This window comes from Choloepus didactylus, chromosome 18 (genome assembly GCF_015220235.1).
Source record: "Choloepus didactylus isolate mChoDid1 chromosome 18, mChoDid1.pri, whole genome shotgun sequence".
Lineage (NCBI taxonomy): Eukaryota > Metazoa > Chordata > Mammalia > Pilosa > Megalonychidae > Choloepus > Choloepus didactylus.
The window spans coordinates 34,900,372-34,971,714 of NC_051324.1; the positions used below are offsets into that span (position 1 = coordinate 34,900,372).

Sequence of the window (71,343 nt, forward strand, 5' to 3'; positions counted from 1 at the left end):
TTAGGACAGATATTGGCACATAGGAGACTCAATAAAATTGGCTTTTTAAATTATTAACTTCTGGGCCAGAGCTCTTTACCCTCATGGAAGTTCACATTCCTTTCCATTTGTCCAGACCCCTGTGAGGCCCTGCCAGGCTGTCTCTCACTGAAGGGACTTTCCACAGGCACATATTTCCACCTCCTCAGTGGAAACTCCATCTCTCAGGAAAATTTACCTTGGTGTTAAGTGGAAAAAAATATGATAATTTAGTGAAGAAGTCGGTCTCTCTGACTTTTCCCTCACACACCTGCATGGTGAATGAGGCCTTCTGGGTGGAGTGTCTGGAGATGTTTGACCCCCTCTCTGCCTCCCTGGCTGCACTCGTCCCCTTGACGGTGGCGGGCACTGCCACCACAGCGCTGACCCCACCCCATGAGAGCCCTCTTTGTCCTGGCTCCTGGCACATCAAGTCCTAATAAATATTGTTGGCTTCGTGGATGAAGGAGGGGTCTTTGTGATGTTTCTGACCTCTACCCCGGTGCTAGAAAAGTTGGGGAGAAATGAGAAGCTGTGTCTACACAAAGACTTGTATGCTAACATGAATGTTTATAGCAGCTTTATCCACAACGGCCCAAACCTGGAAATAACTCAAATATCTATCAACAGGTGAAGGAATAACTAATTGTGGTATATCCATATCATGGAATATGACTCAGCAACAACAACAACAACAAAGGACCAAGCTAATGATCCAACAATATGGATGAATCCCAAAATCATTATGCTGAATGAAAGAAGCCAGACCCAAAAGCTCACATACTGCCTGTACTGGTTTGTATATAGTATGTCCCCCAGAAAAAGCCATGTTCTTTGATGCAGCCTTGTAGGGGCAGACATATTAGTGGGGATTAAGTTGGAATGTTTGGATTAGGTTGTTTCCATGGAAATGCTCCCCACCCAACTGTGAGTGATAACTGATGAGATAATTTCCATGGGGGTGTGGCCCCACACATTCAGCATGGGACTTGAGTACCAGAGCATTATATAAGCTCAGACAGAAGGAGCAAGCTTGATACAGCCAAGAGGGACACTTTGAAGAATGCACAGAAGCTGAGAGAGTAGCTGCAGGTGAGAGACAGTTTGAAGACGGCCACTGAAAGCAGAGTTTTGCTCCGGAGAAGCTAAGAGAGGACAAACACTCCAAGAGCAACTGAGAGTGACATTTTTGCAGAACTGCAGCCTAGAGAGGAACATCCTGGGAGAAAGCCATTTTGAGACCAGAACTTTGGAGCAGATGCCAGCTACATGCCTTCCCAGCTAACAAAGGTTTTCTGGACACCACTGGCCATCCTCCAGTGAAGGTACCTGATTGCTGATGACTTACGTTGGACACTTTATGGTTTTAAGACTGTAACTTTGTAACCAAATAAACCCCCTTTATAAAAGCCAACCTGTCTCTGGTGTTTTGCATTCCAGGAGCATTAGCAAACTAGAATACTGCCTGATTCCATTTACATGTAATTCTAGAAAATGCAAGTTAATCTATGGTGACAGGAAGAAAACCAGAGAATGCCTGGGGCTGGAGATGGTAGGGGTGGGGATGGGGATTGATGGCAAGGGGAGAGAAGGGGATTTCTGGGGTGATAAATGTTCTCCATCTTGATTGCAGGGCTGGTTACACTGGTATGTAAATTTGTCAGAACTCATCAAGTGACACTTTAAATGGGTGCAGTTTATTGTATGTAAATTATATTTCATTAAAGTTGATTAAAAAAAAGAGAAACTACTATGAAACCTGGATCCTAAATACTCTATCCTCTATTTCCATAAAAAGAGGTTGATTTGCATATGGAGAGGTCCATTTGAGAACTTACTTAGTTAACAAATAGGAATGGAACACAAACTCTGTGCAGGTGTCCGGTTGGCACTGAGAGGTCAACAATGCAGTCCACACCCTTAGGAAACCCGAGGCTGCAACAGAGCTCCCCACTTCTTAAAGAAAGAGGGGAGCCAGGATGAAAAGAATATGCAAAGATCAAAGTATGAATTTGCCTCCTTAGTTCTTCCAAACTTGGCTGCAGCACTTGTTAGAAGTATTAAAGAGTAGATAGATGACAGATAGATAGGTAGATAGATTAGATACATAGATGATAGATAGATGGATAGATAGATGACAGATAGATAGATAAATAGATAGATAGATAGAGATAGATAGATAGATAGATAGATGATAGAGAATGATACAGCACATGTGGCAAAATTTAAAAGTTGGCAGAGATGGGTATTTGGGTGGGGGTACGTTGGAGTTCTCTGTATGGGTTTTGTATTGTTTTTGCAACTGTCCTGTAAGTTTGAAATCATTTCAAAATAAAAAGTAAAAAAAAAAAAAGTGTTAAAGACATCTGGGCTCCATCGCTGACCTACTGAGTCACAATGGCTGGTAGGGCCTGGGAATTTGTATTTTTAACAAGTGGCTCAGGTAAATCTTTGGAGCAGTTAAGTTTAGAGAAAGTGCTTGGCTGGATCTCTGTCTTGGGCCTAAGTGGGAATTGCTGTCCCACAACAATTGGAGGACTTTGCACTATAAAGGAATATAAGGGTCACTTGTCCACCCAGCTACCTCTGGCCAGTGAGAATCCACCACTCCTCTTTCTCCTCCATTCCTCGAGCCTCACACCCTGTCTGCCCAGAGAAGTTCCCACTGTCTAGCTATATCTCTCCCACATCATGAGAAGCTCCTGACCTTTAGGTACATCCTGAGAGAAAGAGGAAACCACTTGCCTTTCCCCAATGCTACCATCTTCAGCTTTTCTGTAAATGGGCCAATCAATCTATTTCCCAGTCCTTCTGCTCCTCTGACCAGAGAACTCAACACTAACCTATTAAATCTAGTGAACACATTCCCCATGCTGAAAACGGGGTGGGGTGGGGTGGGGTGGGGTGAGTTCTGTCCTCTGCCATCTCAGGCGCCAGGAAGCCCAGTCACCATGGCAGCCATTTTGTTTTCATGGGCAAAGCCCCAGCACACCATAAATGTGTTTATATATGTATGTATGTGTATGTGTGTGTGTGTGTATAAAATTTTTAGAGGATTTTTTTAGAGGAGGCAGTGGAGTATAACTTGTTGCCCAGCAGTTAGAAAGAGACTCCCATTTATAAGCAGTGGGACTTTGGGCTGTAATTCAACTTCTCTCAGCTTCAGTTTCTTCATTTTTAGAAAGTGGATAATAATAATGGGACACAGAAGCCATCTGAAAGAGCCCCCAATAGCCAAAGCTGGAAAAATTAAAGCACAAAATAAATACTGTAGTATTGGATTATAACCCAAAATATAAAATAAATACCCTTGAGATTATACTGATATAAATAAATTATTGAATAAATACATAAATGGGGAGACTAGACGAATTTCCTGTGAAGAAGAATTCCAAGTAATTTATGTAGATACTCAGCACTCAAGGAGGTGGAGTATGACTCCTTAAGTGTGGGCTGCACATGGTGACTTTTCCAAATACTACAGTATGGAAAGAGGGGGGAAAGGCATAACTTCATGGTTGGAAGTCTGGTGAACACTACCTCAGTCAGGTATGAAGGTGAACATCATTAGTGATAAGGCATCTTGATAACTTGTACCTTTGATATGATGTGATGAGAATGGCACTTCAATTCTGTGACCCTCTTCCTCAAAATTCATAACCTAGTCTAATCATGACAAACATCACACAACCCCCAATTGAGGGATGTTCTATGAAATACCTGACAAGTAAATACTCATCCCAACTGTCAAGGTCATCAAAAACAAGGAAAGTCTGAGAAACTGTCACAGCCAAGAAATGGCTAAGGAGATATGGCAACTCAATGTAATATAATATTCTGGATGGGATCCTGGAAAAGAAAAAAAAAAAAAAAACACTAAGGAAATCTGAATAAATTACTTATGGGCTTTAATTAATAATATTGTATTGATATTGATTCAGTAGGTGTGACATATGTAGCCTACTAATGTAAGATGTTAGCAATAGTGGAAACAGGGTATGAAGCATATGAGAAGTCTATGTACTATCTTCAAAACTTTTCTATACATCTATTGGGGATTGAATCATATCCCCCACAAAAGGCAAGTTGGCTTCCCAGCCCTTGGTCCTGTGGGTGTGAACACATTTGTAAATAGGACCTTTGAAGATGTTGTCAGTTCAGGTGTGCCCAAACTGAATCAGGTGTGCCCAAAATGAATCATCCAATATGGATTAAGTCCTTCTAAGCAAAAGAAATTAGACATAGAGAAGGCATGGGAGAAGCAAGAAGCTGGAAGTCAACAGAACGCAGAAGAGAAAGGGGAAGATGCCACTGTGTATGTTGTCATGTAACAGAAAAACCAAGGGACCCCAAAGGTTGCCAGCCAGCCTGGAAGATGCTGACTGCAGGAGGAAGTAAGCCTTCTAGTCTCTGTAGCCAATAAATTCCTGTTTTTCAGCCAACCCATTGTATAGTATTTATTTAGCAGCTAGGAAACGAATACAACATCTAAAACCATTCTAAAATAAAAAGATTATTTTTTTAAGCGGATAATTGTGTCTAATTAATGTTGTCACATCCAGTAAGGGAATTATCATCAAGCGCAGCACACTGGCATATGGTAAGTATTTAATGTTAGATATTATTTAGTATTATTATTTCTTCCCTTTTTTCTTATCAAATTAAAAATATATACTCATTATAGAAAAATTTTAAAAATTCAGACAAGCAAAAAAAAGACATAAGTAGGTTCAAGATGGGGGACTAAGATGCTTCAAGTCTCCATATCCCCAAAGAAGCTTTGAACAATCGGCGAAAACTGGCAGAAACATCTTTTGCAAATCTCCAGAAAATGGTTAAAGGACTGCAGTAACAGGGTAAGTACCAAGTCACGAAAAAGCCACTTAAAACAATAGGATCTTCTGGCACCCTGGTTGGCCCTCCCTCAGTCCTCACTGGATTGGTGCTTCCAGTATGTATCCCTTGTCCTGGTTCTAGAGGGAGCAAGTAACCCTACTGCACATCCTGGAAACATCTATGTCTGACCCAATCTGTCTAGTGGTAGCTTGAGGAACTCATTGTCTCAGAACTTGCCCTGCATGTAGAAGGCAGCTCATGGAACTCTCCTACAGAATGCAGTGGGAGAGCAGTCAAGTTGTGCTGCCTGGAGCACAAGATTGCTGGCTGTAGGACATCCAGTATAGTGCCTTGGACTGTGAAGAAACAGTTTCCTAGGGAAGAGGGGACATTCAGAACAGTGTAAACAGGGGAATTCCTAGGGCTACACATGCATGCCCAAGACAAGACACATGGGCAGAAAGGACCAGAGAGGCCCCTCTACTTTGCTGGAACTATTCTCTAAATTCATTGTATGGATAAGTTCTGAAGGCATGCACACTAAGAGGTCAATCTCCAAGAATTGGGAAAGGTGTTTTCTTGTTCTCCTCCTCCACCTCCTTTGTTAGCTCTAGAATTTAAGGAAAGCTTTGTCATAATACCAGCTGGATACAAGCTTGTGGAACAGAAGCCTCAGAGCTCAAACTCCAGTGATAACATATTAAAATATGAGAATGTCCAGGCTTCAATTAAAGGTCACAAATATATAAAGAAACAAGATGGCCCAAGCAAAGGAAAAGATTAAGACATTACATACTATCAAGAAGAGGACCAGACAGACAAAGACTTTTTAAAAAATGGTCCTAAATCAGCTCAAAGAGCTAAAGGAAAACATGGACACAGAACTAAAGGAAACCAGGAAAATGACAAACACAAAGAGAATATCAATAGAGAGATGGAAATTATGAAAAGAACAAAAAAGAGCTGAAGATCACAGTAGCAGAAATTAAAACTTCCCTAGAGGGGTTCAACAGCCTATTGGAGCAGGTAGAAGAAAGAATCAGAGAACTTGAAGATAAGATAATTGAAATTATTCAGTTTGAGGAGCAGAAAAAAGAGGAATGAATAAAAGTGAATAGAGATTGAGGAACCTGTGGGATACCATCAAGTGTATCAATATATGCATTGTGGGAGTCCAAGAAGAAGAAAGAGAGAAAGGGGCAGAGAGAATACCCAAAGAAATAACGATTGAAAACTTCCCCAATTTAACAAAAAACAGGAATATACACATCCAAGATGCTCACCAAACTCCAAACAAGATAAACCCAAATAGATCCACACTACATCATGTTATAATCAAACTGTGAGATGCCAAAGATAAAGTGAGAAATCTGAAAGCCTCAAGAAAAAAGCAGTGTGTCATATACAGGCAAGCCTCAGTAAGATTAGGTGCCAATTTCTCATTGGAAAACCATGGAGGCAAGGAGGTAGTAGGATGACATATTTAAAGTGCTGAAGGCAAAAAAATTGCCAACCAAAAATTCTATACCCAGAAATGGGAGACAGGTTAAGACATTCCCAGATAAACAAACACTGAGGGAGTTCATCACCACTAGACTGGCCCTACAAGAGATGCTAAAGAAAGCTCTGCAGATTGCAAGGAAAGGACAATAGACAATAGATTAAAGCCAAATGAAGAAATAAAGGCTTCTGGTGACAGTAATGACATGGGAAAATATAAATGTCAATATTACTGTAATTTTGGTTTGTAACTCCACTTTTTATTTCCTAAAGGACCTAAAAGGCAAATGTATAAAATGTAAAGATAGATCAATGGTTGTGGACTCATAATGTAAACATATAATTTGTGACAAGAGTTACATAAAGGTGGGGGGACAGGGGGACATGGGAACATAGTTTGTGTATACTATTGAAATTAAGTTGGTATCAAAGCAAACGAGATTGGTGTAGATTTAGGATGCTAAATTTAAGCCCCATGGTAACTACAAAGAAAATATCAGAGAGTATGCAAGCTCATAAGAGTCAGAAATTAGAGTACAGGTTGTCAGGGTTAGGGGCAGGGGCAATGGGGAGTTAATGCATAATGGGTGTAGGGTTTCTGTTTAGGAAGATGGGAATGCTTTAGAAATGGAAGGTGGTAAGGGTACTGCAAATATGTGAATGTGATTAATCCCACTGAATGGTATGCTTGGAAGTGGTTGAAATGGGAAAGTTTATGTTGTATTTATGTTTCCACAATTAGAAAAGAAAGAAAAAAGAACAATCCTATTCTGTCAGAGACAACTACTGGTCACACCTTGCTGTGGATCCCTGAAGAGATATAATTAATTTTTTTGTAAAACTTGGATCATACCATTCATACAATTTGGTAAGTGTCATAATTTATTCGAGTAACCTATCAATTGTCTGATATTTAGCTTGTACCAACTCTTTGCTTTTACAAATACTCAAAGGCACTATTTGTAAAAGCACTAAAAATTTAGGAAAAAAGGACTACAAATTTTTAGGAAAAAAGGCTCTGAAAAAGTCTAAAAATTGGACACTATTATGTAAATTTTTTTAAAAACTGTTCTTTGGTCCATCAAAATGATCCTCATCTGAAAATTCGATGACCAGCTTTTCTAGATTTGTTTTATTTCATGATTTTAAACATGTTTTTTTAAAAGTAAAGGAAAAAAAAAAGAGGAAGGAACTCTGGCAAAATGTTAACAATACTTATCTCTTTTTTTTTCCTGTGCACCTTGCAATAACTGCCAGATTCTCTACAATAAGGATATCTTACTTCAAAATAGCAGCAATATCAGGGGTTATGAGTGACCAGGGCTCTTTTTCAAGCAAATGCTATTTTGCCTAAATCACTGGGTTCATTGAGTTGCTTACAAGTAGATCTAATTACAATGTAGTATTCTGAGTGTTTCCCAAATACTTAATGGCCTGATGAAGTAAATGAGTACTAGTTTGCTCATTTTACAGATGAGGGAACTAAGGCCCAGAGAAGTTATGTCCAAGCCATCATGACCCAGAGGCTGAGCTCTTAACCACTGCACCATGCTGCCCCCTAAATCCCTCTGGGCCAAACTGCCCGTAGCCAACAGCCTGCTACGAGCTGGCAAGGAGGTAACATTTGCATGGAGTCTCATGATTCTGGGGACTGGCATTCAGAAGCCACTGAATTCCAGAAGTCTGAAAAGGCCACTCCTAGTCTTGAACTTAGTCAAGTCTCTTAACTTACCTGAGTCTCGGTTTCCTTATTTGTGAAATGGGCACCCTTTCTTACCCCTCAATGTTGCTAAGAAAATGCTTTGTAAACTGTGGAGCCCATGTTTTGGCAGCTATTACTGTAGGAAGGAAATGGATGGAGAGAAGGGGTTGCTATGGGAGCAAAGGTATAGAAACAAGACTGTAAAGACCACTGCAAGGGAACTGTGAACAAGGACCTTGGTCCCAGAGTAAGAGTGGGGGGCTGGGGCTGGAAGAGTTTTGGTGTTAAATCTTGGAGTTGCCAGGGCCAGTGGGTCAGATGACGAGTTTGGATGCTAGTGACAGTGTTTTGGGAAGGGTAGCCTTGAAGGGAAGTCTACTGCAGAAGCCCAGGAAGATAGCAAGGTAGTCTTCAGCCTCTCAGCTGTGCCCCTTGGCTCCTTGGGTGAGCCTGAGAATGCTCTCCCCAGGACAGGCTGTCTGGGAGGTTGAGGGATGCAGTGGTGTGTAGGGACTTGCTGCAACTTTTAATAAATGTCCATGAGCGAGAAGGATGGCACAAGAGGCCAACATTTTGGCTCTTTCTGGAAGTCCAGAGAAATCAGATTGTGAGCCTTTCCCATTTGTTGGCTCCTTCCAATTTACTGTAGCCAGCTCATGTGACCCTCCAATAATCTGGGAAGTAGGTAGACTAATCTCCCTCCCATGGAAACTGATCTTCCTAAAGTCACCAGTGGCCTCTAATCATTTATATTCTCCTCCTTGACACTCTTACCAATATTTTATGCTGCTGATCTCTACCTTGCTCTTGAAAAGTTCAACTTTTTCTGTCAGGACTGCCCTCTCTTCTGGCCAATCCTTTAACTGATTCTTGTAGTGCCCTTTTGCTGGTTTCTTTTCTTCTTTTCCACATCTTCCGAGATTCTCTTCTTGGTCTCCTTCTTTTCTCTTTCTATGAATTCTCCCTTAGTGGCCTCATCAACTCCCAGTTTGAACTCCCACCATGTACTGATGTGTCCCAGATTGGGATCTCCAGCCCCTGTATTTCCAACTTCAGTCTCATCATGACTTATAGTAGACTTTTCTCTGCCCACACCCACTGCCTTGTCTCTCACTTAATGTCATCACAACCGGACAGGGTTCTATTGTCACAAGCTATAGAAATGGACCTGGCTGGCTTAAGCAGAGAAGGGATTTGTTGGAAGGATGGAGGCAGCTCACCAACTGGAAGGAAAGGCTGAAGATCCAGGCTCAGAAATGATGGGTGCTAGAAGCACAATAATAATACTACTGAAGTGTACAGCTGAATGTGGTAAAAATGGGAAATTCTGAGTTGTGTATTTGTTACTAAAATAAAGTTGTTTTTTTTAAATAATTAGAAACGATGGGGCTGGAGCAGCCGTGGGGTACAGTGGATGGCTTCTTCAGGGTGATGAGTGTAGTCCAGCATGCAATGTTTGTTGAATCTGAAGTGAACTGTATGCGTAAGGAACCTGAGGCCAAAAGAGGATGATTCAACTCTTATCTCTTATTCTTTATGCCATTCTTCTCAAGATTAGAATTGTAGGAAGACAGCATCTGTATGGGCTAACTTGGGTCACATGGTCTCGGCTGGGGCTGGCCCCTTCACTGGCAGTCCCACCAAACCACAACTGCCCTTCATACCCCCGTCCAGAGACATCTTTGACTCCTGACTCTTCCATACTCCACCTCTGAAAATCTTTCTAATAATTTCCCTACCCTCATTAACAGGTTTCCTTGCTGCTAGTCCCCACCCACAAATCCACTCATCCCCCACACTGCCTTCAGTCATCTTCTAAAATACAAATCTGATCAGTCCAGCCCCCTCCCCTGCTAAAAATCCTTTATGTCCCTCCATTGTGCTTAAAGTTTGTAACATGGTTTATAAGGCCCTCCCCCAAACTTGACTCTTCCACAAAGCTTCATTTACCACACTCTAGCCTCACTGATCCTCAAACAGGAAGTCTGTACAGGTTCTAAGCCTTTGTACATGTTCTTTGCGTCTCCTGAGATGCCCTTCCCACATCCTCTATCTCCAAGCATCCCTTTCATATTCATCTTTCAAAGATGAACTCAGATGTCATCTCCTCATGGGACCACCCTCAACAAACCAGGATGGGTTGTTATTCCTTCTTTTGTACTCTCATCATACTAAGTATGGACTTAGAGCCCTGAGCACTGTTTTCTTACTGCATTTGTTAACCAGTCGTCATCCCTACTAGACTGGGAGCTCTCCTAAGGTAGGACCTGAATCTTCCTCAGCATCATTCTCCTAGCACTTAGCATTGTGTCTAGCCCATAATGTTTGCTGAATCTTAAGTGAACTGTACAGATAAGGAAACTGAAGGCCAAAGAAGTTAAGCCATACACCTACAACCAGTAGCCTCCTGATGGAAATGGATTAGGAAAGAGAGATGTGATAAATTAGGCTATGCTTTGTAATTGCCTAGACAGATGCTAAAGATGGGCGGGGGGGGGGGTGCTGACACAAAATGATAACCAGGTATCTCCCTTTACTCTTTGAGAAAATAAGGCTCAAGGAGCTCAGAGGCATAGTCAGGAGGGATTTAAGTTGAAGAGGAAGGCCTTCTGGTTGTTGGGTTCTGGTAGACAAAAAAGTGAGCTGACTCAGCTTGCTTGTGGAGTTGTCCTCTAGAGGCCTTTAAAAATAAGAGAATCTAACAGAACCAAGTCAGAAGTCCTGTTGGAGGAGGCAAATGGCTGAGCTGACCTCCGAAGACGCTTCCTCTTGAGGGGGCCCACGAGGAACAGAGGAACTAGCCCGAAGACTTTAGTGTCTCCAACTTCTGGTGAAGCTCAAGGATTCTTGGGGGAGGGGAGGACATTTGAGGGACCCCTAGCTAATTAAGCCTCTACCCATGAACGAATGTGAGGCTAATAAGACGGCCCCATTCCCAGGCACCTCCAGCCGGTCTGCCTGTTTATTGCCCGTATGGAGATCATTAATGCCTCCTGACACTGGGGTCACTCCCGGGGTCAGTCCCTGAGCCAGTTCTGCAAAACAAGGGGAAATGAACTTCCCAGCACATGTGGCTCAGGCCTAGCAGGGAGGGGGACTCCCGTCACCCCACACCTCAGCTCTGGGAGAGATCAGCACCCCAGGCTGTCAGATCCCCCCAAATAAGTCCCCCTTCTCTAGCTGGACTCGGGGGGATGAGGGGTTGGGGTTGTCCTGGGGAAGGGCGTAGGGGATGCCTTCATCTGGGCTGGGACAACCCCCACTGAGGCCGACCCAATCGACAGACGAACACTAATCCCCTGGCGACGGACTCGGTGTCTGGGAACCGCAGCTGCAGCTCGCCAGAGGCCAGACTCCAGCCTCCAGGCCGCAGGTGGCGGGAAGGCGCAGTCTCGGCGGTCACGTGGGCGCCATCCGGGACCTCGGCCCAGCCCTCACCGCTTCCCCTTCGGTGATTGGGCTGTTTGCCTCTCCGGAATCCAAAATGGTGGAGGGGGGAGGGGTTCCGGACCAACAGAAGCTGTGATTGGTGTAGCTTCCACTCTCTGAGCTGAAGGATGGCTTCAGTAGCCACTCAGGGAGCTCCTGGTGGTGGTGGCGGGTCCTCAGCCACCTTACCTCACAGTTAAGCAAGCGAGGCTGCCTCCCGGATTGTCTCCTGCAGCCTGGGAAGGGCCGAGGTGGGAATAAGAGTCCCCGGGTAATACCCCAGCCAGGCCTCTTACCAGTCTGGGGCCTCCTCCTCAGTAATTACCAGAACTGGGAATCAGCTTCCAATGGCCCAGGAAGAAGTCGAGAAAACCCCCAACTAGCTTGGAGGAAATCAATAGGATTATGAGGTTAATGCCAGAGCAGCCTGAGTGACAGTTACCAAATAAATGATCCCGGGAGGACATGGCTGAGGTTAAATGAGGCCCAATAAATAAAGGAGCGTGTTCAAAGGAGAAACTTCAGAAAATGCAAGGACATGGGGGTGGGGCCTAGGGACTGGTTCCTGCCGTCCTCTTCTAGGGCCTGTTGAATACTCCTGGAGTGCCAGAGCCTCGGGCCCTGTCTCCCAGGAGCAAACAGCTGTGGGCCTGTACCCTGTTCCCTGCCTGTGTTGGCATAGCTCTGGGGCACATGGCTCTTTGGATGGCCCCCAAACCCAGCTTCAGGGGCTGAATAAAGGAATGGAGATTTTTACTGTGGAGGTCTGACCAGTTAATAAGCCCCAGCGTGCTTCCGATGCCTTCAAGGTGGAGAGAGGACCAGTTGCAGCAAGAAGGGCTGAGTGAAGCAGCACTTCCCAAACATGAGCTAGATGGAGGGAGCTTTGCGATTTGCAGACTGAGGAACCATATGGATCCTGGAGGCAAGAAACAGTCTCCCCAGGCCTGCAGCTCGGTCTCTTCCCTTCATGAAATCTGCTAAAAGAAGATTTTGATCACTGAGTAGTGAGCAAGGTCTCTTCTCAGATTTCCTCCAAATTCTCCCATGGATGTCCACATCAAACCTCCTTCCATTCCCTTTTCTACTGTGCCTGCCATTTAGAGGTGGGGATTGAAAAATTCATGACTGAAGCACAGAACACAGCTGTAGGTGAGTGGAGTCCAAGGCTAGTACGGGATGTATGAGGGAGAGGGCAGTCGTGAGAGGAGGGGTTGGGATGGGATGAGGGAGGCACCCAGGAGAGTCCAAGACAAAACTTTTTGGAACTGTGAGTGGAAACGAGGTTAGAGTTTGGCACAAAGAGTGGAAGGTACCAAAGATTTGTCTGCTCTTGGGTTTCATTTGGGAAACAGCAGTGTTACCATGAGTTACTTGGCTTTTCCATTGTAGGGTACCTTCATAGGGAATAAGACTCAAGGAAGGAGAAAGAGAGTGGGGTTCTGAGCCCAGTGCACAAACTTTATAGTGTATCTGCTCCACGTCCAGGGCCAGACTACCTCTGGAGCAATGGGTTTGTGCCCAAGGCTATGAGGTGGGGAAATGCAGTGGAGGAAGGAGCTTCTTTGCCCAGTGGTGGGTAGTAGAGGACTTTATTCCAGATGAAAGCACATTTATCCTTATCTCCATTTATGTTTGGGTTAGTCAGGCTTTTGCCTTTTTGGCCATGTCTGTGTTCCCAGCTAGAAAGGTCCATCAAGATCATCTTTGTGCATGAAAAGCTTGCAATAGAGTCTGTGTGTATAATGCTCTCCATTCCATCAGCAGTGTGTCGTGGTGAATGAAAAGCCCACTCCCATGGGTTCTGCCAACTTTGTTCCAGTGGCTTTATGGAGGTCACTTGGAGACAGTGTGCTTTGGTTGGGATCATGAGAGGCTGGAGCTGTCTCTCTTTTGGTAGTCTGAAGAGAAGAATGAATAAGTCTTCAGTCTCCTGATGGCTGTTTTATTTTACTTTTTAGAAAATAAACAGTGGTTATAGCTAATAGGTTAAGATCTTGGGCTCTAGAGTTTTATAGGTTCAGTGACTTCTTTTCTTTCTGTGAGACCTTGAGCAAGTCCCATTTATAGTAATGATAACTAGTATTTGAGTGTTATTATGTGCCTGGCAGTATGTTACATGCTTAACAATCCTGGGAGGGAGGTGCTAATGTTATTTCTGCTTAACAAATGAAACAGGATTCCATTAAGTGACCACAGAGCAGTATAGTTAAATGTATGGGCGCTGAAGATCCAGACTACTTGAATTTAAATCCTGACTTCACTTCTTGAATGTATGACTTGGGCAAATGAGGTAATCTCAATTTCTTCATCTGTAAAAAGGGGATTATTATAGCACCCACCTGATAAAGTTGTGAGATTAAAATGAGATAATAGACATCAAGTTCTTAGAATCCTGCCGAGTACACTGTAGGTGCTCAGTTACTGCTAGCTCTTATTGTGAGCCCTTGCAATGCTTTTAACTATGTGGTATCACTTCATACTTTCTACTGCCCTATGAGGTGGCTGCTATTAAATTCACTTTACAGATGAGAAAAACAGAGGCTTGAAGCTGATAATGCCCTAGATCCCTTAGCCTGCTGAAGTCAGTTTTCTGACTTCAAATTCTCTGAGAGCCCACATATTTTCCCATTCTTGAATTCTAATTTGTTTCAGCCACTTGTTAAAAAAAAAAAAAGAAAGAGGCCAAATTAAAAACCAGTTTTGGATAATCTGTGCTAGGACAAATGGAAGGGAGAAAGAAATAAAAGGGAGGGGTATGAATAATTAAATAATTTCTCTGATTTAGGAATTTTTTTCACCTAACACAACCTTAGCAAATGTACCTTCCTCAGACAGCTAGTGAAATAAGTGTGTGTTTCAGAGAAGTCGTACTAGATGAAATGGAAGGAAGTCACAGTTCAGTTGTGAGGGGAAGAAGTCTGATGTTCTGCAGACAATCCATCTGCAGATTAGGACTCTGGCATAGAAGGTCTAGACTGCTAGGCCAGCGTATGCAAAACCTAGATTGGCTAACTCATTTTCTATCTCTGTAATATCTTGAATGACCATTATAGGAAGGACCCACTTGGGATTTTGGTGAATCACTGCTTCTGCCCTCAGTCCTGAGGGGGCTCAGACCAGCCTACCTCCCATAGGTCAGGGATCAGGCCAGCCCAGTCCTCAGTTCCTTCTAATTGGAAGTTTCCCAATTCTCTCTGGTGGGAAGAGGACTGGCATGAGAGATCAGGTGAGCAGACTTGCATCTGTGCTGTGAGGGAAAGCAACTCCCAGAATGAGCTCAAGCTCCTGCCCCCATCCAGCTGTCCAGAGCTCGATAATCCCAATAGGATGTGGGCTGGGAAATCTGGAACCAAGATTTGAGACCACTGGTTAACAATAAAGCCACAGGGAACAGTAAATTCTCTGCTGCCTCACCTACCCTTTCCCTTTTGGAAGTTTAATAAGGGTCCCAGGCCTTAGGCCACAGCACACAGAGAATAACATGGCTGGGAAGGGAGTGGGGAGGGATTTTTGTTTCCTGGACTTCGGTGGGAAAGTGTGCCGACATGCACGAGGACATATACAGACACTCAGGTGTGCATCTTTCATTTATGGAGTCCCTAATGGACTCAACACTGAACTAGGACCTTTACCTATGTCTCAGGAGTATATTTGGACTAACAATGACAAACCGTGGCTGGCTCTTCACCTTTACCATAGGGTAAAAGAAGACTGAGTTCTTTCCCTTTATCAAGAAAGCAAACGTTTTCCTACAATCCTCTTTCCCTCCAGACTTCTGCCTTGGTCTCATTGACTGACGCTGGATCACATGACCATCCCTACCAACAAGGGAGACCAGGAAAGCAGGGAAGGAGATTTTCATGATTGGCATAAAGCAGTGGTTCTCAACCCTGATCTTACTCTTAGAGATTCTGACTCAGTTGGTTTGGGTTGGGTCTTGGCATTGGTATTTATTGAATGCTCCAAAAACTTAGGTTTTTTGAAAAAAATATAATTGCTTTTTACTACACTATGGTGCCAGCTCAAATAGTTATTCTCAACCAAATCCACCTACGCTCTGGCATGTACCTAACTTGGCTAACTGGGATTCCCCAGCTTTCCCTGCAGCCTCTGTTCCTTTTGGGATTGGTTATTTAGGTGATTCACTATAGTGAGTTTGCAGGTCATTCATTAGTAAATTGTGGTTAGAAACTGGTTGGCCAATCGATTGGCTGACTAATAGAATGGTTAGTTTGCTATTCCTCTTGTTTATGTATCTAGCACATAGTAAGCACATGGAAATATATATATATATACATATATATGTATGTATTTTTTTTTTGATGAATGATTCCATAAAATGGAGATAAAATGGGGTTAGTACATTATCAAATAAGATAGCAGTGACTCCACTTTGTAAATGGTAATATATCATACAATTATAAAAATAAAACTTTACATGAGAAATTACTTTAAAAATTTAGGACCGGGACAAAATTAGTTCCCCCACCCTTCTCCACAGAATGTTTCTGAAAATGGAAAACTATCATTTTTCCCTGCTGCTCAAAAGCCAGATTTTGCTCTCAATTATAGCAATTTTGTCAATACTTAGTGATGGCATATATGCTTCCTCCTTTTTCTTTGATCCTAATTTGTCTTTATCTTGTATTTTTATTAGCTTATTTTTGGTTATAAGCCTTTTTTGTGTGTGAAAGAAGTGGGATAAAATAAATTTTAAAAATACTTGGTGTTCTAGTTTGCTAATGCTACCAGAATGCAAAACACAACAAATGGATTGGCTTTTATAAAGGGGGTTTATTTGGTTACACAGTTACAGTCTTAAGGCCATAAAGTGTCCAAGGTAACACATCAGCAGTCGGGTACCTTCACTGGAGGATGGCCAATGGTGTCTGGAAAACCTCTGCTAGCTGGGAAGGCACGTGGCTGGCGTCTGCTCCAAAGTACAGTTTCAAAATGGCTTTCTCCCAGGATGTTCCTCTCTAGGCTGCAGTTCCTCAAAAAATGTCACTCTTAGTTGCACTTGGGGTATTTGTCCTCTCTTAGCTTCTCTGGAGCAAGAGTCTGCTTTCAACAGCCGTCTTCAAACTGTCTGTCATCTGCAGCTCCTGTGCTTTCTTCAAAGTGTCCCTCTTGGCTGTAGCTCCTCTTCAAAATGTCACTCACAGCTGCACTGTGTTCCCTCTGTCAGCCCATTTATATGGCTCCACTGATCAAGGCCCACGCTGAATGGGTGGGGCCACACCTCCATGGAAATTATCTCATCAGAGTTATCACCCACAGTTGGGTGGGGCACATTCCGTGGAAACACTCAAAGAATTACAGTCTAATCAACACTGATAGGTCTGCCCACACAAGATTACATCAAAGATAATGGCGTTTGGGGGACATAATACATTCAAACCGGCACACTTGGGAACTAATATTTATTAAACACCTACCAAATGCCAGGCATTTACATGCATTGACTTAGCCAGTCCTTAGAAGAGGTGAATATGTTGGTCTGATTATTCCTATTTGATGTAGGTGTTAAGGAACTTGCCCAAGGCTACACAGCTGCTGGTAAGTCAGGATTCAGAGCTAGGTTTCAAAACCAAGGTCACTCTGATATCAAACTTTAGCGCTTTCCCTTGAGCCAACCCAACTCAGTGTGATAGATGCTTGGTTTTGTTCAATTATTTGCTTAGCTAGTTGAGGAGGGTTTGTTTTCTTTTCTTTTTTTTTCTTTTATTAAAAATTATTGAGGTGAAATTTGCATAACAAAATTAATCATTTTAGAATGCATATCAGTGGCGTTTAGTACATGCACAGTGCTGTGCAAGTACTACCTTGGTCTACTTCCAAAGCATTTCTTCACCCCCAAATAAAACCCATACCTTTAAGCAGTTTCTTTGCATCCCCCCACTCCATGACAACCCAACCACCAATCTGCATTGTCTGTATATTCTGGATATTTCACATAAATGGAATCATGCAAGATGTGACCATTTGTTTTTGGCTTCTTTCATTCACCATATTTTCAAGGTTCATCCACATTGTAGCATGTGTCAATACTTCCTTCCTTTTTATGGCTGAGTAATATTCCATTGTATATATATATACCACATTTATTTATCTATTCATCCATTGATGGATATTTGTGTTGTTTCAACTTTTTGGCTATTGTGAATAGTACTGCTGTGAACATGTATTTGCTTGAGTCCCCATTTTTAATTCTTAGGGGTATATACCCAGGAGTGGAAGTGCCTGGTCATACATATCATATGGTAATTCTTAATTATTTAAGGAACCACCAAACTGTTCTCCACAGTAACTAAACCATTTTACATTTCCACTAGTAATATATGAATGTTCCTATTTCTCCAAGTCCTAGCTCACACTTATTATTTAACTTAAAGAAAAATTATAGCCATTCTAGTGTGTGTGAAGTGGTTTTGATTTGCATTTCCCTAATCACTAATGATGTTTCATGTGCTTGTTCACCATTTTTATGTCTTCCTTGGAAAAATATCTGTTTAGGTTCTTTGCCCATTTTTAAATTGGGTTGTTTGTGTTTTTGTTGCTGAGTTGTAAGTGTTCTTTATATATTTTAGATCCTAGACCAAATATTATCAGATATCTATCAGATATATGATGCAAATATTTTCTCCCATTCTATAGGTTGTCTTTTCACTTTCTTGATGGTGTGCTTTGAAGCACAAAAGTTTTTTATTTTGGTAAAATCTAAATTTATCTATTTTTTCTTTTGTTGCTTATAATTTTAGTGTCATATCTAAGAATCCATCGCCAAATACAAGGTCCTAAAGAGTTCACCCTATGTTTTCTTCTAAAAGTTTTATGGATTTAGCTCAGTATTTAGGTTGTTAATCCATTTTGAGTTAATTTTTTATATGGTGTGAGGTAGGGATCCAACTTCATTTTCTTACATACAGATATCCAATTTTCTCAGCGCCTTTTGTTGAAGAGACTATTCTTTCCCCATTAGGTGGTCTTGGCACCTCTGTTGAATATCAGTTGGCCATAGATGTACGGGCTTCTTTCTGGACTCTCAATTCTATTCCATGGTCTATGTGTCTATCCTTATGCCAGTAGCTCACTGTTTTGATTACTGTAGCTTTGCAATCAAATTCAAAATTGAGATCTGTGAGTCCTCAACTTTGGTCTTCTTTTAAAATATTGTTTTGGCTATTTGAGACCCCTTATTATTTGATATGAATTTGAGGATTGGCTTTTCCATTTCTGCAAAAAAAAGGCCATTGGGATTTTTTAAAATGTAATTTTACTGAAATATATTCACACATCATACAGTTCATCCAAAGTATATAGTCAGTGGCTCACAGTATCATCACTTAGTTGTGCATTCATCATCACAGTCAATTTTAGAACATCTTCATTACTCCAAAAACTAAATAAATAAATAAAAAGAAAACTCAAATCCTCCCACACCCCTTATTCCCCCCTATTATTGACCCATAGTATTGGTGTGGTACATTTGTTACTGTTGATGAAAGAATATTAAGATACTACTGTTAACCCTAGTCCATATTTTTCAATAGGTTCTTATTTTCCCATATGCCACTCTATTATTAACTCCTTGTAATAGAGTCATACATTTGTTCTAGTTCATGACAGTACTTTTTAATATTTGTACTATTAATCACAGTCGTCATCCACTGTAAGAATCACCGTATCACACATTACTATCTTTCAACCTCTCGCTTTCGTTCTGGTGACCTACATGACTCTTAACTTCCCTTTTCAACCACATTCACACACATTTCAGCACTATTAATTATATTCACAATAATGTGCTACCATCACCTCTATCCATTTCCAAATGTTCAAGTTCAATCTAGTTAAAAATCTTCACATATTAAGCAATTGCTCCCGTTCTCTATCCTCATTCTATCTCCTGGTCCTATGTTCTAGATTTTATGTCTATGAGTTTACATATTATAATTAGTTCATATCACTGAGATCATACAATATTTGTCCTTTTGTGTCTGACTTATTTCACTTAACATAATGTCCTCAAGATTCATCCATGTTGTCGCATACTTCAGGACTTCATTCCTTTTTACTGCTGAATAATATCCCATCGTATGTATATACCACATTTTGTTTATCCATTCATCAGTTGATGGACACTTGGGTTGTTTCCTTCGTTAGGCAATTGTGAATAATCCACTATGAAAATCGGTATGCAAGAGTCTGTTGGAGTCCCTGCTTTCAGATCTTCAGGGTATATACCAAGTTTTAGGATTGATGGATTGTAAGGCAACTGTATACTTAGCTTTCTGAGGAAGTGCCAAACCATTCTCCACGGTGGCTGTACCATTTTACATTCTCACCAGCAGTGAATAAATATTACTATTTCTCCACATTCTCCTCAACACTTGTAGTTTCCTGTTTGTTTAATAGCGGCCATTCTAGTATGTGTAAGATGATACCTCATTGTGGTTTTGATTTGCATTTCCCTAATACCTAGTGAAGCTGAGCATCTTTTCATGTGCTTTTTTAGCAATCTGTATTTCCTCTTTGGAAAAATGTCTATTCTGTCTTTTGCCCATTTTTTAATTGGGTTGTTTGTCTTTTTATTGTTGAGTTGTAGGATTTCTTTATGTATTCTGAATATCAAACCCTTATCAGATATGTGTTTTCCAAATATTTTCTCCCATTGAGTCAGTTGCCTTTTCACCCTTTTGACAAAGTCCTTTAAAGTACAGAAGTATTCCATTTATCTAATTTTTATTTCATTGCTTGTGTTTTGGGAGTAAGATCTAAGAAACTACCACCTATCACTAGATCTTCAAGATATTTCCTTACATTTTTTTTCCAGGAGTTTTATGAAACTGGTTCTTATATTTAGTTCTTTGATCCGTTTTGAGTTAATTTTTTTATATGGCATGAGGTAGGGGTCCAACTTCATTCTTTTGCATGTTCCTCTTTTTCAATATTGTTTTGGCTATTGGGACCCCTTATTTTTCCATATGAATTTGAGGATTGGCTTTTCCATTTCTGCCCAAAAAGGTCATTGGGATTTTGATAGGAATTGTGTTGAATCTGTAGATCACTTAGGGTAGTATTGCCATCTTGATATTAAATCTTCCAATCCATGAACATGGGCTGTCTTTCCCTTTATTTAGGCTTTCTTTAATTTCTTTTAGCAATATTTTATAATATTTTTTACAAGTCTTTCACCTTCCTGATTAAATTTATTCCTGGTGATTTTTTTCTTTTGGATACTGTTCTAGTTTGCTAATGCTGCTGGAACGCAAAACACCAGAAATGGATTGGCTTTTATAAAAAGGGGTTTATTTGGTTACACAGTTACAGTCTTAAGGCCATAAAGTGTCCAAGGTAACACATCAGCAATCGGGTACCTTCACTGGAGGATGGCCAATGGCATCCGGAAAACCTCTGTTAGCTCAGAAGGCACGTGGGTGGCATGTACTCCAAAGTTCTGGTTTCAAATGGCTTTTTCCTAGGACATTCCTCTCTAGGCTGCAGTTCCTCAAAAATGTCACTCTTAGTTGCACTTGGGATATTTGTCCTCTCTTAGCTTCTCCGGAGCAAGAGTCTGCTTTCAACGGCCGTCTGCAAACTGTCTCTGTAAGCTGAAGCTCCTCTCTCAGTTCCAGTGCATTCTTCAAAATGTCACTCACAGCTGCACTGAGTTCCTTCTGTTTGTCAGCTCATTTATATGGCTCTACTGATCAAGGCCCACCCTGAATGGGTGGAGACATGCCTCCATGGAAATTACCTCATCAGAGTTATCACCTACAGTTGGGTGGGTCACATCTCCATGGAAATCTAATCAGCACCAAAACATCTGCCCCACAGGACTGCATCAAAGAATATGGTTTTCTCTGAGGGTCATAATACATTCAAACCAGCACAGATAATATTATAAATGGAATTATTAATTTCCCTTTTCAGATTGCTCATTGCTGATTTCTGCTCACAACTGATTTCTGCTTGTTGATCTTCTACCCTGCAACTTTGCTCAATTCCTTTATTAGCTCTAGTAGTTTTTTTTAAGATGGATTCTTTGGGTTTTCTATAATAGGATCATGTCATCTGCAAATAGAGATAGTTTTACTTCTTCCTTTCCAAGTTGGATGCATTTTATTTCTTTTTCTTGCCTAATTGCTCTTTTTTGAACTCCAGTACAGTGTTGAATAGCAGTGTTGAGAATGAGCATCCTTGTCTTGTTCCTGATCTGAGGGAGAAATTTTCAGTCTTTTAGTACTGAGGATAATGTTAGAATTATACGCATTTTTCAGAAAAGCCCTTTATCATGTTGAGGATGTTTTGTACTTTGAACTCCTCAAAGCAATTTTGGAAAATAATTTTATATTTTGCTTTTCTCACAGGTCATTTATTAGCAAATACACTATTTCATCAATTATAAGCTACTGTATTATCTTAAGTACCACTAAGGAGGAAAAATACTAGTGATTAAACTATGACACACCATAATTATAAGATGCATCTCAATTTCAGAGATGTCAAAATGTGGAAAAATATGTGTCTTATTAGAGTCTATGAAATAAGGTATTCCATTCCAGTGATGGGGAATGTGTGTATACAACTTTTTCTCTCTTGCTTGCTGGCTGGTTTGCTCTTTCCTGCTACCAAAACCTTGCCTGTCTCTTCCATATCTCATTTCTCCACATCATCATGACCCAATTGATATTGATTCTAGTGTAGTCCTTTTTAAGAGCTACACTAGATGGTCTCATTATGAACTTCCTCCAATGACTGTCAACAAATTCTTTCCAGCGTCTGGCCTAACTTTAGTCTTTCCATAGTATTTGGTGATTCCCTTTCTTCCTGGTCACCATCCCACACAGTAGGTGGTTGGTTGGTCTGTACACTAGTTATTTGCAGGAGACATCCCTACAGGCTGTTGGAGAACATATGAGGGGGGTTGGGAGCAGAAGCTGAGGCATGTCATCCAGTTTTTCCTTAACACAGGAAACATGACCTGTATCTCAAGGCCTCTCCTGAAACACTAGGGCATTCCCTTCTCCACTCCAGGAAGAGGCAGGATTGGGGGAGGATTACGCTTCTCTGCTCTTCTTGGACCTTCCTTCCCATTCCTGGTTTGAGACTCAATGAGACAAGCCATGAAGGAAACATGGGGTAGGGGATCTGGTACTGCTGGGGATGATAGGGGTTCTTGAGTGGTGGGCCCATTGCTGAGCTGAGTTATAGGCTCCTGACAGCAGTAACTGGCTTTTCACAGTTGGTGTTTTGCGTCCTTCCTTGAGTGGAAGGTGGGGGTGTGGATGGATGTCATTTCCTAGCATTAGAAAAGGGACAGACCCATCCAGGGAAAGCATATCCCTGTCCTGTTCCTTTCTATCTGGTGTATGTGTGTGACTCTGTGTGTGTGTGTGTGTGTGTGTGTGTGTGTGTGTGTGTGTGTGTCTGAATCTGTGATGTTTTCATGTGTTGTGCTGTTTCTTCGATCTGATTTTGAGGTCGGAGTCTGGAAAAGTACTGCGGCAGTAGAGGGAGGGTTGCAGCCTATGTTGAGAATTGGGGGCTAATCAGAAGATTCTGGGGCCTTTGAAGATGGGCAGGCAGGTCTATCGTTCCGTTTTTCTAGGCATGTGACATGCTGTGAGGCTGAGACAGGGTGAGATGCACATGAGCCTGTCTGCCTGTGCGGGTGCAGAGTCCTGTGGGAGAGGTACAGGCAGATATGGAGACATAGAGGTAAGTGGAGACAGAGGAAATCAGAACCAGACTGATGGAGGGGCAGGGAGGTCTAGAGAGCTGAGCCGGCCTGATTTTCTGAGGCACAGGGGCAGGGCGCTCTCCGATATTGGAACCCTAGATGGGGCTGGAGTTGGACTGGGCTCCCTTTCCTGTTCTCTCCGATATCTGGTTGCTGCTGGCTGAATCCCGGCCCTCGGCCGCAGTTTCTCCGAGGGACCCCGCCAAGCTCTGGCATCTTCCATCCCTACCTGGGCTCAGTCAAGCCGAGGCCCTGGGCATGAGCTTAGCGGCCGGCCCAGCATCTCCCTGCCGTCCAAGCCCGGCTGCCAGGCCTGCCCTCTCACCCTGAACCCCCAGGTCGACTCCCGAGGCCCGTCCAGGCGAGTTCAGCGCAAGCTGCCCGTCTGGGCAGGGGCGAGGAGGGGCCGGTGAGCAGAGGGGCCGTGCCCAGGCAAGGCCGTGCCCCGCGCGGTGCAGACAGTGCCGGAGCCCGATAGCAAGAAAGGGCGCGAGACAGCGTGTAGGTGTGAGAATGGTGTGCGTGGTCACTAAAAGCAGCCTGTTAGGGGCGTGTGCGCGGCTTCCAAATAAACTGGGTGCACGGCTGGGAGCCGGACTCGGAGACTCGGTTGTGTGGTTGAGGAGCCGGCCGCCTGGGGACCTGTCTGGGAGTGGGCCCCCGACACGGTCAGGCCCGGCCGCCGAGCGCCCCAGTCCCCGGGCGGCACCACGGCGCCCGGCGTGCAGTTCTCGCGTTGGGGCCGCTAGCCCTCGCTTTCCGCCTCTCTAATCTAAACCATGCGGGGCTCCCAGTCCCTACTCGGCTGGCTGGGCCCGAGGGCCGCGGGGAGAGTGCCGGGCCGCACCATGGGAGAGCAGGCGGCCTGCTCGGGGTTTGGGGTCCTAGGGCTGCGGAGCAGGGGGACCTTCGATCCTGCCCCCCTCCCCACCTCGGGGGGGCGGTGGGTGCAGACTGATTGACAGCGGCGACGTCAGCGCAGGGGGAGGGGGTGGCCCCGGAGGGAGGGGGTGTGGGTGGGCGGGGAAGGGAGCTGAGGCCCCAAAGTGCAGCCTCGGAGATTAAGGGCCGCTCCAGAACCAGGATGTGTCCAGCCCCGAGGGCGAGGCAGGCGGTGGGACCCTGACCCAGCGGCCCGTAGTTGGAGCCCCGGCTGTGCTGGTGCTCCTCGGACCCGAGCCTACAGTGGATCCCCCGGCCACAGGCGCCTCTTCATGCAGCAGCGCAGTTAGGGTGAGTGTCTGGTCCGGCGGGGGATGGTATGAACCCGGCGCGCCGGTTAGAGGCCACTCGGAGCTCCGGGTCAGGCTGTAGGGTCGGGGAGGATGAGCTGAAAAGTGTGCAAGTAACGGGACCAAGGTAGGGACCTGGGAGATGGCCAAGGTGGCGGAAGGGCGGCGCGACGTGTCTCAGGTCGGGCTGCCGCCTCGGCCCGGCTCCCAGAGGTTGGGGCGCGAGCACTCCTCTCCTCCGAGAAACGAGACGAATTGAGTCCAGGGCCTCAATAGCAAAGTTTAAAAACGACGGTGCCAGCGCCACCGTGGGAGTAAGATTAAGCTGCGACAGGCCGAACGGTGGCCTTGGAATCGGTGTTTCCAGAATAAAAAAGGCCAAGGAAGAGGGCCCAGGTACCAGCGGAGAGTATCCATGTAGAAATGTGATCAGATGGATCACTGGACTTCGGAATCTTTGGTGCAGCAGACTTGTCAAAATTAAAACAAGGAAAATGTGTGTGTGTGTATATATATATACATATATATATGTATATATATGTGTGTGTATATATATATATATATATATATATATATAAAATGACCAATGACAAAGAATTATCAGAATGTGAGCAATTACCAAAGAAAATTAATATAGCATTAGAACTTTAAAATAATAGTCACTTTAAGAATCAAGTGAAAGTAGAAACCACAATTTTAAAAGAACAAAGACAAAGTAACTCCAAATATAGGAACAATGTGATAGGAACCATTATATTAAAATCAATCGTAGTAGTAAAACAAACGATGAAGAAAACTGTAGGACAAAGGTGAACAATGAAAAATACTGTTAAGAGTGATACTGATGGTAGTATTGACAATACTATAATAGTGTATTGTTAATACTACTATGAACTGTTAAAACAAATATTAACCAAAATCTTGAAAGCAATAGTAATATAAATAAAGGCATAGCAACAAGAATTGCTGGAGTATTATGACAATTTATGACCAAGGTATTAATAGTCCCAGCAACATTAAAAATAATGGTAGAGTAATAAGAATTGTACAAACGTGGTGAAAAATAATCAGAGTATTAAGAGCTACAGCAATATTACAATTAGGAAAAAGGAAAAAGAAGTAATGATGTGATGAAAAATAACCAGTGAACTAAATTCTGTAACATTAACAAATAATGACAAAGTAACAAAATATTGTAAAGGTATAATGAAGAATACCTGGAGTATTATGAACAATCCTAATAAAACAAATTATGGTAAAATAACAAGAAATCTTATAAGGATGTAAAGAAAATTAACTCGAATACTAAGAATAATATTACAAATTATGGCAAAAACAACAGTTATTAGAGTAGTGTGGCAAGTATAAACAGAGAATGAAGAGTCAGCAACGGAAACATTTTAGGAGTATAGAGTAAATATAAAAATAACGATATATTAACTTGACCTATTGGAACACCATAACTAATAATTACCAAATATTTGGAAATAGTATTACTAATGTACCAGGAGGCCCTGGAATGATGGAGCACTGACAGGAAAGCAACAACATTTAATAAAGTTACAGAACAAGCCAGTGCTTTGTCCATACACTATGAAAATTAAAATAGTAGTAATTGGTTATGTGTTAGGGTAAATATTTAATATTATTATTAAACTGACCAGAATAATACTGTGATAACAGGAACAATTAAAATACTAAAAATAGTAGAAAATAGTAATTTCTCCAGTGCGACAAATATCACCGGTAATGTTCTAAGGGTGAAAAGAAAAATGCCACCCTTGGAACACGAGGCAGCCGAAAACGACAGATAAGAGCTCAAAGGGAGCCGAGCCGGCGGCCGCGCCCGCGGAGGGATCGGCGTGAAGAAGAGCGCTGAAGCTGCGGCGAGCGCGGGCCCGGGCAGGGTGCGTGACCCGATGGTGCGCGCGCGCATGGGCTAGGGGTTTACTGGGACCACGGAGACCGCGAGTATGGCGGGTCTGGGTCAGTCGGGAGGGAATTAAAGGAAATTGGTGGAGAGCGCCGATGCGAGCGAGCTGTCGCCACGCCTGTATGTGGCCCGGTGGCCGAAAGAAAAGGAAGATGTGAACCCCGAAGAGTGGAAGGAGAGCACAGCGCAGCCCCGGTTCCGAGTTCGAGCGGCGGCTGCGGACGTGGTGGGCACTGGACATCAAGGGCAGCGCGCGGCGCGAGCCGGACAGCGCTACTGCACGGCCCCGGATGTGACAAATGCCCCGCAGAGGACCTAGCGGCCAGGCCGGCAACACGCTAGTCGGTCACCGTCTCCGCCCCGCAGGCCGCTGCATCTGGGACCAGCGGATCGCGGATGCCTATCCCGGCAAATCTAACCCGGGGCCAGCAAGGCTGTGTTCGGCTGCAGGAACCAGTGTTGCAAGGCCTAACGCAAAACAACCCTTCTCGCACAGCGCCCCCCTGCTTGGGGCTCCTTGATTTCTGAGGCACCATCCGGAACCCGCGCGTGGCCGGAGATGGGCGCGGGAACGGGCTGTGCCCCGCGAGCCTTGCTCTCTGCCGCCTGTAGCCTGAGGACCGACCCGGCTGTCAGCCTTATCTTTATGGGCTTTTCCGAGCTCAGGCTGTCTCTGGCCCCTTTTTATCTCCTTGGTTGCACTTGGCTTGTTTACTTAGGGAGGCCCTGGGAGCCAAGTCTAGGCTCAAGATGGGAAGGCTAGTGGATAGGGTGGAAGAGGGGCCTGGGTCTTTGGATGCCGTCTTGGGATGTGCAGGGAGATCCAAGGGAGAACAGAAAGAAGGTAGGAAGAGAAAGAGGAACACAAAGGAGGCAGTCAGACAAAGAAAGCCCCATCAGGACTTGCCCAGATCCAGAGAAAGGGGAAAGAGTAGTGAGGTGGAAAGGGAAGAAGTGATAGTATTAGAGTTGCGCCCCCCCCCCCTCCCCGCCAATGGAGACAGGGCAGGCAGGTCCTTGCAGGCTGAGGTCTCATCCTGAGATCCCAGCACCAGCTCCAGGCAGGAAGCAGGAACCTGGGCAGGGGGGTGAACCAGCCCAGATACTTAGGGGAGAATAGCTGTGCCCTAAGCCATGCCTGGGCCTGGCCTGTGAACTGGACCCATCTGATCAGCATGGTCCTTAGCTGGGAAGGTCTGGGTTCTGCCCCTTGACTCAAAGCAGAGCCCTTTGGAGCTAAGTGTGAGTGGCTGAGCCAGCGGATGTGAATGCGAGGGCAAGGTTGGGGAGGCCCAGGTCTGAGTTTAGTGCCTGGATCAGAATAGCCCTGGGAGAGAGTGGCTGCTTGGGTGACTAGGAGGCTATGTGAGAGTGCTGGGTATGAAGAGTGTATGTTGGTGTGGGAAGAGGGTGTCTGTGGGAGCAGGAACGTGTAGGGTGAAAGCCTTCTGTACAGGGGATTCTGAAGAGTTATCAGAGGGTGTGGGTAGATGGAGGAGCAGGACCCTGAAGGGCAGCCATCCCTAGGCCCTTTCTGCAGGTGCCTAGCTGCAGGAGCCTGAGTCCTGCCCTCTTGGCTTGCCTTTCCTGCCTGCTTGGGAAGTTCCTGGTTGTCCTGGACCAAGAGTCGGGTCTGGAGCTGTTATTAAGGAACAGCAGAGAAGGCCCAGGCCTCAGGCTGGAGCCCAGCAGGAGGGGGGACTAGGGATGCAGCTGGGGCAATGCTGAGAGGGCGGTCCTTCCCTCAGACCCACTCATCACACAGCCCCACACCCAGGGGCACGCAGACAGAGAACCTCATGCAGACCCTCCCAGGTCTAGAACCCGGAGAGAGGAGGCGAGGGTCCTGCCCTCCCTCCGCGCTCCCTCCCCCAGCTCAGGAGGGGGCGGGGTCCACGTGCGCCAGGTCGTCCTCCCCGGCCGCCTGCCCGAAACGCCAGCTTCAGTGAGAGTGGGCCGCAGGACCTCTGGAGAGTGTGGACCATGCAAGTGACTCGTTGTGTGCTGTGACCGCAGGAAATGCTGCAGGACAAGGGCCTGTCGGAGAGTGAGGAGGCCTTCCGGGCTCCGGGCCCAGCGCTCGGCGAGGCCAGCGCCACCCCTGCCGCCAACGTCCCGGAGCCCACGCTGGCTGCGCCTGGCCTCAGCGGAGTGGCGCTCGGCAGCCCCCGGGGCCCCGGCACCGACGTCCCCGCTGCCGCCGCCGCCGAACAGGTAGGACCGCGCCGGCTGTCGGGTAGAGATCGGGCGTCGGTCTGCCGGCAATGCTGCTTGTGTCCTCAATTCGTCCGACTGCGAGCAGTGTTCCAAGGGTGTTTGACGGTAGCTCAGACTAGTATTCATTCGTTCTTTCTTGGGCAGGGCTCGCTCTCTCTGCCTTTTGGTCCCTTCTCCCCCTTGAATCCCTGGGGACTGCTCTGGGTGGTGTATGTGTGGAGGTAGGGTGGGCTGACCCCTGCGGCAACTTCGAGGACCCCGAGAGGGCGGCGGAGGCGTAGGAGCGTTTGGGAAGAGCCCTCTCAGCCCAGATGCGCACAGGAGCCGCCACGGAGCTCCGAGGTAGTGGGAACGTCACCCAGAGGCTTCACGGTGGTAACCCGATGATCACAATGAACGGAATCTGGCTGTGCATGGGCTTGGTCTGTGTCAGTCTGTGTGCAATGTCTGTGGTTGCGCACGTGTGGCCGAGAGGGCGCGTGCGCCCCTCCGGTTGCCAGTGTGTCCGCCCGCAAGTTTGTGGCTAAGTCGGGTTACCAGAAGTGGTTGCGTCTTTCTGTAAGTGTTTGTGTAGGAGTGTGTTATCTGTTTCTCAGGGTCAGTCTATATGTTCTTTGCAGGACCGTTTGTAGGTGAAGCACCGAAGGAAGGAGTTTCAGCCCCTTACTAAAGTTTTAAAAATTTGTCGAGGGTACAAAATAATTTTGTGAAACGAGATCTCCAAGCATGGGTTCACAGGGCTGGCAGTGCCTTGCACAGTTCCTCGTGTCCGTGTTCTCCTTTTCGAGGGCTTGGTCCCCTAAGTCTCCCAGGTTGGCAGGGGAGGGCATCCGCGTGGAACTGGGAGCCAGGCAGACATGAGTACCTCCTCCTTTTCATCCCAGACCATCGAGAACATCAAGGTGGGTCTGCATGAGAAGGAGCTCTGGAAGAAGTTCCACGAGGCGGGCACGGAGATGATCATCACCAAGGCGGGCAGGTCAGCGCTGGGAGATTTATTGGGGGGGGGATGACTGGTGGAAGCTGTGGGGATCCCCAGAGGGCTTCCTTAGCAGTCCTTTCAGTCCCCAGAGTGTCTGGGTGGGAGTCCCCTCGCCACTCTGGCCTCAGCCACGCAGTCAGGGCTTGGGATTGGTCAGTGGAAGCCCTCAGAGGGCCACCTGGCAAGGAAGCCCTTGGAGGAGGATTTAGGGGAGGGCAGCACTATGCAAATGAGATGCAAACAAGAATCACAAAGCCGGAGGTCTTTGCTCCAGCACTTTTGCCCCTGGGAGGCTGCTTTGTCCACCCCCCTCCCCCCATACCCACATTGGAAGTCTTGCAGGATATCTCAGGATTGTGCTGATTGGGAACCCTGAAATGCCCCCCAGCAGAAGAGGACGTGACTATTTTTTCCAATTTCCATAACTCTTCAGGGGCATCAAACCCCAAGTCTCTCATCCCATTCTATTTCCAGTCCCTTCCTCGGCCAACGGGAGGGCACTATTGGGCTGTGTGTTGTTCAGGGAGCAGCTCTCGGGTGGCTGCCAGAAAGAGATGATTTATAAAGTGGAAACATCTTTAAAATGTGCTGGTGTCTGTGGGAGAGAACCGGGAGGCGAAGGTGAGAGGAGGAAGACAAGACTGCAGGATGGGGCTGTGGTGTCTGGGGTGGGGCAGGGAATGGGCCAAGCAGAGCCAGTCATCAGGTGAAGGAGATTGCTGTAGACAGAGAAACTGGAAAGTTCAGGTTCAGGAACCCCTCTCCCCACCCACTCCTGCCCTTCCATTTACACACACATTTAATTTTGGTCCTGGGTGGGGACAGGTTAGGTGTAAAAATGTCCCTTTGCCTGCTGTGGGCCTGGAATTGGGCTTTCTGGAGGAATAAGATCATGAAGCACCAAGGGCTCGGGATCTGGAGTCAGAAGTGAGGCTCTTGCAGTTTTTGCTCCTCTGCTTGTGTTTGGGTAACCTTAGGCAAAGGACTTAAGGGTCTCTGCTGCCCCCTCCCCCATCTCCATCTGTAAAATAATAGATCCTACTTCATACAGTTGTTTGTAAAGCACTTAGCACAGTAAATGTTAGCTAATATTAATAATAATTAGGGAAATGCCTGGCATGCGCTCAGCATTTCTTTTTACTTTTTGGAGAACGGGGCCCATAGCGTGCTGTGTGCGGTGTAGGAGTGCTGTTGTCCTCTCCTTGCTGAGCAGCCAACCTCGATCCCTTTGCTTGTTGGGACTGCCTTAGTCAGGGAGGTGCCATGGTGACCCAGGGCCTTTATCAGGAGAGGGAGCAGGGAGATTTCAGGGCCTGAGTTCTGAATGGGGATGGGGAGGGAGGATGCATTAGAGGGGGATGGACAAAGCGATCACTGAGGACAGTGGGGGGACCTGCCACTTCTTAACTGAATGCACTTGGGCAAATCACTAAACCTCCTTGAGGCTCAGCGTAAAATAGAGACGAGATGGCGCCTGCTGACCCACCTGCTGCCCTTCCTTTTTGGGTTACTGTGAGGCTCAAGCCAGGGGATCATGTGAAAGGTGCTTGGTAAATTGTCAAGTGGATTTCATGTGTGAAGAAAGAAAATTTATTTCTTGTACCTGTTGGGATGAAGGGAAGGAAATGGAGAACAATCTAGAACTTCCACTTTTAGGCAGCAGAAACAACTATGTCTCTTGAAAATGATTGTCCATCATGGGATTTGGGCATGCGTGGGCTCTGCCATTTTAAACAAAAGGAATTTGTGGTTCTTTTCAGTAGGTTTCCTGCACCTGTGTAGGTCCTCCTCCCTCCCTTCCCCCCATCACGTACACTCCCACACATACTTCCAGAGGTGACGAGCTTCTGGCAGCTGTTTGTACCTGATTCTTGTACAGATGGGCCTCAGGGAGTAATTATACTTTTAAAAAATGGCTGTGATTTGATGTTGGCCAATTATGGGTTCATCACAACCTTTCATTTCTTTGACAGAAAGTTGTCCTTGCACCAGGTCTAGGTCTTAAGAAAGTCACTGGCCTCATCCTCTCCCCAGGGTTCTCACAGACCCCTTTTTTCCTCTTGCATAGCCTGCCTGCCGTCTTCAGGGACCACTTTCCCTGCTCTGGTCAACATGCCTCCCTCCTCCCTTCATTACCTCACTCACACAGGCAGCCTCTGAATGCACTTTGCTTTGCTTGGGTTTGTGGCTATTCAATATCCTGTCCAGCTACTCTCCCTGTTGCCCTAAACTCTTTGTGACTCTACTGGAGCTCTTTCTGGAACACTTCCATTTCTCAACAGACAGCCTGGACCCTTCCCCTGAACCTTGAATCATAGATTCATAGACTGCTAGAGCTGGAGGAGAACTGGGAACACAAACCAAATAAGAGAAGCAAAAGCACTTGACTCATGTAGATAGAGGCAGCGTTGGCAATGGCCAGGCCTACATAAGCCAAGCCAATGATGCACCCCACTCCCAGAACAAAACCCTAACTCTGAGAAATTCCCTTGATTGTTTATTTACAGAGCCCTTGTTCAATGTGGGGGTTCTTGCTCTGCCATACAGATCCTGGCCAGTTAGCAGCATGATAACTGCTATTTGGCTGCAGGAGGAGCAGGCCCTGGAATATTAAGTGGGTTTGAGTTTTGGGGTCACAAGCCTCCTGCCTGCCTTAAGCCCTTTAAGGCTATTAAGGTCTGAAGCCCAAAGGAGAAAATGGTCCACTTCCCTTCTTTGGATAGTGACTTAGAATTGTTTAACAATTTGATCCGGTGAATAAAATGCCAACCGCAGGGTGACATCAATTTCTAATACACCAGGGACCCTTGATATCAGGTGTTAATTTAAAATGGGGCCAAGCCCTTCCCTAGACAGTCTTTGTCCTTCTCAGGCTCCTGCACCAAAGGGTCATGCTGCTAAGTACAGAGAGCAGACCCCTCTCTTGCCTCACTCACATCCCTGCCAAGCTTGATACATGTGAGAAACTGCATTTTCTCCCAAACGCAGATAAAAGTGAGCTCCACAAAAATTTAAATATAAACCTCCCCAAAACGAAAATTTCCTAACCGTCTGACTGCCCGACTCCTAGGTCATGGTTTTGCCACCAGATAAATCTCCCCTATCAGCCTTCTTAGCCTGTTGAGTTCAATGTTGCTTGTGTTAGTGACAGTGAATTTGCGTTTGAAAAATGAACTACCGATGAGAACTCCTGTTGAACCTGTATTGTTTGTTATTCTGAGGCAAGGATTTGGCCCGACTTAATCCGGGGCTTCAAAGCCAATTGCCCTTGCTCTGTATACAGAGCGTCAGAGCCCAGTGGCGTGGGTGATAAGAGAAGTAAGGGTTGAAGACACTGGGAAAGTGGGTTGGGGAGAGAGTGCTTTGATCTCTTTTTAAAGTATTTTCTGAAAGCAAAAGTCTATCACAAGGAAGTGCCTTAAAAAAAAAAAAAAAAGTCTGAGAGAAGCAGCTGACCTTCCAAAACAGCATCCATCGCACACACTCTTGCCCCTGTCGCCCAGTTTGGGAAAAAAGTTTCTTAAAAATGATTTTGGTGAATTAGAAAATGTGCGTGGGTGTGTGGGTGTGTGGGTGTGAAAGCTGAAAATCACTGAAGTCGCCTTGTGATTGCTCTCAGAAACCATTTGGCTACAAAAACTTTGGTGTCACTGTAGGTGGCATCAGCACCGCTTTTCCCCATCCTTCTTCCCCGGTCCTCAGCCTTGGTTGCCCGGCCCTGGCATCTCCCCAGCATATCCCGAATTCTTCTTCCAGACCCCCGGACATATTAGGGACAGAAAGATGGGGTGGGATTGTCTGTGGAACCCTGCCCTTTTCCTGCAGCCAGATCCTTTTGGACTCCAAGGCCTTGGCCTATATGTATATATGAATTTTTTAAATGTAAATTTTGTTTAAGTGGAACATTTCTGCAGAAGAGTGCACAAATTTTAATTGTACAGCTTGATGAACTTTCGCAGAATGAACACACCACCCCCATAAAGAAACAGAACATTACAGCTTCCCCCCTCAACCCTTCTTTTGTGCCCTCCCGGTTACCAAGCCCCCTCACACTCCCCACACTTCTCATCCCCTCCATGCGGTTCTTCCCCTACATTAGGGAAGGGCGCACAAAGCTGCTCCTGGGGTCTCGGGGATCCCCTGGGGAGGTCGGGGCAGCGGTGGGAGCTGGGAGGGTGCGGACCCAGCCAAGCGGAGAATCCTGCGGATCCCTTAGGTCCGCTATTCCCTGCATCGCTACTCCCTTCTCCGCCCCGGGGAGGGGGGTCGTTGGAGAGGGCTAGTAGTAGGTCGGCGCCACGAATTAGGCAACCCCTTGGGCCCGGGAGCCCCGCGGTTCTCCAAGCACAGCTGTAACTTGCGTGTGCCTCTCAGTATCGAGTCCGTAATTTACGGGTTTGTTTGCCAAAATCAAAATCACCCGAAACCCTTGCCCCCACCCTCGCTGCCTCCGCACTGCATCCTCGGACACCGAGACATGTCCGAAGAAGCTTATCTTAGCAGTTCATTCTAAAACCATTTCCGAGTATGAAGTAGATAAAGGCTCCAGCCCCACACCCTTTCAGAGCCTGTTTAATGATCAGAGAAGAAACCCCGAGCTTTCATCTCCTCCCGGGCCGGCGGCGCAGGCGGCTTGTTTATTCCCCGGCGGAGCTGTTTCCGCGTGTGTTGGGGGAGCATCCCATCTGCCTGGGGGTACGCGAGCCCGAGGGGGGAGCCGGGGACTGGGAGATCGCGGAGAGGCGCGTGGGAGGCAGTGCGAAAGCGCCTAGGACACATGGAAAGGGTATGGAGGGGCTCAGGGAGAGGGCTGGTAGGACGCAGGGAAGGGGCGCAGGGAGAGGGGCCTCAGCTCGAGCGCTCTCGGGACGGGGGCTGAGCTGGACACAACCACCGCCCAGAGCAGCGTCAGGGCCTCCCTTTTTGGCCTCCCTCCCCGGCCCAGTGGGGCGTTCGTTTCTCCCACAGGATGTTGGTTTTCAGGTATATTTTATGTCATAAATCACAGAAACAAACTTACCTCTCACTCAAAGTGCTTAATAATTCTTAAGAGTGCTCATCCGTCATAGGATGCTCAGGAGAGGCCGAGTGGGGGCCTTTGAAGGGACCCTTATAGTGCCCAACCCGGCCTGGCCTCCATCGCCTGAGTCCTCTGATCGAGTGAACACTCCCAAGCTGGGACCCCTGGGCTCCAACCTTAGCCACCTCTAGTACCAAGTCAGAGCCCCCCGATGGGGCTGTGGTTTCTCTCCTCCATCTGGGCAGGAGGTCTTTGGGGCAGGTGGGGTGGGTGGAGCCTGGGCCTGACCTTCACTCTCAGACCTCCCCCACACTGGGCTGCCCTTTCATCCTCTGGAGTCATGGAGGTGCACCCATGTGGAGCAATGACAGCACCTGGTTGCCCCATGGAGTGTGTTCTGCATGGCCTGGAAGCAGTCCCTGACTGGACTCTGCTAGAAATGGAGAGAACTGTTTCCATGAAAGCAGCAGAGCTTTTAGGTACTTCCTGGCTCAGCCTGGAGCAGAGGGTTTTTAAATTCCCTCATCAGACCAGATACCGTCCCTCCCTCTTGATTTTGGGGTCTGCTGTCCTACGCAGAGAGAAATTGTTGGTCAGGGGGAACAGAGCCTAGGACACCCTCCCTTGTGCCCCAAGTCCTGACACTTCCCTGAGGCTGTTATTAGTCGGGAGTCTGATCTATGGTCAGCTTCCAGGAGAGACCAAATATAGGACAGCAGTTCCCTGCCTTTGGAGGCAGAGCACAGTCTCCTTAAGGGCTTTTAAAAAAGTTGGTCATTGTCAGCCTAGCCACCTGACATGATGACATGAAGGGTATAGAGAGTAGGAGAAGGGGAGGACAGAGTTCTTAGCTCCGTCTCCCTGCACCCTGAGTTATGAAGACTGACAAAATGGCAGCAAGCCATTCTGTCCTGGCCCCTGTGTGAACACTGGCCCTGGAGGAGGCCATGTCTGCTCTCTGCTGCTGCCACCTGGGGAGATTACAGAAGAAACAGGGTGAGTGCAGGGTGCCAGTACCAGGCCGGCCCACGCACAGCCAGGGCTGCCCCATTTTGAGGCGGCTTCTGTAGCAGTTACAAAATGGTGGTCTGGAAGAGACAGGATTCTTGGCCTTCCCCTGGGGAAGGGGGGTAAGTGAAGCAGCTGCTGTCCTCCCCCTTTCAGTTTAGCCCATGAGGGGAGAGGCTGGGCCAGGAAAGAGGGTGGTGCAGGCTCCAGCTGTGCCCCCAGGCCGGGCAGGCGGGCTGACAGCAGGAGCCGGGATTGGGTTCCTGGGCCCTCTCACTCCCCCCCATTCCTGGAGAGGGGGTGGGGTGGACATTTGAAAATGCTTTCAATCGACATCTGAGACAAATTCTTCCACACAGTTTATAAGTCCCTAGACTTGCAGCTAGAACTTCCCTCCTCCGCCCCCAGGCACGCACACACATACACATGTGCACTCACGTCGTGTACTCCTGCACATGTGCTTGTGCATCCACATACTCGCATACATCCCCAGCGCCCTGGCCACTGCAACACTCACACTGGCCTTTCCTCCGGTCACAGAGGGGGTGCACAGACTGGGCTGGCTCGGGTGTGGGCTGGGGTGGAATTGAACCGTCAGCCCCAGGTCCTGGCCTGGGCTTGCTGTAGGCTCTGCCAACTTGTAGAGGCCTTGATCCTCTCTGGAAGCTCTGCCCTATCCAGGTAAGCTGGTACCCCTGTTGACAAAATTGGGGTTTCCAATCATCTATTTGAGGTATCTGGTCAGTGAGAGGCTGAGAGGACCACCTGATAGTGCTCCTAGATGGATTGGTTGGGCATTATGATAACTCAAGGATGCTGCTTCCTGTTTCCCTTTAATATCTTCGGTTAGGTTTGGATTCTGCTTCTCTCTTGGGGTGTTCCTCTTTGGGGAAGATCAGCTAGGAGAGGGGAGGGAGTGTCTGAGGAGGATTATGAGGAAAGTTCTGTCGACCCCCACTCTGATGAAGACCAGTCTCAGGGACCTGGTGACCAGGGAAGGGAGCTGTGCCTCTGCAGGTGCTGAATATGTGTATGTGCTGAGGGTCTGGGGAAGCCCTTCTCCAGAATGTTCCCTGAGTTTCAGGGTCCTGGGCGCCCTCAGCATGGGCTCAGGAACTGGAAAAGCTTTCTGTTTTTTAGCGACTGTTTTCACAGAAGTAGGCCATACCACAGTCTTGTGGAGGGTGGAGTGCTGTGGGGGGTCAGTGGTAACAATCATAAGTTGACTCATTTAATCCACACAGCAACTATAGAATAAGTAGTAATATTAACCCCATCTTAGGGATACAGAAACCAAGGCAAGTTGCCCAAGGCCTCGTGGTTTGTAGGTGGTGGGGCCAGGCTCTGGACCATGTAGTGTGGGTCCACAATCCATACTCTTATCCGTGAGGCTCCTGGACTGACATTCCTGTGGTCCCCAGTTAGTGTACACAGGCCTAAGTGAGGCGTTCATAGGGATAGACACCTCTGCTAAGCACACCTAAGGAATCCAAAGACCCAAAAGGATTCTCAGCAGCACTCGCTTGTTTCTTAAAGTGTTGATTTAAGGCCTGAGGTTTCCACAGAAACAGTGACCTAGAGGAGGCATTGCACTGTTGACCAGTGCAGCTGACAGGGGTTTCCAAGCCATCTGCTTGATCCCCTGGAATAGTGCCCCAGAATTTTAGCTGCATATGGAGCTGACAAAAGGCAGAAGGAAATTCAGGTAGCCAGATTGGTGTTGAAATTCCTCTTACAATCCTGACCTGCTCACGGTCACCAGGCCTAAATCTTAGGGGGTTTGGGGCAGGGAAAGCATGGAATTTGGGAAACTGTGTGAACCTTCCTCCTAGACACAAAGACTGGCAGCTGCAGGGGCTCTGAGAGAACAGCTGGTGCATTCCTCTCCTTGTGCAGGGGCGAGGCTGAGGCCAGAGAGGGAAGTGACTTGTGCGAGGTCACACAGCTATGTCCAGTGCCAAGATCTCTTGCTAAAAGGGCAGTACCTCTTAAAAGGCCTTCTGCCTCTTCTCTCACTCTGTGCCATCTCTCCTGGTGCTCTGTCCACACCTTCTGCCTCACCCCTTGGCTTCACCCAGGAGGATGTTCCCCAGCTACAAGGTAAAAGTCACAGGCATGAACCCGAAGACCAAGTACATCCTGCTGATTGATATCGTCCCTGCAGATGACCACCGCTACAAGTTCTGTGACAACAAATGGTAAGAGGCCTGGGACCCTTACCTCTTCACCATCCTTCCCTCAAACTGCTCTTTCCACTCAGCACACCCATCCCCACCTGATGCTTCCTCCAGGGATTGCCCAGTTAGTCTGAGTAATTGTCCAGATCTGCAGCCTCAAATCCATTCCCGGAACTGGGACTGCAGGGGCTGGGTTGAGTTGCAAGTGTCTGCACCCCTGCTGCAGATAGGGCTGGGGCTGAAGGCTGAAAATAAGCTGTAATGTATGGGTGTCAGGTGGATTTCAGGGTTCTTTTCTCTCCCCACAACCAGGGACACTCAGGACTTGGTGACTATGCTGTCACGGCAACAGACAAAATGCTGACACTGGGAAGATTCAGGCTCTAGCAGTGCTGCACTGTGGAGAAGTTCCCAGTTTTCTTGAGGGTCGCCATTTCCTTGGGGGCCTTCAATTGCGAGTGTCCAGTGACCTGTTCTGTAGGACCTCTCCCATTTCTCCACTCACCTCCTATTCATGCTACCTCTTCCTCTTTGGCTGTAAGGCCACTCCCTGGTAAGCGGTGTGTCCACATCTGGAGTGAGTGAGGGCTGCTGCCCGGGTGGCTGGTTGGTAGGACTCTTTGGCAAAGGAATGAGGGAGACAGGCAGGTTGAGGGACAAAACCAAACGGAGTTCTGGTGAATAAATGCTGGTCTACTTCTCATGAGACCAACTCCTTAATGCCCCAGTTTGCCCCAGACTTCAAGAAGAGAGGGGAATGAAAGGATAAGCGCCATCCAGGACGCCAGGTTCCGGATGCTGGGCTCTGCGGTGGGTGGGTAGTAGAGCTGGCAGAGATTGGGCTGAAGAGACAGGATTTGGTGGCCCATCCTGGGAAGGGTTAGGCTCATGTTTCTTCTCTCTCTGGGCTGGATTAACACTCTGCAGAGCAGACTCTCTGGCTGAGGAGACAGCTACCAATTAATTTCTTATCATTGTTTTTGGGCTTGAAAGTTGTCCTCCGAGAAGCTCCCTCCAAGTAATATAACATTTTTAAATTGTGAAATATAACACATATATAGAAGTGCTCAAATCTTATCACATCTTTGTAATTAGTCCTAGTCCTTCAAATAAATAATCACACTTCTCCAAAGTCTCCCTTTCCCTTTCTACTGCAGAGAATTAAAACAGGTTCAGAATTGCTATCCCCTCCTCACCGCTTTCTCCCCTCTCCCTCATTCTCACCCACAAAGCCCAAAACTGACAAAGTGATGGGACCAGCAGCTGTTTTTTCCCTCTGGACTGTGGGGGTTTGCTCCCAGAGGGGACAGGGAATCTGGAATTCACCAAATCCCAGGGCAGTCAACTGCCAGTGCGTTGTCTCCTCTGTTGGCAGGATGGTGGCAGGGAAGGCTGAGCCGGCCATGCCAGGAAGGCTGTACGTCCACCCAGACTCTCCGGCCACAGGGGCCCACTGGATGCGGCAGCTGGTCTCCTTCCAGAAGCTGAAGCTGACGAACAACCACCTGGACCCCTTCGGCCACGTAAGAAACAGGACTGCCTCACCTTGGGAGCGAGTCCTGGGGCAGCGTGGGGGTGGGAGCAGGTAGGACTGAGGAGAATCCTCTCTAGGGATCCAGCTCCAGGCGTTGGCTTTTGCCCGGCTCGTTTGTATAAGGAGTTCAGGCTTCGGAGTTCCACAGATCAGCTATGAATCCTTCGCCTACCACTTTGTGGCTGGGTAACTTTGGGCAACTTTCTTAACCTCTATGAGCCTTAGTTTCCTCACTAGAAAATGGAGATGACCATATGAACCTTTCATGATTGTGAGGATTAAATGAGAGGATATGCATGAAGCTCCATGCACACAGGAAGCTCTAAATAAATGGCATCCATGATGATGATGATTATGGGCCAAATCTCTCAGTTTCAATTTTCCAAAATGTGCTCTTGCTGGAGTGGAATGTAAGACAAGCAAACCTTGTTGAGAAAGGGTCACTGCTGAGTTCTGAAGCTCCCCCTTTGGGGTCTTCTGTCTGCCTGGCCTGCCAGCCGCCACCCTCTGGAAGGGCTTGCCTTACTCTGGCTCCCTAGTCAGCTCCTTCCTGGCCTTGCCTGGGACCTGGCTCTCACAAAAGAGATTCTAAAGTCCCCCAGGATGCTGCTGCTCACTCCCCATCCAAGCTGCTGGAGCTCATTCTTTCTCCATCTGGCCCTGGCAGGCCCACATAATGGAGCTTGTTATGTGGAAACTTTTAGCTCAAGGGTGCGGCCAACAGAAGCCTGGGTAACCCACGGTTACCCTGGACGTGTGGGTAGGGTGGGTTGGGTGGGTGGGTGCGGGTACAGTGGAGGCTGTAGATGCAGTTGCCTGTGCTGTGCACCTGGCACTAGTGTGTGTGTGGTGGGGGTGGGAGTAGGGTGGTGGTGGTACCCTTTTTATGCCTCAGTTCTATTTCTGGGGAGTTGTGTGCAAATCAGCATTCTGCGAATCACAGTGCCTCATGGAAAACCTCAGCAATGCTTCATTTCTGATTGATTGGAAGTAACTAGTAAGCAGCTCCCAGTTTTAATTTTCTCAGAATCTGTTCAGTTCTCTTCTAACTCACTGGTGATCTATAAACTAGCTGCTAGGAGAATGCTTAATTAACATAATTAACTCTTGACTTGCCTGTTTTACAAGTCCAAATACTGGATTTTCCCACTCTGGGCAGGCAGATCCAGTTAGGTGTATGGCCAGCCAGAGTAGAGAGGTGCACACGTGCACAGTGGCATCACAGGTAGGGGTTGCAGCCCCACCCTCTCAAGGGGCAGAGACACACCACCAATCTGATGCAAGGTTCAGCTAAGCCCCAGCATCCCAGAGCACCAAGGCCTTTTAACAGAGGGGCAGGGGGTGTACCCAGTCTTCCTGAGCATCATCCTTGTCCAAGACTTTGCTCCCAGATGACTCTTACTTGGCCACCTCTGCTTGGCCTGGCTATGGGACCAACCTCGAAAGGTGAGGAAGGTAGTGTGAGGCTGGGAGCCAAGCCGGCAGGCATGGTCTCTGACCACAACTGCACACACAGACCCCATGGGACAGACCACTGGGGAGAGTTCAGAGCTTCGTAGGAACTGGATCTTTGGGTGGCTGGAAGTATCCAGGGATCAAAGCTCTCTGGTGAGGATTTTGGATGTACCAGCTTGTTATCATGGTTTCCAGCTTCAGGAGTGACTCAGAAGACCCTTTCATCTCCCAGGGGCCCTGCAAAAAGTGGGAGGGGAGGGAGTCAAGTGGTTGGAAAGCTGGGCCTCCTTCAGGAAGTGGGAGAGAGAGATATCTGGTCTTCACAGCCCAGCAGGAGGTTTCTCCAGTCTGGTTTGTCTCTTTGAATGCTCTACCCAGGTCCTTAAGTGGCTTGTCATGCCCTGCTTGTAGCTCTGGCCACACTGGTCATGCCTGCCTGGGGCTCACTTCTCTTTGACAGTAGGGGTATTATTGCATACCAACCCAGCTTTTTTCCCCTAGAGGGATGGGATGCAAAGCATCTCCCTTCTTTTCCCCTCATTCCTGCATTTACCCACACTTGCAGTTTACTGATTACAACACCCCCTGTGGGAGTGGCAGTCCTTAGGAAGATGAAAGGATTGTCCCTGGAGCTGGGAACAAAAGAACAGGTGCTCAAACCCATGCCTTCTGTCTCCTAGTACAGTGTTCTTTTTGCTCCCCATCTGTCTTTTTGAACCCAGGACTCTAGCTGTCAGATCTTAAGCTATTTGGAGAATCACTGGAGAGAGAGTGGCAAGTAAGGGCTATGGAGGATGAGTTCACTTTCTAGACATATCCAAGCAAGCCAGCCTGTTTGGATCTTGGCTTTCTGCTTCTTATACTGTACCAATGGGAATGGTGAGTCCCCCATGTCATTTTTCTTGGCTTCTCAGTGCAGGAGTCAGGGAAAGAGCCATCTTGTGCTATGAACTTGCCCCAAACAAACCCTTCCTTCTGCACAACTCACCTCTACAGCTTTCAGTTTTCCCTAAAAACTTCTAAACACAAGGGAACTTTTCACCAGCTAAATGGACTTTGGACTGTTCCCTGGGGTCCTTACAGTATCCTAGGGGCTTCAGCAGCTGCCTCCCATTGGCTATCACCCACCCCCATCCCCAACAATCCCTTTCCAGAGGGCTGGGATCTGTCCTGGGCAAAGAGGCCAGATCCAGGTTTGAGCTGGGACTGGGGTCATCGTGGTGAAGTCATTGTCAGTCAGAGTGGTTGTGGCATCATCTTGGGACCCACTAGGTGAACTCAGTGTCCTTCCAGCTTAGAGATCCTCAAATCCAAGTCACTACATTTTCTCTCCTAGGAGTTGGACAGGGGTAGCTGAGAGGCTGTGTGTCTACCCCATGCTGAAAGGCTTCCAGGAGAAGGGAATCCTGATTGTGGGGGTGTAGAGCAGCCATTTTGGGATAATCTGTGTTTTACTAATATTCTTATCTTCTGAGACCCCACCACCACCACCACCACCAGGCATGCTGCTTTTCTCTAGTGTCTGAGGACCCAGGAGAATGGTCCAGGGACCAAGTAGAGGCTTGGGCTTGGAAGCCTGTCCTGTGAGGCAGGTGGAGTCCTGGAACAGGAACCCCTTAGACCAAATGGCCAGATGTTCTATAAGACAGAACTTAATTCTGACTAGAAAACTCTCCATGGGTTGTTGCTGTGAATCTAGGAAAGCCTCTGTTCTTAAGGGGCAGGTTCAGGGTATGACTACCAGGTTCTGGGAGCAAGCCCAGGGCTAGAGGATGAACAGAAAGTATCAGGACGATAGAGCAGGACTGAGATGCCTTCATATAGCCCAAATTCATCTCCACTTCTTGTTCTGCTGGCTGCAGAGGCTGCCTGCGCCAGGCCACCATATGATGGAAAAGCTGCTTTTCCTTCTCCTTCTCCTCTGAATAAAATTATTCTGGCAATGCTTGGGCTTTGGCAATTCTAGGAGGGCCTTACTGGGGTATAGACAGGGCCTTCACCCATGGAAGGATTCAGAGGTGGCCAGCATGTAGGACTTTTCTTCTGATCTAGAGGCACAGAGGAGATAGCTGCAGTGGCCTGAATGTGCCCTCATGCTGGGAGCTAAGTGTGTGTGTGTGTGTGTGTGTGTGTGTGTGTGCATGTGCCTGTGTATGAAGGCAGATGTGTCCCAGGCCTTCCAGATTGCTGAGGAGGAAGGGCCACCTTATGATTTCTGACATAGTAAGTCTAACTGTCCTAGAATCTCAGTCAGCCCTGGCCTGGGGCTCTCCAGCCACAAAGTAGCATGCATAGTCTCCTCAGTGTGCCACATGCCAGAGGCTCCCACCCTCTTCAACAAATTAACTGCTCCTCAGCCTTGGGATCTGAGCTCAAATGCCATCTCTTCAGGGAGACAGTTCAGGGTCCCCATTATATGTTCTCAGAGCACCATGCACCTTTCTGTCCTAGTGCTTACAAGTACTGGCTACAATTTTTCACTGACTTGTATTTCTAAAATTTATTTTTGGATAGGGAATATAGTCACATGGTTCAAAAACAAATCAATAAAAATGCATACAATGAGCAGCCATCCACCTAGTTTCTTCCAATCCCACACTACAGGTAACTAGTGCTATTGATTTATTTCTAGCATTTCTTTATGCATATACAAACAGATAAGAATACCATAATTATTTTTTGCACCATGCTTTGAAAACTTAACAATATATCTTGGAGATCATTACATTCATAGAGAGCTTCCTTATTCCTTTTTTACAGCTGCATAGAATTTCATCATGTGATTGTTCTGTAAATTATATAAGCAGTCCCTTATTGTATCAGGTTTTTCCCTGTTTCTGCTCATTTGAATAACTTGTACATATCTCATTTTACTGAGAGGATAATCTGCTTAGGATAATCTGTATGGTAAATTGCTGGTTCAAAGAGTACTTGGATTTCTAATTCTAAAAAATATCACCAAATTGCCCTCAATAGGAGTTGTGCAGATGTGTATTTTCACCATCACTGTAGCCTCACCAACAAGGTAGGAGAACAAACTTTTGGATTTTTGCCAGTCTGATAGGTGAAAAATAGATCTCATTTTAGTTTTAATTTGCATTTCCTTTGTTATCAGTGAGGTTAAGCGTATTTTTTCTATGTCTTTCCTTTTCTGTGAAATGTTGTTCTCATCATTTGTTCATTTTTCTCTCAGATTCATCTCTTTTCTTTCAATTTCTAGGAGCTTTTATAAATTAGGAAGATTTTTCTCCTATTGGTGATATGAGTTGCACATGTTTTCCCAGTTTGTCATTTGTCTTTTGTTTGGCGTATGGTCGTACTCCCATGCAGAAGTTGTCGATTGAATGTATCAGTCCTTCCCTTATGGATTCTGGATTTTGAGTAATTGAAAACACTTATCCATTCCTTGCTTATAATGGAATTTTCTCATGTTCTCTTCTAGTATTTTATGGATTTATTTTTGCAATTAAACCATTGATCCTTTTGGAATTTATCCTGGTATTCGATATGAGGTATGGATCCAACATTTTTTTTTCTAGAGAGCAATCCGCTTGTCCCAATACTATTAGTTGAATAGTCCTCTTTCTCCCCAATTCAGGGTGCCTTATTTATGCATTCTAAATTCCCATATGAATTTGTGTCTATTCCTGTGCCAGTTCCTTAACTATTGAGACTTTATAATATATTTTAGTTGCTGGCTGGGCTAGTTCCCCCATTGCTCTTCTTTTTCAGTGTTCTTGGCTATTGCCTATTTTTTTCACATACACTTTGGTAACAGCTTGCAGTATTGAAAACAAAACTGATTTCTGTTTTTATTAGAATTGCTTTAAATAGTAAATTAACTTAGGGGAGATTGATAGGAATGTGTTTCTCTTTATTAAAGAGTTCTTTTTTTGTCTTTCAGTATATACATGGAGTCTTTCTTCCACTAGTTTTCTCACTACTTATTTTTGCTTAATTTTTGGATTAATATGTGATTTCCCCACTAGATAGTAAACCACAAGGTTTTTTGCTTTTTGTTTTTTTTTTAAACTACAAGGTTTTTGTCTTTGTGCCTTAGTGCCTAGCCCTGTGTCTGACAAAACTATGGGTGTTGATAAATAGATAAATGCATGAACCCCTTGAATGGGGTGGTATTTAGACAGAGAAAGCACTTCCTCAGCCAGGGAGTGATGTCTCCCCAAAGCTCATGCTGTCAACTTGCCAGTGGGCACCTGGAGCCATTTATCTCCCTCTTTCCCTCCTTTTCTCCCACATTTGCTGAGCCCTGACAATGTGCCAAGCCCTGTGCTGGGGGCTTTGGAGATACAGATGTCCCCCAGAGCTTCAATCAGGCCCAGCTCTCTCTAGCCAGGGAAAGGGAAGAGCTCCAGCTTGGGAGTTAGTACCAATTCTGGCTCTGCCTCACATTGGCTGCCTGGTGTCAAGCAAATGCCTTCACTTCCCTGGGCCTCAGTCCCACATCTGTTAAATGGGGATGGGGGATGTTGTGACAATTAATTATATGATGGACGTAAAATACTTAGCACAGGGCCTGGCACATGGGAAATGCTCAGTAAACATGAACTATTACTGCTGTTACTGCAAGAAAAGGCAGAGAGGTTTCGGGGCCCTGTGTGCTACAACTGCAGGTTGCTGCCCTGGTCGTGAGCTAGTGGGCGCCTGACTCAGCTCTATTTTGGATTTTCCTTGGGCCTGTCACTTACTCTCTGGGTCTCAGCTTTCCTTTTTTTTTTTTTTTTTTTTAAATTCAGTTTTATTGAAATACATTCATACACCATACAATCTCAGCTTTCCTTTTGTTTTTCTTCCTCCCTCCCTTTCCTCCCTTCTCTTCTCATCTCTTCTCTTCTCTTCTCTTCTCATCTTTTTGCTACAAATTATGTCTCTGTCCTAACCTTTCTGCAGGGCTGGAGAGTGTAAGAAGGATGATGGAGAAGGCAGTCTTAGAAAGTAAAATTATGATGCAGAATAAAATCTGGTTTTAATATGTGACAAAATGGAGATTAACCATACTCTTGTGTGGCTGGCATCCAGATGTGTTGTGTTCTATGATGGCCAATAGGGTCTGGGGAATCCCTTTCCCTTACAGTGTTTGATTAACACTTTATCATGAATTACTGAGCTTGTTGTTGAGAGTAACATGTGCTCTCTCGAAGGACATCTGGATTCTGCTCAGGACTGACAGCTGTGTGTCCTTGGGCAAGTCACAGTCCCACTACAGGCCTCCTTTTCCTTATCTGTAAATTAGGGGGTTGGACTAGAATGATCTCGAAGGTCTGCCTCTCTATGCTCTAATGTTCTGTGATTCTAACATAGAAAACATGGGCCTCATTGGCCAAGCATGAGAAGATGGATGTTTGACTCTATCGCAATTGTTAAAATAGAACAGGCTTCTGAATTGCAGCCAGAACATAATGAATCCCTTTCCTGTAAAACAAAGAGATGATGACGGGACCAGTCATGTAATGGGGTAACAAATATGAATGTAAGACTCTGGCAAAGGAGTTGAATGTGGGCGCCTGAGGAACTTCTGAGGAAAGCCAGGTATGTGAGTCACTGGGTTGGTTTCCCATTCTCCTGGGCTAATAGGACTGAGGATTCTGCTTGTAATTACATAGGTTCAGTGGGTGTGGCTTTCTTCTAGACACTTGTCCAGGTTCCAGACTGTCCAAGATGGGAGGAGTATCTGGGACTATTAGTTGAAAGTCCCACTTTACAGATGGTAACTCTGATTCTGGAGAGGGGACAAGCTTGCTCAAGATCTGCAAGTGGTGAACAGTGGGTCCCCAGCAGCAGCAGGACGTGGTTTGGGTTTTAGAAGCTGTGCACTTACTCCAAGAAGGTCCAGAGATTTGTCACTGAATGCTGAGAAGAGTGTGGCCAGTGCAGAAAGCAGAAAGGCTAGTTCCTGTTGGATGGAGTCACCCAGCCAAATTGAGGAGCCCAGGGAGGGCCAGAGCCCACAGTCCAGCTCCCAGCCCCTCTACTTCCCTAGCAGAGCCTGCTCTCTGGGCTGTCCCTACCCGCTAGGGCATGATGAAAGCAGAGCCTTCTCAGACTCAGGCTTCAGCCCAGGCTTACCATGGAACAGCCTGGACTCTGGCCTTTGTCTTGGCATTCTGTACACCCAAGGGTTAAATCCTTCTTAGTCTTCAGCACCAGGCCTGTCCCCTGGGAACCTGGAGAGGTGGGAGCCATTGGGGCCAACCCAAAGAAGGGGTACTCCCAAGGTGGAGAGAAAGAAACTCAGAGGGGAATGGGACCAGAGAGCCAGCCTCGCGCGGCCAGGACAGAAGCTAAAGGGTTAAGAAAAGCAGCAGTGCTGATAAAATGCCCCAAATTCCTGGTCCTGCCTCCAATGGCCAGGGCGTCTGGCAAATGTCAATGATAAAAAATACATTTTAATGGCACGTGACACAGCCGCTACTGTGGGGTACAGCAAAATGAAGCAGGTTTGGAGCAGCAACTACTGTGTGTTACTCCCCGGGGCTCTGGTGGCCAAGGATCCTGGCCTCTTTGCTTAAGCCTTGCTCTGCAGGTCCTGACCCAAGGCATCCTTAAGGGGCTTTAAGTGCCTGGGGCTTTTGGCCTTCTCTAGAATTGTTTTAGGAACTTTGCTTGTCTCCTACCAAAGCTGTAAGCTGCCCTGGGCAGGCTAGAGGGCAGGAGGCCTCTGCATCTCCCTAGCATCCCCTCAGCAGTTCCTCTGAATGTTGATAGATGAATGAACAAATGAGCGACTAGATGAGAAAGGTCAGAGTGGGACAGTTTCCTCAGCATCTTCCCTCTCCCCCATTCTGCAAAACCCTGGGCCTTGAATCTTCTTTTGTGGTTGACAGATGTGGGAGGAGGGGCTAAGAGCTCACAGCAGGCATTTCTAGGAAAGGTGGTTCACACATAATGGAGGTGGGAGAAGAGGCAGGAGAGGAGAGGAAGAAGCAAGGGAAGGAGGTCAGCTTGAGGGAGAAACCAGAGGGAGGTAGGTTTGTATTATGATCCCATTTATAAATATGAAAACCAAGACATAGAGAAGTCAAGTGACTTGCCTGAACTAAGTTCATACAATGAGGCAGCGGCATTCAGGACTTTGACTGCAACTCAGAATTCTTACTACTACCCTATTCTCAATTCACTGGGGGCTTTTAAACTGTTAAGGACTTGTCCTAAGTTCTCCATTGCTATAGTGAAACAACATTAGGAAGGTCCTGGAACAGGCATTAGGCACTGAGCGGAGAGGCTAAGTGGGGACTGTGCTTGGGAGCAGAGGCCTGGTCCTTTACTTGGGAGCTTTAGAACTTTTCTGGGCTCAGTCCCAGTAGTCAGGCCCCGAGGCCTGGGCTTTGAGAGGATTGCAAGCCAGCCCAGAGCCTGCTGAGTGAGGCCGAGGACCTGGAGCTCAGAATGGGACCCTTTTCTTCCAGATCATCCTCAACTCCATGCACAAGTACCAGCCGCGGCTACATATCGTTAAGGCTGATGAGAACAATGCTTTTGGCTCCAAAAACACAGCCTTCTGCACCCATGTGTTCCCAGAGACCTCCTTCATCTCTGTGACCTCCTACCAGAATCACAAGGTACAGCTACTGACTCCACAATCCCTACCACTAAGGCTACTCAGCAGCTGTGCTGCCACAACAGATGGGCACTCCCAGCCCTGCCAAGGCAGGCCCAGGACAGGGAACTCAGAATCCTGCAGTGTCCCTCAGAACAGTGAGCAAATCACATACTAAGCAGGAAAAGAGAGGCTCGTAATCTCCAGCACCAAGTAGTTATAGTCTGTGTGTTTTAGGGAACAGATAAAGTTGGCAATTGTAAAAACTGAAAGTCTGGAGCCTGCCTTAGGCTCTGAGTGTTAGGCCCTTCAGTTCTATAATTATCTCTCATTTGGTGCATCTGAAGGTAGGATTCTGGGCCTGCAGAGAAAGAGGGATAGGGCATCGGGGAGAAGAGCCCTGGGCATGTCGCCTGTGTGAGTGCAGTAGGACTGAGCCTCTGGAGGCTGCAGTAGAAGGGGCCTGAATTGTCCCAGGCAGCCCTTACCTCCACCCCTCACCCCTCCCCAACTCCAGCCTGCCCACCCCACACTACCTCCTGGTCCCTGAACAAGGTTACTCTCTCCTGCCTTTCTGCTTTTGCTCCTGCTACTCCTTCTCAGGGTGCTTTTCACTTGTATGTGTTGGGACCAGCAAGGTGGGCAGGGGTTGTTGGGGAAGGACTGTAGGCTCAGGTGGATTTTAAGCAGAAGAGTGACAGAGTCAGAACTGCATTCAGAACAGTCACTCAGACCCTGACATGGAAGTTGCACTGGACAGAGAAGCTCACTGGAAAGCTGTTAACAGGCATAGGAGAGAATGATGGGGCTGCAACCAGGTAGGGTAGTGGGGTGGAGGGCAGGAGAAAGAATCAGAGTCTATGGCAGGTAGAATGGATAAGAGCCAGGGACAAGCCAGATATGAATGGACCCAGGATGACTGCCACTGGCTTAGGTCTGGGGTGTGGCTTCTCATTCACTTCCCCTTTGCTCTCTGGAGTCATCTGCCCTCCCTCCCTCTTATCCAGATTCTTCATTGCCCTCTCACTCATCCCTCCTCACCAACTTCTCTCCAGTTTCCTCTTTTGGGTCACTGCCAGAGTAAGGAAGGGCCTGATAGATGGGCTAACAGGTGGGGCAGTGGGGAGAACCACCCTAGAAAGAGAAGCAAGTCACCTAATATTTGCTGTACCTTTTCAGAGGGACTGGAGAAGCCAGGCCAAGAAATGGGGTGGGGGAGAGCTGCTGAGGTCCAGACCCCAAGGACCCCAAGGGGTGCAACTTCCCTAAACCCTGCCATGAGTTCTGAATGTGCTGGGGTGGGGGAGGAGGACCAGAAGCCAGCCCAGTCCTTTTCTGCTCCTAGCGATTCCCCTTTGTACCCTCTCCTGACAGATAACACAGCTGAAGATTGAGAACAACCCTTTTGCCAAGGGATTCCGGGGCAGTGATGACAGCGACCTGCGTGTGGCCCGGCTACAGAGGTGGGGCTGCCCCAGCCTGGGGGTGGGGTGGGTAGCCTGTGTTCAGGCACATGGACTCAGTAACCCTCAAAAGTATCTTCACCTCTTCCTGTCTCTCTCTGACTGTTCTCCTCACCCTTCAGCAAAGAATATCCCGTGATTTCCAAAAGCATCATGAGACAGAGGCTCGTCTCCACCCAGCTCTCGGCCAAACCCGATGTCAGCCCCCTGCACGGTGCCCACCAGGCCCTCCAGCACTACCAGTATGAAAATGGGGCTCACATGCAGTTTGCTGCGGCTGAGCCACAAGACCTTCCCCTCAACACCTTCCCAAGCCAGAGGGACTCGAGCCTCTTCTATCATTGCCTGAAAAGACGAGGTAGCTCTCTCCTGGGCTGGAAGCCCTAGAGGGTCAGAGGTTGGGTGAAGCTCTCCCCATAAATGCTCCCACTACATATGTGAGCATCTACACATACACACACGTGCGCTTGCGCATGTATACATACACAAAAACCCGGTTACCTGTGTGGCCTGGGAGAGCCAGTCTGAAGAGTTAGGGACCATAGTCGGGCTCAGGGCCATCTTTCTTAGTTCAGGGATGTAGGCTCTCACCTTTAGTGCAGTCTTTGGAGTCCTCAAAGACAGCTTGTGGCCTTGGTGTCCCCAGACTCTGGTCCTGCTCCCTAGCTTCAGGTGTTGCTTTGCAGTCACTGCCTTGGAGCCTCCATAGGGTGGGCATAAGACAGACAAATCACCTGGGGTCTGCCTACAAGTACCAGAAGAGGCTGAAGCTTCCCAGTCTAGAGATTTTTGATTGAGGCTGTCACTTATCAAGGCAACCTCGGTCCCAGGACAGGGATGACCTGGAATCACATGGATAGCATTCTGAGTACCCCCTGCACAAGTCCTATTAGAGCTCAGGTTCCCCTGATCTAGAGTAGGGGTCAGCAGACCTTGGCCCTTGGACCAAATCTGGTCTGCTGCCTGTTTTTGTACTGCCTATGAGCTAAGAATGGTTTTTACATTTTTAAATGGTTGAAAAAAAAAAACAAAAAACAAAAGAAGCATGGTATTTAGTGAACTGTGAACATCATATGAAATTCATCTTTTAATGCCCATACATGAAGTTTTATTGGCACACAGCCATACTCATTTGCTTATGTATTGTCTGTGGCTGCTTCCATGCAACAACAGCAGAGTTTGAATAGTTGTGACAGATGCCGTATGGCCCACAAAGCCTAAAATATTCACTATCTAGCCCTTTTTAGAAGTTTGCTGACTCCTGACCTAGAGTGACTGGCCACCTGCCAAATCAAAGAGCTTAGTGTGGGAGGAAAGGAGGAATCTGGAGAGAAGATAGTGAGGAGGGATGAGGGAAGGATGAAGAGAGGGCTTAGGGGAACCTTCCTCCCCATTGGGGCAGGGAGGGAAGATGACTCTAGAGGGGGTAAAGGGGAGAGGTGAGTGCAGGCCTCCAAATTCAGTCTCTCTTCTCCCCCAGACCACCCTGCCCTGTTGTATACATGCAGCTCCTAGAATGAATCCCTAGAAAAAACAGAAGGAGGGGGGCCAAGATAAGCCACTGACCAAGTGTTCCTAAATTCATTGACTGGGCTACTGCTCATGCCTTCAAACCTGGGCCCTCTCTGGATTCCAGGAGAGGATGTGCTACTTTGGACAATTAAGCCCTCAAGGTTGAGAATGTTGAAAGATACGCATACGTGATTTGAGGCAGCTGATGTCATCTTTTCCCAAACAGAGTATTATGTTAGCCTGTTAGCTTTAAAAATACAAGTCACCCTTTTCACTTATTGGCAGCTCCATTTCTTAATTTTGTAGACAATGTTGTATTGGAAACTGTGTAATAACAATCTGATGTGTCTTTTTTGAATATGTGTAGGGTTATCTTCCACTTCTAAAAGCAACAGGAACATGCCTATAAGTAGCTTTGGCTTGCTAAGGACTTCCTGGGAGTTGAGGATTGAGGCAGAAACATTGTGGCCTTAATTTTCTGGCTAATTCAGACAGATGTGGCCTTGGGGCCTGGTTTGGTCTGGTATTTGCCTCTACTTTTCTTGGCCAGGGTGGGCCTAGCCTAAGACTGCCAGGGCACATTAAGTCCTCTTACCATCCCTAAGAGTCAGGCTGGCAAAGGATCAAAGCTGTATGCTGCCTGGCTAAAGACACACTCAGTGTCCAGCAATGTGGTGTCCCCTGTGGCCTTTCAGCAGGATTCAGAATCTGACCACTTCTTGGCTGTTGCCACCTTATGAAAGCTGTGGCTGATTAAAATGGTTGTGGGAGTACCTTGGCAACACAGGGCAAGGGCAGACCCCAAATGACAAGGGTAGGCTGCGCTGGCATCCAGCAGAGGTGCTCTGGGACCTGGGCTGATGACAGTGGCTCTTCCTGAAGTTTCCTTTGTCTTCCAGCAGACAGTGCTCGCCACCTGGACTTACCCTGCAAGCGATCCTATCTGGAAGCTCCTTCTTCAGTGGGGGAGGATCACTATTTCCGCTCTCCCCCTCCCTATGACCAACAGATGCTGAGCCCATCCTATTGCAGTGAGGTGACCCCAAGAGAAGCCTGTATGTACTCAGGTTCAGGGCCTGAGATTGCCGGGGTGTCTGCAGTGGACGACTTGCCCCCAACCCCACTGAGCTGTAGCATGTGGACTTCGGTCTCACCGTACACCAGCTACAGTGTTCAGACAATGGAGACTGTGCCTTACCAGCCCTTCCCCACGCACTTCACTGCCACCACTATGATGCCTCGGCTGCCTGCCATCTCTGCTCAGAGCTCCCAGCCACCAGGAAACACCCATTTCAGTGTCTACAATCAGCTCTCACAATCTCAGGTCCGAGAGCGGGGGCCCACCGCCTCATTTCCAAGAGAGCGTGGCCTCACTCCAGTGTGCGAGAGGAAACCGCCCTCTCCACACCTGAATGCTGCCAATGAATTTCTCTACTCCCAAAGCTTCTCCTTATCCCGGGAATCTTCCTTACAGTATCATTCAGGAATGGGAACAGTAGAGAACTGGACTGATGGATGACTTCCATGTCTCCTGGACAGACAGGACCATGTTAATTCAGTATTAACCTCTGTGGGTGGCCTGCACCACCAAGAAACCCTCACAGGAAGGTATTTCCAAGGCTGTGTGTGTGTGTGTGTGCATGCACATGCACATGTGTATGTATTTGGAGAGCACCTATCTTTTGACATACAACTGAGGCCGTGACAAGAAGAAAAAGTAATTATAAGGAATTTTGGCTGCAGGATCTATATCTGTTGTTTGTTGACATCTCTCAGCATGCCCCTGGGTGGAATGGAGTGCAGGGTTCATGTGAGTTATATTTAGGAGGTTTTTATAATACAATCTTTGATTCACTCAGGGGCCAGGTGGTGAAGTGTTTCCATAGCAAAAGTTGGGGCAAACCCTCATTATTGGGGTGGGAGGGCTCTGTGCACACCTTAGAGTTCCTGGGCTTCTATTTACAAGGGGAGCTGCACATCTTGTTTTGGAATGGAATTTCCACTCCTTTGGTTTCTGGAGATTCTGTGAGGCGACCTGAGAAGAGGGCTCAACCAGGCTTGAGAAAGCATGCTCTGAGGGTAGAGCTGACTGCTCAGTTCATGGCCTGGAAACTGATCCCCAGAGCCTCGAGATCTGAAGGATGGCTTCAGAAAGGGTAAGGTCCTAAGTGCCACTTGATGGGTATTTTAAAAGTTTGTTTTTTGTCCCCCTGAAGTGTAGGGAAAATGCATTCAGTACCATCTCTGTCACCATTCAGGTTTTGTCGTAAAGTACAAAGCACCTCCACCTTGGTCCCCAACACACAATTTCTCAGTGTCTCTCTCTGGTGTGCAAGACTTGGCCTCTCAGGTGCCATCTGCATCCTATGAGTGGCAATTATGAAACATGCCTCACCTGGCAGTGTCCACAGGAGACCAGATTGGAACTGCTGCCAGGCATCCCCAGAACGTGTTCTGCTTCCAGAAAATCTGCGTTGCTGGAGCAAGAGAGCCCAACAGAAATAAAAAAGAAAATTGAGGAAACATTCATGTCTTCCAGTAAATTCAGCCAGTAAGCTCAAAGGAGCAAAGATGAATTATTCTCTAACAAGGCAGATCTCATAGTCTTCAGCCCAGTTCTTCAGCATTGAACGTCACCAGACCATCTGAGTGGCTGATGTGAACTCTATTATCAAATTTGGGAAATCACTAAACTCTTTGCATGCTGAATAGCTATTTATATATTATATAAATAAATAAATAAAAATAAATATATATATATATCTCTCACAAATGCAGGCCACATGTCAAATTCAGCTTTGCTTTTTTACAAGTGAATAAACTTAAGAATGAGCATTGCAGAGGTATTTGGGGAGACATCTATTTAAATTTTTATTACACATTTTGATGTTGGTTAGATAAAACATACACACACAAATACTACAGATAAAGCTTTATTAGAAACCACATTAGCTAACAGGTGATGTGGAAATGCAAGTGTTTTGTTATATAGCATGGACATTTTTATTTTACATATCGGAACATAAAGACATTTTACAACTGTGAAATGTGTGGATGCTTCTTACTACTGATGTGTCATTTCTTGGCTCAGCACTAGTCTCTGTCTCTTCTTTTCCTTGTATTTTTTTCTCAAGGACTAGGTGGGGTCCTCAGCACCTTCAAGCATTTGTACTGTGGAACCTCTAGGCTCAAAGTGAAGTAATTCAGGACCAACAAAAAAACTGTACTTTTGATCTCATGCTAGTCCTCAAGTTATGGGTGTGGATTTCAGGGTCCATGAATACCCCAGAAGGTCAGGGCGGGCAGTAAGTAAGAATCTGTCACTTTTTAGCAGTCAGCACACAAGCTGGTAATTTTAGAGAGGTGGTCTCACAAGAGGGCATTCTTGGTGGATCTGTGCAGCTGCTTGAAGAAGAACTGAAGAGCAGGTTAAAGTCAGACCTGGGGCTTTCCGTAGCAGTCAGATGTGGGAGCTCCATCCAGCCATCTTCACCCCAGAGAGGATGAGTCAAGGCCTGGCAGAACCAACCCCCCCCACACACACACACCCACACACACACAGTTGCCCATTCCATGCCAGATCACTGAAGCTAGGCCACAAGATGGAGAAAGAAAAAAGGAGATGAAATCCAGCCCAGGTTCTGGCTCACCTACTAGACTAGAAGGGAAGCAGGAATAGGAAGGTGCTACTGGGACTCCCTCCTTACAGCCCCTTGCCTCCTGGCCCCTCCTTCATGACGCCTTCCCTACAGCTGCTCACCCTCTGCACCATCTCCAGTGGAGACTGGTCCAGGAACCCAGGAGATGGCAGGGTAAGGGGTGCCTTTTAGATCCTTGTCTTCAGAACTAAGATGATATTCCTACTGGGTAAAAATTAAACCTTTTCCCCAGTTTTCCCCTTGCAACTCCAGGGATGCTTTCTGGCTGTACTTCTTGCTGCAGAACAGGAGGCCAAGCTCCTTCCTCCTTTAGCTGTTGGCTTCCACCCCACCTCGAGCTTGGTCTCAGAGAAAAACTTAACTGAGCTTGGTTCAGGGCATGGGGGAGGGGGATCTCTTCCCAGCTTATCCCTGCTCTGCTCTTAGTCTCTGGGTGAAGACGGCATCCTGGGATACTCCACACTAGGAGGATCTTCTAGAGCCGCAGGCAGAGGGCTGGGGGCTAGACATATTCCAAAGCTCTCTGCAGACATACAGTAGACACCAAGATAAAGAAAGCCCCCTTTTGAGGAGTACTTTGCCTTTGGGCAGCCCAGAGCATCCTACCAGCTTTCTGGAAAGCACCAGTTCCCTGGCCTTCCCCACCTGAGCATGGCTATAGCAGGGTCTGCAGTGGGATCTGTGGAGCTTTCCTGCCCCTCTGAATCAAGAGCTCAATAAAAAGGGGGCACATGGGATATCTTGGAACAAAGGGCACCATTCAGCAGCGCCAACAGGTCATACATCATCAGGCCAGAAACCTGTCACATGAAAAGTTTCTGTTCTGCTGCGCCCTGCCTGGAAAGGGGGAAAAAAATGAATAACATTCAGCTGCACGGCCATGGGCAGGCAGCACCCAGGGCTCTGCTCTCCAGCCCAGGGCCAATTCTTTAGCATTGAACATCCCTCAGACCGGGCTCTGCTGCCCTCCAGCAACAGGAGAGCCTAGAATAACAAAAGAGAGAATGGAAAGAAGCTGGGTCAGACTGACAAATTGTTAAAAAACCAAAGCAACTTGCAGCCTCAGCTGGGTCTCAGGGGGTCAAGAGGCCCCGGCTCACCCCACTAATGGAGGCTGCTGGAGAAGTAGCAGCCCCAGGCTTGCAGTGTCTTATCTTACAACATAAAATTAAAACCCACTTAAAAGGCCGGAGGGCATGTTAACATTCCCCTTGCTGTCTAATTGAAATAGTTCCCAGTGCAAAGGATTTCACTTGAAAGATGTCTCCCTCCAAACCCCAGTTCTCCTGCTTGGCGGGCAAAGGAAGGTTGGGAGGCGGGGGGTTGGGGGCTGCCATTTCAAAGACAAGCACAACCTCAGGCTGGAAAAGCACCTTTTCTGTTTACAGCCCCCACCCAGGCAGCAGGTGGCGACAGCAAAGGTTATAACAGGCTGGGTTGTTTTGTATTTTTTTTTTTTTTTAATTTACAAATTCATTAGCAGCTATGTCAGCAGAGGCCAGACTCCTGGCCAGAAGCCTTGGTAATGATTCAAATATGGCGAGCCCCTCAGCGAAAACTGGCAGTTCCCGCGGCCAAGAGATTTCCATTCCGTCCCCCCAACAACCTCCCCCTACTCCATGCAAATATATTACAGGTCTCCAAGGCATACGGAATCAATCAGGGACATCCTGTAAAGGTGATGAACTTGTACTGGCCATCCTGAGTAATGGGAACCAGTCAGCCCGAACGCCAGCCGGGACTGAAAGCCAAGGTGACAGCTATTAAACAGTTGTGCGCAGAACAAAATGGCAAAGGGGCCGAGCAATCAATTCAATTTCAATAGACGACCAAGCAACTGCAGTATCTGTCGCAGCTGATTAGAGAGGGCCGGGCTGGCGCTTTCAGTGTGAGCCCATCACAGATCAGAAACAGGCCTGGATGAAAAGGGAAAGAGCCGTCTCCCGAGAAGCAGGCGATGAAGGACTCTGTTTTATGTGACCGTGTTCTTCCTTCTTTCCTTGAAGGACAAGTAGAAAAAAAGTAAGCAGTTTGGAGATTAGATAGTTTTCTTTTCAGCCGTTTATCATTATGAAGGAAAGTAGACAGGGCAGGGGCAGAAAAATCTCCAGTGGGATTTCTGCGAAGTCTCACTAAGAAGGACCAGGTTTACACTTTGCGGCTCAAGCAGCCCCTGGTTATTACCACAGCCTGACGGGGCCTGCAGAGCATCCAGGGCCCCTCTTCTCTAACAAGAGCAAACAGGCCCAGTACTCTGAGGATCACAGAAATTCTCCTACAAAAACCCCATATCACCAAATCGAATCGTTTGTGAAAATTAAAGCCTGAGTCAGAATAAAGAAGAAAAATGGAGAAGGAAAAGATGAAACAGGGTTGTGCAGAGTCCCAGCAGGTAACACCCAGACTATGGGCCCCCACTCTTACCCTAGTGTCTGCCAGCCAGGTTGGAAAGAAAACATGGAAAGAAAACGAGAGCAATAAGATAATTCTTAAAAGAGGAATTGCAAATGGATAATTAACCTGAACAAAACTAACCTCACTAAATGATCTAAAATACAAATTAAAATGATAAAATACCACTGGTGGCAGATTGAGTTATGTACCCCAGAAAAAAACATGGTCTTAATCTTAACCCACGTTCGGGTAGGTATGAACCCATTGTAAATATGAATATGTTATTTTAGCTAAGGTGTGGCTAACTGAAGCAGGATGGCTCTTAAACCTATTCCTGGAGGCCTTATAAAAAGAAACAGGAAACCAGCCTCGAAGGCACAGGTCGGAGCTAGAAGCCAGAAATCAGCTGGAACCCGGAAGAGAAAGGAGAGGACACCGCCATGTAATGGAAAAGCCAAGGAACCACAAGGATTGCCAGGTGTCAGAACGTTACCTACCCAACCTCCAAAACCATGAGACAATAAATTCCCATCGTTTAAGCCACCCATTGTGTGTTATTTGTCAGAGCAGCCAGGAGACTAAGACACCACTTTCATCTAACTCTCTCAGTAGTTGCTGGTGGTAGCACAGATTGTTATAGTCTTTCTGGAAAAAGCAATTTAGTATCATGCACAAAGACTCTAAAAGTGTTCATATCCTAAAGAAAATAATCAAAAATGTGGACTTGGCTTAAAGCTCTGTAGTGTTCATTGTGGCATTATTTATAATAGCCCCAAATTGGCAGAAAGTAAATTATAGTTAAAAATGACATACCTGTATCCTGGAATTTGATGTAGTCATTAAAAATTATGTTTATAAAGAGCTTTTAGTGACATAGGGGAATTGATTGAATATTAAGTGAAAAAAGAGGATTATAATTTAGAGTATGATCTCAATGATATTTGAAAATGAAAAAAAGATTGGTGTAGCTAAACTATAGAACACTGAGTAATTTAGTAATTAAAATGAGAACAAATGACATATATAGAGAGATATTTTTATCTATCTATCTATCACCATGAAATACTAAGTGAAACCATTTCTGAGTAAAATATATGGTTTCTTATTTGTGTGAAATACAAACCAAAACCAAAACCCAAAAAATAAACCCAACCTCTATGTGTGTGTGTGAAAGAGTCTGTGTATGTGAGTGTGTGTATGGTGTGAATGTGCAAGTATGTGAGCATGTATGTGTTTAGGGGCACAGAGATTTGGAAGAAACTGTTTGCAGGGAGCTGTGAGAGAGTTATGAGTTTTTCCTTATAAATATCTGTTTGGTTCGACTTGCTGCAATGAGCATGAATTACTTTTTTTTTTAAATCTTCATTTTATTGAGATATATTCACATACCACACAGTGATACAAAACAAATCATACATTCGATTGTTCACAGTACCATTACATAGTTGTACATTCATCACCTAAATCAATCCCTGACACCTTCATTAGCACACACACAAAAATAACAAGAATAATAATTAGAGTGAAAAAGAGCAATTGAAGTAAAAAAGAACACTGGGTACCTTTGTCTGTTTGTTTGTTTGTTTCCTTCCCCTATTTTTCTACTCATCCATAAACTAGACAAAGTGGAGTGTGGTCCTTATGGCTTTCCCAATCCCATTGTCACCCCTCATAAGCTACATTTTTATACAATTGTCTTCGAGATTCATGGGTTCTGGGTTGTAGTTTGATAGTTTCAGGTATCCACCGCCAGCTACCCCAATTCTTTAGAACCTAAAAAGGGTTGTCTAAAGTGTGCGTAAGAGTGCCCACCAGAGTGACCTCTCGGCTCCTTTTGGAATCTCTCTGCCACTGAAGCTTATTTCATTTCCCTTCACATCCCCCTTTTGGTCAAGAAGATGTACTCCGTTCCACGATGCCAGGTCTACATTCCTCCCTGGGAGTCATATTCCACGTTGCCAGGGAGATTCACTCCCCTGGGTGTCTGATCCCACGTAGGGGGGAGGGCAGTGATTTCACCTTTCAAGTTGGCTTAGCTAGAGAGACAGGGCCACATCTGAGCAACAAAGAGGCATACGGGAGGCAGCTCTTAGGCACAATTATAGGGAGGCCTAGCCTCTCCTTTGCAGCAACCGTCTTCCCAAGGGTAAATCCTATGGTAGAGGGCTCAACCCATCAAACCACCAGTCCCCTATGTCTGTGGTCATGTTAGCAACCATCGAGGTGGGGTAGGCCAATACCCCTGCATTCTCCACTGGCTCCTCAAGGGGGCTCTACATATTTTTTTAACTTTTTTTTTTTTTTAACTTTTTTTTTTTAAATCAACTGTATGAAAAAAAATTTAAAAAAAATTAAAAAAAAAGCACATACAATAAAAGAACATTTCAAAGAGAACATAACAAGGGAGTAAGAAAAAGACAACTAACCTAAGATAACTGCTTTACTTCCAACATGTTCCTACTTTATCCCAAGAAAGTTACCTAATATAGCAACATTTCTATGAACTTGTTCCTACTATATCCATCAGAAATTAACAGACCATAGTCATTCCTGGGCATCCCCAGTACATTAAATAGCTTATCTGTTCTTCTTGGATTATTGTTCCCCCTTCCGTAATTGCTCTCTATTGCTAGATCCCCTACATTCTACATTATAAACCATTTGTTTTACATTTTTCAAAGTTCACATTAGTGGTAGCATATAATATTTCTCTTTTTGTGCCTGGCTTATTTCGCTCAGCATTATGTCTTCAAGGTTCATCCATGTTGTCATATGTTTCACGAGATCGTTCCTTCTTACTGCCGTGTAGTATTCCATTGTGTGTATATACCACATTTTATTTATCCACTCATCTGTTGAAGGACATTTGGGTTGTTTCCATCTCTTAGCAATTGTGAATAATGCTGCTATGAACATTGGCGTGCAGGTATCTGTTCGTGCCACTGCTTTCCGATCTTCCGGGTATATACCGAGAAGTGCAATCGCTGGGTCGAATGGTAACTCTATATCTAGTTTTCTAAGGAACTGCCAGACTGACTTCCAGAGTGGCTGAACCATTATACATTCCCACCAACAATGAATAAGAGTTCCAATTTCTCCACATCCCCTCCAGCATTTGTAGTTTCCTGTTTGTTTAATGGCAGCCATTCTAATCGGTGTTAGATGGTATCTCATTGTGGTCTTAATTTGCATCTCTCTAATAGCTAGTGAAGCTGAAAATTTTTTCATGTGTTTCTTGGCCATTTGTATTTCCTCTTCAGAGAACTGTCTTTTCATATCTTTTGCCCATTTTATAAGTGGGCTGTCTGTACTATGGTCATTGAGTTGTAGGATTTCTTTATAAATGCAAGATATCAGTCTTTTGTCAGATACATGGTTTCCAAAAATTTTTTCCCATTGAGTTGGCTGCCTCTTCACCTTTTTGAGAAATTCCTTTGAGGTGCAGAAACTTCTAAGCTTGAGGAGTTCCCATTTATCTATTTTTTCTTTTGTTGCTTGTGCTTTGGGTGTAAAGTCTAGGAAGTGGCCGCCTAATACAAGGCCTTGAAGATGTTTTCCTACATTATCTTCTAGGAGCTTTATGGTACTTTCTTTTATATTGAGATCTTTCATCCATTTTGAGTTAATTTTTGTGTAGGGTGTGAGGTAAGGGTCCTCTTTCATTCTTTTGGATATGGATATCCAACTCGCCCAGCCCCATTTATTGAAAAGACCATTATGACTCAGTTCAGTGACTTTGGGGGCCTTATCAAAGATCAGTCAGCCATAGATCTGGGGGTCTATCTCCGAATTCTCAATTCGATTCCATTGATCTATATGTCTATCTTTGTGCCAGTACCATGCGTTTTGACTACTGTGGCTTTATAATAAGCTTCAAAGTCAGGGAGTGTAAGTCCTCCCACTTCGTTTTTCTTTTTTAGAGTGTCTTTAGCAATTCGAGGCATCTTCCCTTTCCAAATAAATTTGATAACTAGCTTTTCCAAGTCTGCAAAGTAGGTTGTTGGAATTTTGATTGGGATTGCATTGAATCTGTAGATGAATTTGGGTAGAATTGACATCTTAATGACATTTAGCCTTCCTATCCATGAACATAGAATATTTTTCCATCTTTTAAGGTCCCCTTCTATTTCTTTTAGTAGAGTTATGTAGTTTTCTTTATATAGGTCTTTTACATCTTTGGTTAAGTTTATTCCTAGGTACTTGATATTTTTAGTTGATATTGAAAACGGTATCTTTTTCTTGAGTGTCTCCTCAGTTTGTTCATTTCTAGCATATAGAAACATTACTGACTTATTTGCATTAATCTTGTGTCCCACTACTTTGCTAAATTTGTTTATTAGTTCTAGTAGCTGTATCGTCGATTTCTCAGGGTTTTCCAGATATAAGATCATATCATCTGCAAACAATGACAGTTTTACTTCTTCTTGTCCAATTTGGATGCCTTTTATTTCTTTGTCTTGCCAGATTGCCCTGGCTAGCACTTCCAGCACAAAGTTGAATAACAGTGGTGACAGCGGGCATCCTTGTCTTGTTCCTGATCTTAGAGGGAAGGCTTTCAGTCTCTCACCATTGAGTACTATGCTGGCTGTGGGTTTTTCATATATGCTCCTTATCATATTGAGGAAGTTTCCTTCAATTCCTACCTTTTGAAGTGTTTTTATCAAAAACTGATGTTGGATTTTGTCAAATGCTTTTTCAGCATCTACAGAGATAATCATTTGATTTTTCCCTTTTGAATTTTTAATGTGTTGTAATACATTGATTTTCTTATGTTGAACCATCCTTGCATGCCTGAAATGAACCCCACTTGGTCATGGTGTATGATTTTTTTAATGTGTCTTTGGATTCGATTTGCAAGTATTTTGTTGAGGATTTTTGCATCTATATTCATTAGGGAGATTGGCCGGTAGTTTTCCTTTTTTGTAGCATCTTTGCTGGTTTTGGTATTAGATTGATGTTAGCTTCATAAAATGAGTTAGGTAGTGTTCCATTTTCTTCAATGTTTTGAAAGAGTTTGAGTAAGATTGGTGTCAGTTCTTTCTGGAAAGTTTGGTAGAATTCCCCTGTGAAGCCACCTGGCCCTGGGCATTTATTTGTGGGAAGATTTTTGATGACTGATTGGATCTCTTTGCTTGTGATGGGTTGATTGAGGTCTTCTATTTCTTCTCTGGTCAGTCTAGGTTGTTCATACGTTTCCAGGAAATTGTCCGTTTCCTCTACATTATCCAGTTTGTTGCCATACAGTTGTTCATAGTATCCTCTTATAATTTTTTTAATTTCTTCAGGATCTGCAGTTATGTCACCTTTTTCATTCATTATTTTGTGTATATGGGTCTTCTCTCTTTTTGATTTTGTCAGTCTAGCTAGGGGCTTGTCAATCTTGTTGATCTTCTCAAAGAACCAACTTTTGGTGATGTTTATCCTCTCTATTGTTTCTTTGTTCTCTATGTCATTTATTTCTGCTTTAATTCTTGTTATTTCTTTTCTTCTACTTGGTTTAGGATTGGTTTGCTGTTCATTTTCTAGCTTCTTCAGTTGATCCATTAGTTCTTTGATTTTCACTGTTTCTTCCTTTTTAATATATGCGTTTAGTGCTATAAATTTCCCCCTCAGTACCGCTTTTGCTGCATCCCATAGGTTTTGGTATGTTGTGTTCTCATTTTCATTCGTCTCTATATATTTAGCAATTTCTCTTGCTATTTCTTCTTTAACCCACTGATTGTTTAGCAGTGTGTTGTTTAACCTCCAGGTATTTGTGAATTTTCTAAGTCTCTGATGGTTATTGACTTCTAATTGTATTCCATTGTGGTCAGAGAATGTGTTTTGAATAATTTCAATCTTTTTAAATTTATTGAGGCTTGTTTTATGTCCCAGCATATGATCTATTCTGGAGAAAGTTCCGTGAGCACTAGAAAAGTATGTGTATCCTGGTGATTTGGGATGTAATGTCCTGTATATGTCTGTTAAATCTAATTCATTTATCAGATTGTTTAGGTTTTCAATTTCCTTATTGGTCTTCTGTCTGGTTGATCTATCTATAGGAGAGAGTGATGTGTTGAAGTCTCCCACAATTATTGTGGAAACATCAATTGCTTCCTTTAGTTTTGCCAGTGTTTCTCTCATATATTTTGTGGCACCTTGATTGGATGCATAGACATTTATGATTGTTATTTCTTCTTGTTGAATTGCCCCTTTTTTTAGTATGTAGTGGCCTTCTTTGTCTCTCAAAACATCCCTGCATTTAAAGTCTGTTTTATCTGAGATTAATATTGCTACACCTGCTTTCTTTTGACTGTAGCTTGCATGAAATATTTTTTTTCCATCCTTTCACTTTCAATTTCTTTGTGTCCCTGTGTCTAAGATGAGTCTCTTGTATGCAACATATTGATGGTTCATTTTTTTTTATCCATTCTGCGAATCTATATCTTTTAATTGGGGAGTTTAATCCATTTAAGTTCAATGTTATAACCGTGAAGGCATTTCTTGAATCAGCCATCTTATCCTTTGGTTTATGTTTGTCATATATATTTTTCCCCTCTCTCTATTAATATCCTTTATTGTACCCATACCGAATCTCTTTAGTACTGAACCTTTCTCCAAGTCTCTCTGTCGTGTCTTTGTTTCTCTGTCTGTAGGGCTCCCTTTAGTATCTCCAGTAGGGCTGGTCTCTTGTTAGCAAACTCTCTCAGCATTTGTTTGTCTGTGAAAAATTTAAGCTCTCCCTCAAATTTGAAGGAGAGCTTTGCTGGATAAAGTATTCTTGGCTGGAAATTTTTCTCACTCAGAATTTTAAATATATCGTGCCACTGCCTTCTCGCCTCCATGGTGGCTGCTGAGTAGTCACTACTTAGTCTTATGCTGTTTCCTTTGTATGTGGTGAATTGCTTTTCTCTTGCTGCTTTCAGAACTTGCTCCTTCTCTTCCATGTTTGACAGTGTGATCAGAATATGTCTCGTAGTGGGTTTATTTGGATTTATTCTATTTGGAGTTCTCTGGGCATTTATGATTTCTGTATTTATGTTGTTTAGAAGATTTGGGAAGTTTTCCCCAACAATTTCTTTGAATACTCTTCCTAGACCTTTACCCTTGTCTTCACCTTCTGGAACACCAATGAGTCTTATATTTAGACGTTTCATATTATCTATCATATCCCTGAGATCCGTTTTGATTTTTTCCATTTTTTTCCCCATTCTTTCTTTTATGCTTTCATTTTCCATTCTGTCATCTTCCAGGTCACTGATTCATTGTTCAACCTTCTCTAGTCTTGTACTATGAGTGTCCAGAATCTTTTTAATTTGGTCAACAGTTTCTTTAATTTCCATAAGATCATCTATTTTTTTATTTAGTCTTGCAATGTCTTCTTTATGCTCTTCTAGGGTCTTCTTGATATCCTTTGTATCCCATACTAGGTCTCATTGTTCATCTTTAGTTCTTTGAGTAGCTGCTCTAGGTGCTGTGTCTCTTCTGAGCTTTTGATTTGGATGCCTGGGCTTGGGTTATCCATATCATCTGGTTTTTTCATATGCTTTATAATTTTCTGTTGTTTTTGGCCTCTTGGCATTTGCTTAACTTTATAGGGCTCTTTTAGGATTTCTGGACCAATTGAAGTCCTTATCTCTAATTTATCAGATCTACAGCTTCATGGAGTACACTTTCTCTAACTAACCAGCAGGTGGCATCCATGAGCCACCTGTTCTCCACAAGGCAGTTCTCCTCTGCTTTGCCTTTGTGGTGAGTGGGGGAGTGAGTCTTGTGGGGTCCAATTGGTGTACCAAGCTTGCGTGTGTAATTGGCGTTGCCCGCCCTGTATATGGGGTGTGTTTCTGGGTGGTCAGGGAGGGGGGTGGCTCTAACAATCAAATCTCCCTGGTGACCCTGGAGTTTTAAAGCTGCTGCAATAGTGTAATCCTTCAGCTCAGTCCTGCCACAGTTTGTCTCTGCCACTGACCCACAAGTCCTTGGTATTGGCGTATGGCTCCTGAGACTTGCGTGTGGGTCCCTCTTCCAGGCCGTGCACCCCCTGGTCCTCTGTTGAGGGATGACTGTGCTATGTCACAGGTGAGTGCCATCCCCCCAGGGCGGTTCTGGGCTGCTGGGCTGTGTAGGGAGGCTCCCAGTCTGCTGAAATGATGGTTGAATGGGGCTTTGTTAATTCACACTGCTCCACCTTCCCAACTCTGGGACAATCAGCTGAGGTTGCAGGGAAGGCTAATGTCCACACCCAGTTTTGTGGTGTGTGCCTGTTATTTGAAGCGCTTCCGTCACACTGGGCTGTCTGGGGCAGCTCTGGGCTATGGGGCTGGCGATGGGCAGGAGTGTTTCCTGTCCACCAGGATGATGGCTGTGAGCGGACACCCCCCTTTTCTTGGGAAGTTGTGGTGTTTAGTGAATTTTATCAGCCACTGGATTATTGCCTTTTGTCTCAGAGCTCTCTTAGTTCTGCTCTTGTCTTGACCTGCCCAAATTGCAAGTCTTTAAGGCTTTCTGTATTGGGCTTCTTAGAGTAATTGTTTTAGAAAAAGAAAAAGATTAAAAAAAAAAAAAAAAAAAAGGGCCCTCCTCAGAGATCTAATGGGTTATTGAAATGCTAAGAGACAAAGCAATTAGGGCCATTAAGGAAAGGTCCACAGGGCAGAGAGATCAGCTTGTCTTCAGTATTTGCATATGAGCCTCAGGGCCTGAGCTCTGCCCTTCCCCTTTCTATGTTCACCAGAACTCCAAAAATCCTCTGCTTTTATTTTGGAGTTTTTCGTGCTGTTTTTTTCTATGCCTGTCTCCTCTCTGCTGGGCTGGCTGCTCTCAGATTCTCTGGTGTCTGGTCTCAGTCTATCTATGGTTGGAGTTTGGATCAGTAGAATGAGTTTCTGATAAGGGCTGCCACTGCAGTTCTCCCTTCTCCTTCCCGGAGCTGACAGCCCCTCCTCCCACGGGACTGAGCCTGGCAGGGAGGTGTGCGGGTCCCCTGGCCACAAAAACTTACAGATTTCGCTGATCTCAGCAGTTCCACGTTTTCATGAGTGTTGTATGAAGTATGCCCAAAGTCAGATTGCTCTGTGGTGTCCAGTCCACGCAGTTCCTGGCTTTCTACCTACTTTCCTAGAGGAGTAACTAAAACATACAGCTCACTGGTCCACCATCTTGCCCCGCCTCCATGAATTACTTTTGTAATTAAAAGGTTTAATTAAAGAAAAAAGAAATTCAGGTCAAAATTATAGAAATACCTGGAAAAGAGAGAGAGAGAGAGAGAAAAAAAAAAGAACAAAGACTAAAAGAAACTGTGTCCAAATGTTAATGGTGGTAACACTGGGAAGTGGTTGTGGATGAGGACTGTGGCTTCTGGGCCACCTCACCCGTTTGTTTTCCTCTGACTCTCTGGTTCTCCTTCTTGAGCACCTTGTTTTCTGCCCAGGCCTTTAATCCTGCTGTTGTTCAGGTTCTGTGGCTTGAGCCTTCTCTTCTCACTAGGTACTCTCCCTAGGTGATGTCCCTGTTCCACAGCTTCTTTCACCAACATACACCCATGAATGTCAAGTCTAATCGCTAGCCCCACCTCCCTCTCCTGCTACTGTCATCTGAGTATTTCTGCTTAAGCGATGTTAGGAACTCAAAATCACTCTGCTCAAACCTGAGCTCATCAGCTCCTCCAAACCTTCCCTTGTATTCTCTGTTTCGGTAAATGATACCATTAACCAACGTACAGTTGCTCAAGCCAGAAACCAGGCTTCACTGCTGACTCCTTCCAGTCCCTACTTGCCAACCCCCAAACACTTGCCAAACTCAGATGCTATATCCTAAAGTCTATACAATTTTATCTTTCCCATTCAGGCCTGAATGGTGAAGTTGCCACAGTGGCAAAGTCTTGGGTCTGGGCTGCCCACTCCCTGGCTACCTGTGTGAGGCTGCCATGAATAGCACACACGTGGGGTGATGGCTATTCAGGCATGTGGAGCCAGGGAACTGTCCAACCAGAAGACATGAGACTGCCCAAGGGTAGGTGTGCTGCCTTCACCAGCGCCTCTGCCCTGGCTGCCACCATGTGTGTGGGGTGGAGGCAGGACCCTTCTGCAGCTCATCTTCGGGAAAGGTCATCACCCAGGGTCACAGGCTATTGAGCACCCTCATTCCCTGAGAGGCCTGTACCTGAGTGTGATGGCTCTCACTGACAGCTCTGTCTTCATACCCAGTTGCTTCTTAGGGTCAAATGGGCCCAGAAGTACTAGATCAGGGCTCTTTCCAGCATCCTCCCCCAACGTCCCTATACTTCTCTCTCTGAGATTACAAACCATCTCCTCCCCCAAACCCTTGTATAGAAGACCATCCTACCTACAATGGGACTAACCTTGTTTTGCCCTAAATAAGAAAAAAACCAAACCAAAGCAAAGAAGACCCTCCTCCCACCCCGCTCCCTATGGAAAGCACACAGTGTGGGGCCTGGCAGAGGGTGCCTGCTCAAGAGATGATGGTGCCCCTGAGTCCCGCATCCCTTTTCAGCCAACCTTTCTCCCAACACTAGCAGATGCCTGCAGGATTCATGGGGCAGGAGCAGGTGAGTCACTCACCATCCTACCTGCAGATAAGCTATTGAGACAGATGAGTTTCGTGGCATCGTCTAATCTAAACCTTCTTTAGATTTGAGTTTAAGGAATTGAGTCTAAGATTCTTCCAGGTATAATTTAGCAAATAATTTGTAGCACTTAGCATCATTCTAAATTGGAAGGTGGAAAGTATTGTATTACTCCTATTTTATGACTGGGCACATTGAGGCTCCTTCTGGACACATCCCCGGCATTCCTACACTTTATCTCCAGCAAGGAGAAAAGATCAGCCCCATAAAAGCTGCCTGAGACTTCCTGGTTCTGAGGGTGCAAGGCTGGTTTGTGTCTCTTCTTTTTCCAGGGCAGACATGAAAGTCCCAGCTGGGGCTCTTTGGAATTTGGGAGTGATCACAAATCAAGGAGTCCTAAGGCCAGAAGCTAATTACCAGAGTGCCTTTGGAGGCTCAGTTTGTGGACATGGTTGAGGGTCCTCAAGCATCACATTTGACAAGGATTGGCCCAGCCTGCTTTCAGTCTTAAGAGTCAGTGACTCAAATCTATATTGCTGCAATTCTTTTCTAACCTTCTACTAAAAACAGGAGCTGGCTTTCACACTCCTGTGTCTCCTACTTTCTCGTAAAGGGTAAATGCTGTCTTACTGATGTAATGCTTCAGCATCTGTGGGATAGTGGGACAAACTTTGCCTCTTGAGCCAGAAATCCTGGGTTCAAGACTTGGCTCTGTCACTTACTGGCTTGTGCCATTAAGCAAAGACATAATTTCTGTGTTTAGGCCAATAAAATGGAGTTAAGGATATCTAATAGAATCTGTTTCTTGGGATTGTGGAGATTAAATTAGCATGTGACAGGGCCTGGCACAGTCTCTGTCCCTAATATTCTGATACAAAATAGGCACTCAAGAAATGCTAGTTCCCTTCGTCTTTACTGACTCTTAATGGAAAGTCATTGCTTTGGATTTCAGATTCAGAAAATGAGGGTTGAATCTGTTCTCTGAGTTTTAGTTTCCTCATCTGTAAAATCAGAAACAGAAAATAAATTCTACCTTTAGTTTGTTAATCAGTCATCAGGCATTAGACTTGGCATGCTAATATATATTGTCTCTGATCCTTCTGATAACTTGGTGGAAATATTATCACCACTACCTCTCAGAAGGGGAACCTGAAGTTCAGGGATGTGAAGAAACTTGCTCAAGGTTAAGGGTTCAGAGTCAGAACTGGCTTCGAATCCAGGTCTTCCTAACCCAAAGCATCTACTCTTTCTACAGGATGACACTACTATCACCATTATCACCCCCATCTTCACTGTCTGCTCTGCTACCTGTCTCACCTGGCCCCCTTTCTCTTGGCTTCTGGACTTTTTGGGGGCCAGAGTTTTATGTGCTTATATTTAGTGACTTTAAGTTCATTAATAAAAAGAAAACAAACATGTTTAAACAATAATTTTATGACTTGAAGTGTATATAATGGCAAAGAGTTACCTTTTCAGATGAGGATAATTTATAATCCTCTCCATCAACCACAACCACCTACCACAACCAGGCTGTGAACTTGGGTTCTTGCCCTCCACCTTAGAGGGAAGGGGGCTGATCAAAAGAGGGGAGGCTGTCCTTTGGCTGTTGCATCAGGCCTCACCCTCTCCATGTGGCTGAGTCAGCTTGGTCCAAGCTAGTGGAGTCAGTAAAGAATTCAGGTACCTCCAAAACAAGTGTAATTTCTGTTAAAAGGTTTGCTTTGTTTTTTTTTTTTTTTTTTTTGCTTGCCCCCAAGCCCCACTTACCTTGGGTAGCAGCGCCAGGGTGTCCTTTCCTGGCATTACCAGTTCCCAGCCACAATATCCTTCCTTGGGATAACCTGGAAGAGACTTGTTTGGGAGCCACTTTTCCTTAACATCCAGAAATCCTAGCTAGGGTGCTTGAAGCAAGGGCAGGGTCTGTAAAATGACGTGGCTCCATTAGGAATGATGGAAACTATGTGAACTGCTTTTAATAGCATCAAATACAGTACAGCACAGTCTTCCTTCTCCTTAGCCCCTACGTGCTGATGGCCCAGCCCACATGCTCTGTGCCCTGAACTGAAAAGCCAAGGGCTGTTTGTTTAGGCCAGATTCTCGGGCATGAAGCTCTGGCCTGTCCCACTAGAGACCCAAATTTAATTTTCTAGCCCAAGAAAATGAGCTTTGGCTTCTTTTTATCTCAGTGCAGAGCAGTGAAAAGAGCTTTGGACTAGGAATGTGGAGGGGTAGGTGCTGGTCCCAGTTTGGTCACATGCCGGCCATATAACTTGCCTCCTTTCTGAGCCTCCTTTTCTTCCTTCCAAGTAGCTCCTCATATCCTTCCAGCACTAAAGAACTATGATTCCACAAATGATGTCTGCAATCATGCATTTCTTACTTAAGGTGGGGCCCTGTTGACTATAGCAGGATTCTCCAAAGTAGGAGGTGGGGGTGGGAATGAAATTCTAGAACCTTTTCTATTTATTTTGATATCGTCCTTTTTAAATATCTAATACCTATATTGGTATGCTAGTACAGATATATAATTTATAAATAAATTTATAAATAATAAATGACATATTGGGAGTGTGTGCTTAAAAGCTTTTTGCTGAAGTGATGGGTGAGATCAAAAAAGTTTGGAGGCTGCCGGGTGATGGGGCAGTCGCTGTGAGGCCACTCTGCTCGCAGGCTGGGCCCTCTGCCACCCTGTGACACCCTGGGCTCTACTTGATCCTCCCATAGGTTTACTGGAGCTTTAGATGGAGAGACAGGGTAGGGTAGTGGAAAGAGAATGGGCCTGGAGCTCCACCACCTATTAGACATCTGCCGCATCCCTGTAAGCCTCTGCTCCCCCATACATTAATTAGGAATAATAAAGTATGACCTATGTTCCAAGGTTATAGAAAAGATTAAATGTGATACTACAGATAAAATGTGTGTCAATTCAAGTTGCCCCGTTTCCCCAGCATAGGCTTCTGGTCTGCACAGGTTTCATTTTCGATGCTTAAAAGATGTGAGACTCCTTTTTTTTCCGGGAAATTCCTTTTATTGCTTTTCAGGACTTTATTGCTTCTGCTGTCTCACAGTTAAGCATCCCTTACCAGATGCTAAAGCCTGGATCCCGGTGCAGGTAGGCATACAATGCCAAGGGTGGGAGTGGGGGGTTTGGCTAGGGGCTGGGAAGACTCTTGCTTGCTCTTTCCAGCCCTCTGAGCACCTCTCACTTCCAGGGGTTTGGGGCTCATCCAGGATTCGGGACAACATTCAAGGACTTTTAAGAGAGGGTTTCTCTCCAGGAAGAGACAGCTTGGGCTTTTCTGCTCCTTCATTCAAAGTCAATCGCCAAGCTCAGTGATACTGGGAATTAATCTCTTGTTGAAAGAGAGTCCAGCTGTCACTACCCTGTCAGGGGCATCGGGCAA

The 71,343-nt window shown here is 45.8% G+C and overlaps 1 protein-coding gene across 5 annotated transcripts; it reads left to right on the plus strand.

Annotated features, from left to right (window-relative positions):
- Nucleotides 1-23,005: 23,005 nt before the first annotated feature.
- Nucleotides 23,006-54,369, plus strand: TBX4 (T-box transcription factor 4). Of its 5 annotated transcripts, none has more exons than XM_037809434.1 (9): nt 23,006-23,212; nt 28,416-28,613; nt 29,501-29,595; nt 37,705-37,824; nt 39,179-39,326; nt 48,217-48,369; nt 49,722-49,810; nt 49,933-50,168; nt 52,225-54,369. In XM_037809434.1, the coding sequence occupies exons 1-9, from the start codon at nt 23,138-23,140 to the stop codon at nt 52,839-52,841; spliced, it is 1,731 nt and encodes a 576-aa protein (XP_037665362.1). In that variant the 5' UTR covers nt 23,006-23,137; the 3' UTR covers nt 52,842-54,369. The 5 variants fall into 5 exon arrangements, with proteins under 5 accessions (XP_037665362.1, XP_037665364.1, XP_037665361.1 ...); XM_037809433.1 differs by having other exon boundaries at nt 23,010-23,212; nt 52,222-54,369; XM_037809435.1 differs by lacking the exon at nt 23,006-23,212 and adding an exon at nt 24,280-24,467 and having other exon boundaries at nt 52,222-54,369.
- The last annotated feature ends 16,974 nt before the right edge of the window (nt 54,370-71,343 follow it).

Coding starts and splice junctions, on each gene's coding strand:
- TBX4 (XM_037809433.1), top strand. CDS start 23,138: ATGCACATGAGCCTGTCTGCCTGTGCGGGTGCAGAGTCCTGTGGGAGA. Junction 37,825..39,178: donor AAGTTCTGTGACAACAAATG/GTAAGAGGCCTG, acceptor CTCTGTTGGCAG/GATGGTGGCAGGGAAGGCTG. Junction 48,370..49,721: donor CCTCCTACCAGAATCACAAG/GTACAGCTACTG, acceptor CTCTCCTGACAG/ATAACACAGCTGAAGATTGA.